This window comes from Tachyglossus aculeatus, chromosome Y4 (assembly GCF_015852505.1).
Source record: "Tachyglossus aculeatus isolate mTacAcu1 chromosome Y4, mTacAcu1.pri, whole genome shotgun sequence".
Classification (NCBI taxonomy): Eukaryota; Metazoa; Chordata; class Mammalia; order Monotremata; family Tachyglossidae; genus Tachyglossus; species Tachyglossus aculeatus.
In genome coordinates this window covers 1,257,436-1,326,704 of record NC_052096.1, presented here as the reverse complement: position 1 = coordinate 1,326,704, position 69,269 = coordinate 1,257,436, and the positions used below count along the sequence as shown (strand labels likewise).

General features: G+C 55.5%; 2 protein-coding genes across 4 annotated transcripts; both read right to left on the bottom strand.

Annotated features, from left to right (window-relative positions):
* Positions 1-38,730: 38,730 nt before the first annotated feature.
* Positions 38,731-57,100, bottom strand: VARS2 (valyl-tRNA synthetase 2, mitochondrial). Of its 3 annotated transcripts, none has more exons than XM_038768610.1 (30): positions 57,005-57,100; positions 55,372-55,617; positions 55,180-55,261; positions 54,922-55,022; positions 53,811-53,932; positions 53,356-53,422; positions 52,135-52,232; positions 51,362-51,443; positions 51,129-51,248; positions 50,920-51,031; positions 50,599-50,687; positions 50,394-50,484; positions 50,060-50,187; positions 49,636-49,739; positions 49,077-49,158; positions 48,660-48,736; positions 48,507-48,576; positions 47,220-47,325; positions 47,061-47,131; positions 46,834-46,959; positions 45,677-45,781; positions 45,516-45,584; positions 44,999-45,077; positions 44,774-44,901; positions 44,506-44,658; positions 40,958-41,152; positions 39,882-39,993; positions 39,360-39,535; positions 39,135-39,275; positions 38,731-38,920 (listed from the first exon to the last, which is right to left on the bottom strand). In XM_038768610.1, the coding sequence occupies exons 2-30, from the start codon at positions 55,564-55,566 to the stop codon at positions 38,813-38,815; spliced, it is 3,189 nt and encodes a 1,062-aa protein (XP_038624538.1). In that variant the 5' UTR covers positions 55,567-55,617; positions 57,005-57,100; the 3' UTR covers positions 38,731-38,812. The 3 variants fall into 3 exon arrangements, 2 of the variants coding, with proteins under 2 accessions (XP_038624538.1, XP_038624539.1); XM_038768611.1 differs by having other exon boundaries at positions 55,180-55,258; XR_005456471.1 differs by lacking the exons at positions 38,731-38,920; positions 39,135-39,275; positions 39,360-39,535; positions 39,882-39,993; positions 40,958-41,152 and adding exons at positions 43,197-43,300; positions 43,434-43,544.
* Positions 57,101-58,874: 1,774 nt separating this feature from the next.
* On the bottom strand, positions 58,875-67,727 carry GTF2H4 (general transcription factor IIH subunit 4). The gene is made up of 14 exons (XM_038768612.1): positions 67,637-67,727; positions 65,889-66,031; positions 65,651-65,755; positions 64,665-64,796; positions 64,015-64,111; positions 63,788-63,876; positions 63,592-63,703; positions 63,108-63,176; positions 62,927-63,010; positions 62,717-62,849; positions 62,479-62,609; positions 61,664-61,711; positions 61,444-61,522; positions 58,875-59,283 (listed from the first exon to the last, which is right to left on the bottom strand). The coding sequence occupies exons 1-14, from the start codon at positions 67,655-67,657 to the stop codon at positions 59,111-59,113; spliced, it is 1,416 nt and encodes a 471-aa protein (XP_038624540.1). The 5' UTR covers positions 67,658-67,727; the 3' UTR covers positions 58,875-59,110.
* Positions 67,728-69,269: the final 1,542 nt, after the last annotated feature.

Here is a 69,269-nt window from a genome sequence, read left to right as displayed (position 1 = left end):
AGAAGGCTGTCCCGGCTGCTGGGAATTGGGGGAGAGGGGAAGAGGCCCTCGGTTCTGGGGAGAAGGAGCTGCCGAGGAGAAGGCTGTCCCGGCTGCTGGGAAGCTGGGGAGAGGGGAAGAAGCTGTCGGTTCTGAGGAGAGGGAGCTGCTGAGGAGAAGGATCTCCCGGTTGCTGGGAAGCTGGGGAGAGGGAGCTGCTGAGGAGAAGGCTCTCCTAGCAGTTGGGAATAAGGGGAGAGGGGAATCAGGGGAGAGGGGAATCAGGGGAGAGGGGACGAGGCCCTGGGTTGTGCGGGGAGAGCGCTGCGGCGGAGGAGGCTCTCCGCTGGCGGGCCGGCGGGGGTTGTGGGTGCTGCCCCCTGGTGGCGTCCGGCCGCGCCCCCGGCCTGGGCAGCGGAGCGGCTGTCGAGGGAGGCCTCGATGCGCCTCGATGCCCCGATGCCCCGATGCCCCGATGCCCCGGGGCCCCGGGGACAAGGATTAGGCGCCCGGCCGGGAATTCGCCAGCCCCCAAACGACCCGCCCGTCCAGTTCGGTGCGCCCTCCCCTCCTCAGGAGAGGATAAAGGGCCCGGCCGGGCCGCGGGCCCCGGGGACACGGGCATGAGGGGCCCGAGCGGAAAGCCGGCGCCCGGGGCCGGGCCCTGGGCGCTCCTGGGCCTGCAGGTGGCTTTCCTGCTCCTCTCAGGTACGGCCGCCGCGGCGGGCACGGAGGGTGGGGGGGGCGCCGGGGCCGGGGCGGGGGGCAACCGCGGGCGAGGGGGCGACGCCTCGTGACCCCCCCCTCGGGTTCTAACGCCGCCTTGGCCCCCGTCCCGTCCCCCGCGGGGCCTCAGGGACCTGGTGTCGGAGCCTCCGGTGGCCCCCCGAGCCGCCCCCGTCCGGCCCGCCGCTACCCGGGCCCTCGGTGCCTCCGGTCCCGCCGCCCGCGGCCGCCCCGCCGGACTCCGGCTCCGGAGCCCTGGCCCCCGCGAGGACCCCCGGCCCTCCCTCCGCCCGTCCTCCGCCCGACGGTCCCGCGGCCGAGGGCCCCCGGCTCCCCGGGCCCCCGGCCCCCAGTCGCCCGGCCCTCGGCCCCCCATCAGTTCCCGGCCTCGGGCTTTCCAGCTCTTCGGAGGAAGCGGACGGGGCGACTCCCTCTGCGTCCCGCAGCCCGGACGAGCCCGAGGGGAGCGAGGGCCCCCCCCAGAGATGGCCCTCCTCCTCCCGCCGGGCCCCCCGACTCCTCCGGACGCCGGCCGGAGCCGTCCCCGTCGGCTCCGGGGTCCCCGCCCCAGCCCGCCCCGGCCGACGGGGCTCCCCCGAGGGGGACCCCCGGGACCCCCGAGCCTCCGGGGTCCCGGGCGGAGGAACCGCTCGCCATTCAGCAGGCCCCGTCCCGGGACCCGCCCTGGTCCCTCATCCACCGGCTGAGGAAGCTGCCGCTGCCGCCCCCGGGGACCTCCTGGGGGGGCGTCGACCCCAGGCCCGCCGGCTCCTGGGGGAGCCTGGGCTGGGGGGCGGGGCGGCCTCCCCTCCCCCTCCCCGCGGGACCCCACCTTGGGGGGGGCTGCCCCCCTCCGGGGCTGGGCTGGGGAGCCCCCCGCCCCCCACTGGGGCCCAGCTGGGGGGGGACACCCATTCCGGGGGGTTCCCCCTGGGTGGTGGGGGGCCGGCCCCCCGGGGTGGGCTGCGGGGTCCCTAGCCAGTACCCCGGGAACGCCTGGGGGGCCCAGAATCAGCTCCCGGGTGGCCAATTGGGGCTGGGCAGGCCAGGACCCCTCCGGCCCCCGCAGCCCGGAGCCCCCGGGGGCATCGGCTACCGCCCTCCCAGCCAGGCCTGGGGGCTTGGGCAACGCGAACCTGGGGTCCAGTGGGGCTAAGGAGACGCCACTCTGCCCACAGAGACGCGGACATAGAAAAGAGGTGGCAGAGACGGAGGCAGAAAGACACGGGACTGACAAGAAACCGAAAGACAGAGAGAAAAGGGACAGAGGCAGAAAGGCAGAAAAACAGTGGCAGAGACGGAGGCAGAAAGACAGAGGAGTGACAAGAAACCGAAAGACAGACAGAAAGGCAGGAAAAGCATGGCAGAGACGGAGGCAGGAAGACGGAGTGACAGAGACGGAAAGACAGAGAGAAAAGGGACAGAAAGACGGAGCGAAACAGAGGCAAAGACAGAAAAACAGAAGGGATAATGACAGAGACTGGTAGCAGCAGGGACAGAAAGACAGAAAAAGAATGTCAGCGACAGAAAGACAGAAGTGACGGCGACAGAAAGAAGTGACAGCGACAGAAAGAAAATGGCAGAGACGGAAAGACAAGAGAGTGACAGAGACAGACACGGATAGAGGCAGACAGCGAGGTTGGGAGGGGTGGGAGATCCCTCCTGGAGTCCCCTGTCCCCTCCCCCCGGCCCCCTGCCCCTCAGGGACACAGCTGCCGACCCCAGACCTCACCTCTCTCCGCCTCCCCAGCCCCACATCCTCTTCTCACACGTTGAAAATCTCAATAAAAGGTCTAAAAACAAGAAAAACTCAAACGGTGAGTTGTCCTAAATGCACGAGGGAAGCGGCCCCTCCCCGTTTCCCCCGGGGCTCGGGGTGTCACCCCGTCGCGCCGGGACGGGTTCGAGGATCGGCGCGGCGAGAGGGAAAAACCGGGATGAAAAAGGCTGAGCCGAGAGAAATTTCTTCTGCGGGTCCAATCGAACTTCCCTTTCGGGAGATACACACTTAACGCGTGGCGTAGCATCCAGCCCCCGCCAACGAACCCCTCCCACTCGGGTGGAATTCACTTATATACGTTAGTCGCCTTTGGCAAAGCATCTAGCTCCCACCCACGAACTCTTCCCACTCGGGAGGAATTCTGGAACCCACGAACGCTTCCCACTCGGGAGGAATCCACTTCCATGTTACACGCCCTTGGCAAAGCACCCTAGCTTCCAGCCCCACACGCGCCCCGTGGGACACGGACCTGTCCCACGGCTCCTCACTGGGTACAGACAGAGCGGGCATCCAATCCTTTGGGAAGGGGCCACCCACGACCGGCTTCTGAAAGTTTAGATCCACTTCCCAGAAGGTCGGAAGCAGCAGATATTGATCACCTGTCCATCCATCTGGGAAGATCGGGCTTCTGGTTTCTGCTCGCCCAATCTCCCCTCCCTTCACCCCTCCAAACCTGATTTGGTTGGCACCTGATTTTGTTCAAGGGGCGAGGGACATCTTTCTTCTGTATCCCCGGCCTGAGCTGTCTGTCTAGCGGTTTTGGTTGCCCGGGCGGTATTCCGCCCACTCTTCCGAGTTCCGCTTTGTTGGCTCAGGCAGTCACGAGATAATAATAATAACTCTGGTGTTCGTTAAGCGCTTACTATGTGCCAAGTACTGTTCAAAGCGCTGGGGTAGTTACAAGGTGATCAGGTTGTCCCACGTGGAGCTCACAGTCTCAATCCCCATTTTCCAGGTGAGGTAACTGAGACACAGAGAAGTTAAGAAACTTGCTCAAGGTCACACAGCAGACAAGTGGCGGAGCCAGAATTCGAACCCAAGACCTCTGACTCTCAAGCCTGTGCTCTCCACTGAGCCACGCTGCTTCTCTAGCGTTTGACTTTGAGATGGTGGGTGACCCGGTTCACCTTGGGACGGGGGGAGGTCTGTCCCCTCACTGCCCCCCACCTCCAGCCCAAGCCGAGACCCCGGGAGTGTGCCCCGGGTCCATCTGGGTGTGGCTCTGCCTACTCATGGAGCCTCCTGGGCCCCAGAACTGGACAGATGGTTCTGGGCTCACTCTCCTGGAGTTGGGAAAGAAGGGAGGGGAGGGGGAGAACGAAGTAGAGGAGAGAGGAAGGAAAAGGGGTAGGGGAGAAGGAAGGAGGAGGGAGGGAAGGAGAAGGAAGGGAAAGGGGGAAAAGAAGGAGGAGGGCAAGAAGAAAGGGAAGGGAAGAAAAGGAGGGGAGGAAGAGAAGGAAGGGGAAGAGAGGAAGGAATGGGGAGAGGGAAGTAGAGGAGGGAGGGAACGGAAAGGAAGGGGAAAGAGGAAGAAGGAGGGAAGGAAGGGAAAGGGAGGGAAAATGGAGGGAAGGAGGAGAAGGAAGGAGGAGGGGAGACGGAAGGAGAAGGGAGGGAAGGAAGGACACAGGAGAGAAAGAAGGAGGGAAGGAGGAGAGGAAATGGGGGAGAGAACATCAAAAGCACCCTGGCACTGGCAGCCTGCCTGAACTAAGCCTCACCCGCAGGCCACAGAATTTGGAAAGAGCATGGACTGGGAGTCCAGGGACCTGGGTTCTAATTCTGACTCTTTCACGCGTGCTTTGAGACCTGGGGCAAGTCACTTCTCTTCTCTGTGTTTGTGTCACACAGAGAAGGCCATATTAAGCTCTTCACAAATACAGTGATGATGATGATGGTGATTTCATCAATGTGGGGCTGACCATGAGGACGGGGTGAAATATCTGTTCCCCCTCCCCCTTAGACCATGAGGCCCATGTGGGACAAGGACTTTGTCCAACCTGATTGTTGTTGCATCTACCCCAGTGTTTGGTACAGTGCTTGGTACATAGTAAGTGCAAAACCAAATATCACAGTTCTTTTTTTTTATTCACTCAGGAAGGTTCTTTGAATTATTCATATAAAGCATTTAGTGGCAAGACCAGAATCTGATCATCTGGTTAGGGTAGGAGCAGGGAAGAGAGACTTCGAGAGAAGCAGCATGGCCTAGTGGAAAGAGCCAAGGGCTGGGAGTCAGGGGACCCGAGTTCTCACCCAGGCTTTGTCACTTGTCTGCCATGTGACCTTGGACAAATCATTTCAGTTCTCTGGACCCCAGTTCCCTCATCTGTAAAACAGGGATTCAATCCCTGTTCTTTCTCCTACTTAGACTGTGAGCCCCATGTGGGACAGGGACTGCAATCAACCTTATTGGGCCATATCTACTCCGGGACTTAGCACAGTGCTTGGTGCATAGAAAGTGCTTAACAGATAGCAATATTATCATTAGCATTAGAGGGACAGGAATCATCTTCATCTACGAAACCTGGTAGGGAGGTGGAGACAGAGAACAGCAGAGTTGGAGAGAGGCTCAGGGAGATCCAGAAAAACGAAGGCAGAGACCCTCACCCCAACGGAAAGGCAGTGCTCCTTGTAGTCTGGATCCAGTTCCAAACAGATTCTCTTTTTATTAGCTTGCAGGATCGATCATTCTGCCTCTGCCCCCAACTCCCTTCCCCTCTCCTGGGGGAGCCCCGTTGTCCTTTGGTCCCAGAAGAGGGGAGTGAGGAATGAGGCAGAGGTTGGGGAGAGCTGGGGCGGGCGGGGGGGGGGGCAGTTTGGTACCAGGAGGTGCTGGGGAGGAGGCGGAGGTGGGAGGGAGGGGGGCCTGGGGAGGAGGTAAAAGGTCCAGGGGAGGTCCTAGGCTTCCATCATCTCCATCCCAGTTTGCGGGGGTGCTCGTCTCCAGAACCACCTGGGCTCAGATGCATGTCTGCTTCCTTCTCCGGGTTTTGGCCAGTCACCATTTCTGGGTCCGGTTCCATGTCCTGTTCCGTGTCCCGCTCCGGGACCCATTCCATGTCCCATTCCAGGACCCATTCCATGCCCGACTCCGTGACCCACTCCGGGATCCATTCCGTGTCCCATTCCGGGACCCATTCCATGTCCCACTCCGTGTCCCAGTCCAGGACCCATTCCGGGTCTCAGGCCAGGCCCAGCTCCGTGGATCACCCCATGAGGGCGATACCACGAGACGTTGAAAGCGTTCCACAGGGGCCGGGGGCTGTTCATCTGCAAGGCAAGGAGGCAGGTTGGTGGACTCCATCACACTCCCATCTCCCACCTGGTCAAGCTCCATCACACTCCTGCCTCCCACTTGGTCAGGCTCCAGCATACTCCCACCTGGGCCTTCCTTTCTCCTCACTCACTCCTGCATGACTAATTGCCCACATTTACCACTCACCATTGTCCCTATTTCTGGGCAGCCACGTTATCCAACCATCCAATCACCTCCCTCTAGAATGGCAGCTTGTTGTGGGAAGGAAAACTGTCTCTCAACTCTGTCATATTGGGTTCTCCCAAGTGCTTAGTAGAGTGCTCTGAACACAGAAAGTGCTCAATAAATAATGATTGATTGATTGACTGATTGACCCTTATTCCTCTTTTCCCTTCCGCGTTCTCCTGGCCCTCTTGTTGGCCGATCTCTCTGTTCCAGCATGCACCCTCTATTTAAGTTTGCCTCTCCCAGACTCGAGCCTCTTCTGTTTCCTGACCTACCTGAGGATCCAGATCTCAGATCCTTTCACTTTCTCCCTCCCCTTGAAACATTCACCATCACTCCATTTCTTTAGGGAGTCAATCTTTCCACTGGACACTATTTTCCCAGGACTTGGCCTCCCCCTCCATGAACTGGCCTGATAGCTGAGCCGGCCCAAGTGTCCAGCCCACCTCCATCTTGACCCCTGCCATTGGTGAGGGCAGACCTGGGGGAGGCCGAGGGAGTGGGGGTGGGGAACACTCACCAGCCAGAAGCTGAGACCGATGCAGAGCCCAACAACGAGGACGGTGCAGGCCAGGGACACGAGGATGATAGCATAGGGCTGGAGGTATCCAACGGGTTTGAGCCACACAGTCGGAGACGTGGAAGTGCCGCCCGTAGTGGGGCTAGTGAGAGAGGTTGGAGCTGGGCTGGTGCGGGGGGTGCTGAAGGATAGGGTCTCAGGGGTAGACGAACCAGCGGGGGATGAACCTGCAGGGGATGAGCCTGTGGGGGGTGAACTGGAGGAGGGTGAGCTGCTGGGGAAGGAGCCGGTGGTAGTTGAACTGGTGGAGGGTGAACCAGTGGGGAATGAGCCAGTGGGGGATGAGTCTGTGGGGGATGATGAGACGATAGGGGATGAGACAGGGGCAGATGAACTAGGGGGGGATGAGCCTGCGGGGGATGATGAGACGATGGAGGATGAGGCAGTGGCAGGTGAGCTGGTGGGGGATGAGCCAGAGGAGGATGAACTGGTGATGGTTGTACCTGTGAGGAATGAACCAGTGGGGGATGAAGAGATGGGGGGGGTTGAACCTGTGGTGGATGAGACGGTGGGAGATGAGATGGTGGGGGGGTGTACCGGTGGCAGAAGAGACAGTGGGAGGTGAACCTGAGGGGGATGAACTCAGGGTGGATGAGACAATGGGGAATGAGCTGGTGGGGAATGAGTCGGTGGAGGGGCTAGAGCCAGTGAAGGATGAGACAGTGGGGAATGAGCCAGTGGGGGGTGAACCAGTGATGGTTGTACTACTGAGGGATGAAACAGTGAGGGATGAACTGGTGGGGGATGAACTAATAGGGAATGAGCCAGTGGGGGATGAGCCAGTGGTGGATGAGCCAGTGGGGGATGAACCAGGGGGGGATGAGCCAGTTGGGGATGAACCAATGGGGAATGAACTGGTGGGAGATGAACTGGTGGGGGATGAACCAGTGGTGGATGAATCAATGGAGGATGAACCAGTTGGGGTTGAACTGGTGAGGAATGAGCTGGTGAGAGATGGACCAGTGTGGGGTGAAACAGTGGGGGATGAGCCGGCGGTGGAAGAACTAGTGATGGATGAAAGAGTGGGAGATGAGCCAGTGGGGGATGAACCGGTGAAGGATGAGCCAGTGGGGGATGAGCCAGTGGGGGATGAACCAGTGGGAGATGAACCAGAGGCAGATGAGCCTGTGGGGAATGAGCTAGTGGGAGATGAACTGGTAGTGAATGAGCCAGTGGTAGATAAATCGGTAGTGGTTGTGCCACCTGGGGATGAACTGGTTGGGGATGTAATAGTAGTGGATGAGCTACTGGGGAATGACTCAGTGGGAGATGAACTGTTGGTGAATGAACCAGTGGTGGATGAACCAGTGGTGGTTGTACCCATGTGGGATGAACCGGTTGGGGACGAAGCAGTGGTGGGTGAACTGGTGAGAGATGAACTGGTGGGGGGTGAGCTAGTGGGGGATGAGCTGGTGGGGGATGAACTGGTAGGGGATGAGACAGCAGGGGATGAAACGGTGATGGATGATCCACTAGGGGATGAACTGGTGGGAGACAAACCAGTAGGGATAGATGACAGGGTAGTCCCAGGGGAGGTACTGGGTGCCTGGCTGGTGGTTGAAGTGGGGGCCGATGACAGGGTAGTACCAGGGGAGGTACTGGTTGCCTGGCTGGTGGTTGGGGTGGGGGCCGATGACAGGGTAGTACCAGGGGAGGTACTGGTTGCCTGGCTGGTGGTTGGGGTGGGGGCCGATGACAGGGTAGTACCAGGGGAGGTGCTGGTTGCCTGGCTGGTGGATGAAGTGGGGGTCGATGACAGGGTAGTACCAGGGGAGGTACTGGTTGCCTGGCTAGTGGTTGAAGTAGGGGTTAATGACTGGGTAGTCCCAGGGGAGGTACTGGTTGCCTGGCTAGTGGTTGAAGTGGGGGCCGATGACAGGGTAATCCCAGGGGAGGTACTGGATGCCTGGCTAGCGGTTGAAGTGGGGGTCGACGTTAGGGTAGTCCCAGGGGAGGTACTGGTTGCCTGGCTGGTGGTTTGGGTGGGGGCCGATGACAGGGTAGTACCAGGGGAGGTACTGGTCGCCTGGCTGGTGGTTGGGGTGGGGGCCGATGACAGGGTAGTATCAGGGGAGGTACTGGTTGCCTGGCTAGTGGTTGGGGTGGGGGCCGATGACAGGGTAGTACCAGGGGAGGTGCTGGTTGCCTGGCTGGTGGTTGAAGTGGGGGTCGATGACAGGACAGTACCAGGGGAGGTACTGGTTGCCTGGCTAGTGGTTGAAATAGGGGTCAATGACAGGGTAGTCCCAGGGCTGGTACTGGTTGCCTGGCTAGTGGTTGAAGTGGGGGCCGATGACAGGGTAGTCCCAGGGGAGGTACTGGTTGCCTGGCTGGTGGTTGAAGTGGGGGCCGATGAGAGGGTAGTATCCGGGGAGGTACTGGTTGCCTGGCTGGTGGTTGAAGTGGGGGCCAATGACAGGGTAGTCCCAGGGAAGGTGCTGGTTGCCTGGCTGGTGGTTGGGGTCGGGGCCGATGACAGGGTAGTACCAGGGGAGGTGCTGGTTGTCTGGCTGGTGGTTGGGGTGGGGGTCGATGACAGGGTAGTCCCAGGGGAGGTACTGGTTGCCTGGCTGGTGGTTGGGGTGGGGGTCGATGACAGGGTAGTCCCAGGGGAGGTACTGGTTGCCTGGCTGGTGGTTGAAATCGGGGTCAATGACAGGGTAGTACCAGGGGAGGTACTGGTTGCCTGGCTAGTGGTTGAAGTGGGGGTCGATGACAGGGTAGTCCCAGAGCTGGTACTGGTTGCCTGGCTAGTGGCTGAAGTGGGGGCCAATGACAGGGTTGTCCCAGGGCTGGTACTGGTTGCCTGGCTAGTGGTTGAAGTGGGGGTCGAAGTCAGGGTAGTCCCAGGGGAGGTACTGGTTGCCTGGCTGGTGGTTGAAGTGGGGGCCGATGACAGGGTAGTATCAGGGGATGTACTGGTTGCCTGGCTGGTGGTTGAAGTGGGGGCCGATGACAGGGTAGTCCCAGGGGAGGTACTGGTTGCCTGGCTGGTGGTTGAAGTGGGGGCCAATGACAGGGTAGTCCCAGGGGAGGTACTGGTTGTCTGGCTGGTGATTGGGGTCAGGGCCGATGACGGGGTAGTACCAGGGGAGGTGCTGGTTATCTGGCTGGTGGTTGGGGTGGGGGTCGATGACAGGGTAGTCCCAGGGGAGGTACTGGTTGCCTGGCTGGTGGATGAAGTGGGGGTCGATGACAGAGTAGTACCAGGGGAGGTACTGGTTGCCTGGCTGGTGGTTGGGGTGGGGGTCGATGACAGGGTAGTCCCAGGGGAGGTACTGGTTGCCTGGCTGATGGTTGAAATCGGGGTCGATGACAGAGTAGTACCAGGGGAGGTACTGGTTGCCTGGCTAGCAGTTGAAGTGGGGGCCGATGACAGGGTTGTCCCAGGGCTGGTACTGGTTGCCTGGCTAGTGGTTGAAGTGGGGGTCGATGACAGGGTAGTATCCGGGGAGGTGTTGGTTGACTGGGTGGTGCTTGAGATCCGAGCAGTGCTGGTTGCCTGGCTGGTGGTTGAGGCTGTGACCGATGATTGGCTGTTGACTGAAGTGGTGTAGAGTGACTGATTAGTAGCTGAAGTCATGCTAGGTGTCTGGCTGACAGTATCTGGGTACATACAAGATTATCAGATTGGTTGCAGTCCCTGTGCCATAAGGGGCTCACAACCTAAGGGGTAGGGAGAACAGGTATTGAGACCCCATTTTACAGACGAGGAAATGAAGGCACATAGAAGTCTCATGGCTTGCCTCAGATCACACAGCAGACAAGTGGCGGAGTTGGGATTAGAACCTGGGTTTCCCAGCTCAAAGTCCTGATCCAGGTGGAGGTCTGGGGAGTTGCAGCCCTTTGGGGTGGGAGAGGCCTGGGGCAAGGATATCCCAACAACGAGACTTCAGCCTGGAATACAGTCCATTTTAGAACACTGGCTCGAAACAGATTTTCCCAGGTCTCCGATATATCCTGTGTCTCTGAAAGCACCAGTGACAGGACACGGGGACACACACACACACACACACACACACACACACACACACACACACACACACACACACACACACACACACACACACACACACACACACACACACACACACACACACACACACACACACACACACACACACACACACACACACACACACACACACACCCCTCCCGTAGAATTGAGGAGGAGCATGGCCTAAAGGAAAGAGAGGACCTGAGTTCTAATTCCGGCTCCTCCACTTGTCTGCTGAGTGACCTTGGGCAAGTCACCTCACTTCTTAGTGATTCAGTGTCCACACCTGTAGAATGGGGATTGAACTCTACTCCCTCCTACTCAGTCTGTGAGGCCCATGTGGGAGAATTTAGGGTTAGAGTTTTTGGGGGCCATGGGGGTCAAGGAACAGCTTGGACAACCATAAACTTGCCAACCTCAACCTTTGGCCTGTCACGTTCCAGGCGGCCACCCACATTCTCGCCCAGGCTCTGCGGCCCATCATTCACATCTAGGCTAAGGAGAGGTTTAAATTCTAGGCTAAGGAGAGGTTTAAATTCAAAATTGCAGACGCTTCCCTCTACTCCCGGAGGTGAGACGTAGGTAGGAGTGATTCCAGGCCAGACATGAGTCCCGGGATCCCCTGCCTCCCTGCGGCCCCCAGTGCTCAGAGGAGCCGGGGAGAATGGAGGGGCTCCTGGGGCAGTTGGAGAAAGTGGGGTGGGTGTGGAGGGAAAGAGCCACCTGACTGAAACCATTCTTCAGCCTCCTCCTTCACCCCGGCCCCTCAGAAAAACTGGCCTCTTTTCTCCCCGTTGCCACTCCCTAATCCGCTGACCCTACCTACTCTTCCCACTTTAGGACCCCAGGCACCCCGTCCTTCAGACCCAGCCTGGGGTTGAAGGTGGGGGCTCAAGAACTTGTGGGCAATGGCCTGGTCCCTGGATTGGATATTTATTGAATGTCCTGTTAGTGAAGTCCACTGGTGGTGAAGAAGGAGCGTGGCTTAGTGGATAAAGCCCAGGCCCAGGAGTCAGAAGGACTTCAGTTTTAATCCCAGCTCCGCCACTTGTCTGCTGTTTGACCTTGATCAAGTCACTTCACTTCTGGGGCCTCAGTTGCCTCATCTGTGAAATTGGGATTAACACTGTGAGCCCTATGTGGGGCAGGGACTGTGTCCGACTCAATTACCTTGCATTCACCCCAACGCTAAGAACAGTGTCTGGCATATAGTAAGCATTTATCAAATAGCATTAAAAAAACAAAAAGTGTACTGGGCCGTTGGGAAGTAGAGAACAACTGAGTGATACATTCCCTGATCACAAAGAGCTTCCATTCTAATAGGGGACACTGACATAAAGCACTGTGAGCCCCATGTGGGAGAGGGACTGTGTCCCACCTGATTACCTTGTATCTACCCCAGTGCTTAGAACAGTGCCTGGCACATAGTAAGCGCTTAACAAATACCATAATAATAATAGTTATTATTATTCTCCCTGCCGCCACCTCTCCAGGGGTTCGGGGTAATATCTCCCGGCCCTTTCCAAGTTTCTAGATCCTCCCCCCAGCCACCCGGGATCCTGCTCCAGACCCCAAGTACTCACTTGATCCACTGAGCAGAAATCCCATCACCAGCCAGGGGACCACGAAAACTTTTGTCCTCTTCATTGGGAAATAATCCAGGGGAAGCCCCAAAACCTGGGGTCCGGGGCCAGAAAAGGCTGTGCCACAGTGGTGGAGGGCTTTGGGGGGCGTTAGGGGGAGTGGATCTTGGCGGAGAGCTGGGCGCTTGGGTTTTTGGGGTGGGGAGCGGTCGTGTCCGTGGAAGGGTGGGGGTCGGGATCCGGGCACCCCTGGGTGGCTTCTGTTCTTTATCCTCCTCTTCCTCCCTGGGGCCACAGGGGGATTTATAGCCGAGGTCCGGCTGGGAAGGCTGGGTCAGCCCTACCCCGGGGAGGGACAGAGCAGAGCCCCAGGTTAATCCAGGGCTGGGGAGGCCGGGCTGGGGGGTGTGGGGGGTGTGGGGCCCAAGAGTTTGGGGAAGGGAAGATGACAGATCTGGAGAGGGTGCTGAGGGGCGGCTGGGGAGGTGGGGTGGGTGAATGACCCAAAGGTGTGAAGCAGAACTCTGCCTCTGGGGAGGAGCAGGGAGGAGAACTGGAATGAGGGGATCAAACTTGTCAGGTGAATGGGGACCCACCCTGGAAGAACCAAAGCCTGAACAGAAACCAGTTTCCCTCTGAAGTGAAGTGGTATCATTTCCCAGGAGGCCCCGATGCTTGCTCTGGACAGCGAGGAGGGAGAAAGGAGGCCAGAGGTCTGGGGGCCAGGGTGCTTGGGCAGCCTGGGGCTGGGGATGCGGGGGGGCCCTGGGATGGAGGAGGGGCCTGCTGAGGAAGGTGGGGGGAAGACTGGGAGCCAGGATGCCTAGATGACAAACTCATCATTTGTGTTGTCCTCTGCCAGGTTCTCAATACAGTGCTCTGCACACAGTAAGTGCTCAATAAATACCATTGATTGAACGGTGGTCCTACCTACACCCCTCCCTAGGATCTTGTCCTGCGGGGAACCTCAGTTTACCTCCTCTTCAGGGTGATGGTGGGGGTACTCATCGACGTTTCATGCACACAGTAAGTGCTCAGTAAATACCGTCGATTGATTGATTGAAACCTGGGTCCTGGAGAGTGGGGAGGAGAGTAAGGGTGGAAGTGGGGGTCCTGAATTATATTCCCCCTCTATACTGAAAGTTTGTTGTGAGTCTGTCAAACTCAGTTGTAATGTCCCCTCCCAAGCGCTCAGTACAGTGTTCTGCACATAGTAAGGGCTCAATAAACACCCTTGATTGACGATGGTTCCGAACGGAACCAGGACAGCTCCAGCGGCGCATTCTCATTCATTCAGTCGGTCAGTCAGTCGTATTTATTGAGCGCTTACTGTGTGCAGAGCACTGTACTGAGCGCTTGGGAAGTACAATTCAGCAATAGAGACAATCCCTGCGCACACCGGGCTGGACTTGGCCCCCGTTCCCGCATCCGGACGGGGCCGGGCCCATCCGGGGAGAGGAGGGTCCGGGGGTCGCGGTGTCCGCTCCGGCCACTGCAGAATCAACGCCTCGGGCCTGGCCGCGGTTTAACGAGGGACCGTGAGGCCGCCTCCAGTGAGCTGGCCCGAAGGCCGGGCCATTAGTTAATTAATGATCTAATGGATTATCCGATGAAAGTAATAGCCCTCGAGGGGACGCGTGAAACAACGGCGAGTTCCCACCGCCCTGGGGAGCGGGTAAATTGAGGCACCCGGTAAACCGAGGCACGCAGTCTGTCGGCTGCTAATTAGCGGTCTGGGCTGGTCGGGCCGCCCCTCCTCCGGTCCCACCGGCCCCGCCGGCCCTCGCCCTCGGTAGGAACGTGTCTTTTCCCCGATTTGGGTCAAGCTGCCGTCCCGCCTATGGGCCCTCCGGCCTGCAGCCCCCTCCCCAGCCCCGGGGAGTCGGGGGGGTCGCCGTCCTTTCCCGGCCCGGCCCCCGGGGTGACTCAGCGGGGTCGCGGAGAGAGGCCCGCTTCGCCGTTTCACCTCCCATGCAGACAGACACCCCCTGGACCCCAAGTCCCACCTCAGAGAATGCAGATTCATTCATTCCATCGTACTTATCGAGCGCTTACTGTGTGCAGAGCACTGTACTAAGCGCTTGGGAAGTACAAGTTGGCAACATATAGAGGACGGTCCCTCCCCAAAAGCGGACTCACGGTCTAGAAGACAGTGAAGACTTGTAGATCAATCAATCATCAATCAATCAATCGTATTTATTGAGCGCTTACTGTGTGCAGAGCACTGTACTAAGCGCTTGGGAAGTACAAGTTGGCAACGTATAGAGACGGTCCCTCCCCAAAAGCGGACTCACAGTCTAGAAGACTTGCAGATCAATCAATCAATCAATCGTATTTATTGAGTGCTCACTGTGTGCAGAGCACTGTACTAAGCGCTCGGGAAGTACAAGTTGGCAACATATAGAGACAGTCCCTACCCAACAGTGGGCTCACAGTCTAGAAGATCAATCGTATTTATTGAGCACTTACTGTGTGCGGAGCACTCTACTAAGCGCTTGGGAAGTACAAGCTGGCAACATATAGAGACAGTCCTTACCCAACAGTGGGCTCACAGTCTACAAGGGGGAGACAGAGAACAAAACCAAACATACTAACAAAATAAAATAAATAGAATAGATAGGTACAAGTAAAATAAAAAAAATAGAGTAATAAATCTGTACAAACATATATACATATATACAGGTGCTGTGGGGAAGGGAAGGAGGTAAGATGCAGGGGATGGAGAGGGGGACGAGGGGGAGAGGAAGGAAGGGGCTCAGTCTGGGAAGGCCTCCTGGAGGAGATGAGCTAGAAGATGCACGTGAGACAAGCCTCAGACATCCCCTCACCACCTAGATCATTATCCAGCTGCCTCGTATCCTCCTTCCCACCCCCGAGAGAGACCCTCTTACTCCTATTTCATGATTGAATGCTTGGCTCCATCAGCGGTGTTTATTGAGTGCTCGCAGTGGGCAGAGCACCGGACTAAGCACTTGGGAAAGGATGATACCATTCATTCATTCATTCATTCATTCAATCGTATGTATTGAGCGCTTACTGTGTGCAGAGCACTGTACTAAGCGCTTGGGAAGTACAAGTTGGCAACATATAGAGGTGGTCCCTACCCAACAACGGGCTCACAGTCTAGAAGGGGGAGACAGAGAACAAAACAAAACATATTAACAAAATAAAATAAGGAGAATAAATATGTACAAGTAAAATAAATAAATAAATAGGGTAATAAATACGTACAAACATATATACATATATGCAGGTGCTGTGGGGAGGGGAAGGAGGTTAGGCGGGGTGGAGGGATGGAGAGGGGGAGGAGGGGGAAATCTTTCCTCCCCATCCATACTGCTACCCTGTTAATCCAGGCACTTAATCTATCCTGCCTTGATTACTGTATCCACCTCCCTGCTGATCTCCTTACTTCCTGTCTCTTCTCCACTCCAGTCCATACTTCACTCCACTGCCTGGATCATTTTCCTACAAAAATGCACAGTCCATGTTTACCCGCTCCTCAAGAACCTCCAGTGGTTCTCTTCTGCCACCCCCTTCTGCGTGGCCCGGATTTGCTCCCTTTATTCACCCCACCTTCAACCCCACTGTACTTATGTACATATCTGCAATTTATTTATATTAATATCTGTCTCCCCCTTTAAACTCAAGCTTTTTGTGGGTAGGGAATACTACAGAGTTGGCAGTCACATTCCCCCTCACAACGAGCTTACAGTCTTGACTGTTTTATTTTACAAAATCAAATGGAAAAGAAAGCAGTGTGGTCTAGTGGATAGTGACCGGGCCTAGGGTTCAGGGTTCTAGCCCCAGCTCCGCCACGTGTCTGGGCAAGTCACGTCATTTCTTTGTCCTCAGTTAATTCGTCTGTCCAATGGGGATTAAGACTGTGAGCCCCATGAGGAGCATGGCCTGTGTCCCATCCAACTAGCTTCTGTCCACCCACCCCTGCATTTGGTGCAGTGCCTGGCACATAGCAAGAGCTGAACCGGTATCATCAAAAAGAAAGCCATCCATCTCTCATGACACCCACCCTACCCACACCCCTCTCCCAACCATCTGGTGTGAGCCCACTGTTAGGTAGGGACTGTCTCTATATGTTGCCAACTTGTACTTCCCAAGTGCTTAGTCCAGTGCTCTGCACACAGTAAGTGCTCAATAAATACGATTGAATGAATGAATGAATCTGGTGCCCAGCTCGCACCCTCCACTCCTCTGCCTCTAACCTCCTCATTGTGCTTCATTCTCACCTGTCCCGCCATCGACCCCCGGCCCATGTCCTTCCCCTGCCCTGGAATGCCCTCCCTCCACACATTCGCCAAGCTAGCTCTCGTCCTCCCTTCAAAGCCCTACTGAGAGCTCGCCTCCTCCAGGAGGCCTTCCCAGACTGAGCCCCCTTTTTCCTCTCCCCCTCCTCATCCCCCCCGCCCTACCTCCTTCCCCTCCCCACAGCATCTGTATATATGTTTGTACAGATTTATTACTGTATTTATTTTACTTGTACATATATACTTTTCTATTTGTTTTAATGATGTGCATCTAGTTTTACTTCTATTTATTCTGATGACTTGACACCTGTCCACATGTTTTGTTTTGTTGTCTGTCTCCCCCTTCTAGACTGTGAGCCCGTTGTTGGGTAGGGACCATCTCTATATGTTGCCAACTTGTACTCCCAAGTGCTTAGTGCAGTGCTCTGCACACAGTAAGCACTCAATAAATATGATTGAATGAATGAATGAATCTGGATGGGTGAGATTTGGGGAAAGAGGGAAAGACCTGAGAAGGGGGGACCCCCAAATCCTTGCCTCATCCCAAGCCCTCAGGATGATGATGCCCAGTCATACCCAGACCCACCTGGTGCTGCAAAGGGGGATGGGAATGGGGCACAGAGGGAGGGGTGTCCTGTGAGGGGCATGAGAAGAGGAGAATAAAAGAGAAATGATGAAACAGGAAAGCTCCTGGAAAAAGACCAGTGATCTGATACTCACTTCCCCTCTTCTCAACTCCCTAGGCCTCTACAGAGACACTGAGTCTTGTTGGAAGATCTGAACACCAACTCTTGATCGTCTATAACTCTCTTGTTCTCTCCCAACTGGACTGGACTGGACAGGAGTGGGGAGAGACAGGAGGCAGAGACGTCAGTGAGGAGGCCGATGCAGTCATCAAGGCAGGATAGATTTAACGCTTGAATCAGCAGGGCAGTAGTTTGGATGGATAGGAAAGGGTGGATTTTAGCAATGGTTCTGAAGATTGAGCCAAAAGGATTTGGTGACAGATTGAATGTGTAGGTTGAATGAGAAAGATGAGTTGAGGATCACACCGAGGTTATGGGCTCATGAGACGGAAGATAGTGGTGCTTTCTACTGTAATAGTAAAGACGGGGAGGATAGGGTTTGGGTGGGAAGATGTGGAGTTCTGTTTTAGACATGTGGAGTTCTGTTTTGGATATGGCAAGTTTGAGGTGTCGGAGGGACATTCAAGTAGAGATGCACTGAAGGCATAAATTCTGCAGAGAAGGAGAGTGAAAGGGGCTGGAGATGTAGATTTGGGAATCATCCAAATAGAGGTGGTAATTGAAGCCATGGGAGTGAATGAGTTCTTCAAGGGAGTTGGTGTAGATGGAGAATAGAGGGGGACCCAGAACTGAGCCTTGAGGGACTCCCACAGTTAGAGGGAGGAAGACAGAGAAGGAGCCTGCAAAAAAGACTGAGAAGGAGTGGTCAAAGGGATAGGAGGAGAACCAGGAGAGAATAGGGTTTCCCCCTCCTTCCTCTCCCCTTCCTCCCCCTCCCCATCACCCCCGCCTTACCTTCTTTCCCTCCCCACAGCACCTATATATATGTATATATGTTTGTACATATTTATTACTCTATTTTACTTGTACATATTTATTCTATTTAATATGTTTTGTTTTGTTGTCTGTCTCCCCCTTCTAGACTGTGAGCCCGCTGTTTGTTAGGGACCGTCTCTATATGTTGCCAGCTTGTACTTCCCAAGCGCTTAGTACAGTGCTCTGCACACAGTAAGCACTCAATAAATACGATCGAATGAATAAATGAATGGAGTTGGTGAAACTGCGGTTGGTTAAGGTTTCCATGAGAAGGGGGTGGTCAACAGTATTGAAGGCAGCTGAGAGGTCGAGGAGGATTAGGATGGAGTAAGGGCCAATGGATTTGGCAAGAAGGAGATCACTGATGACCTGCAAGAGGGCAGTTTCCAAGGATTGAAGGGGACAGAATCCAGATTGAAGGGGATCGAGGAGGGAATTGGAGGAGAGGAAATGGAGGTAGCCAATGCAGGCAACTCGCTTGTGGAGTTTGAAGATGAATGGAAGGAGGAAAATGGGATCATAACTGGAGGGAGCAATGAGCCAAAAGGAGGATTTTTTCAGATAGGGGAGACATGAGCATTTTTTTAAATGGTATTTGTTAAGCGCTTACTATTTTCCGGGCACTGTACTAAGAGCTAGGATAGATGTCTCACATGGGGTTCACAGTCTTAATCCCCATTTTACAGCTGAGGTAACTGAGTCACAGAGAAATGAAGTGATGTGCCCAAGGACACCCAGCAGACAAGTGCTGGGATCAGAGCCGGGAGCCGGGATCAGACCCCCAGGCCCAAGCTCTATCCACTAGGCTATGCTGTTTTTCTTTATTCTGTAGTTCTTCAGCGCCTAGTGCAGTGCTCAGTGGGTGCTCTAGTGGGTGCTCAGTAAATATGACCACTGTGGCCCCAGGGAGTGCTCAATAAAAACTACTGATTGATTGATTGATTGATTGGGGCTGGATGGGCTGACTGAGCCAGCCGTGTTAATTGTTCCAAAAGATTCTTCGGGGGTGGAAGGGGGCCCCCTTCTCCCCCTCCCCATCCCCTTGCTTTACCTCCTTCCCTTCCCCACAGCACCTGTATATATGTATATATGTTTGTACGTATTTATTACTTTATTTTATTTGTACATATTTATTCTATTTATTTTATTTTGTTAATATGTTTTGTTTTGTTGTCTGTCTCCCCTTCTAGACTGTGAGCCCGCTGTTGGGTAGGGACCATCTCTATATGTTGCCAACTTGTACGTCCCAAGTGCTTAGTACAGTGCTCTGCACACAGTAAGCGCTCAATAAATACGATTGAATGAATTCAGAGCAGGAAAGGTGACCAGGAGGGAGAGCAGGGCTTGGGAGGTCAGGGATCCCAGTGGATGGTGGAAAAGAAGTGGCTAGGCCAGGGCTAGGAGAAGGATGCCTAGGTCTAGGAGGGGTTTGGCCCGTGGTTAAGGATAGGGAGGGTGGCTTGGGGGTGGGGAGGGGAGAAAGGGAAACACCATGAGCACAGTAGGTGGGGACAGGGTCAGATACCCAACTTAATCTAGAAAGTGAATGCAGGGTGAGAGCGGTGAGATCAGAGAGAGAGACCTCTCTGCCCTCTGTGGGAGAGATAGCCAAGGGGCCGGCTGAGATAAGTCGGGCTTCAAGAGCCTGTTGGTACAAGGCAACTGCGACTGGGATCTGGGGCTCTCTCCAAGACTGGGAAAAACAAACACAGATTCTGTGTGGGGCTGGGGGGCCCCAGGTTAGGGGAGAGGAAGTAAGGTGGGGGTGAAGGGACTCCTGCCTCCCCCTGGGAAGAGGGAGAGCCTAGAGGGAGTAGGGGAAGCCACCGAGAGTTTGAAGGGAGTGGGGGGGATCAGGAATGGAGAGATATTATGTTGGGGCTGGGGGCCTGGGGCCTGGGGCCTGGAAGGAAGAGGGGACCACTGGGTGTGAGGAAAAGGGGAAGGCACCAGAAGGGAGAGCCAGCTCAATGCAAAGACAGCATGTCCCGCTGTGTGACCTTGAGCAAGTCACTTAGCCTCTCAGGGCCTCAGTGTCTTCATCCGTATAATGGGGAGAAGCTAACGCCTCTCCCTCCCTCTTAGACAATGAGCCTAGCTAGTTATTAAACTAAATAAGTTATTAAATAAGACCCAAGCCTTATTAAAATCTCATCTCCTCCAAGAGGCCTTCCCCGTCTATGCTCTCATCTCCCCTCCTCCCTCTTCCTTTGAGTCACCCTTACATTTGAATATGCACCCTTTACTCACCCCTCCCTCAGCCCCACAGCACTTAATGTCCATATCTGTCATGTATTTTAATGTCTGTCTCCCCCTCTACAATCTAAGTTCATTGTGGGCAGGGAACATATCTACCAACTTGGTTGTAAAGAATGTGTCCTCCAACTTTGTTGTATTGGACTCTCCCCAGCATTTAGTCTAGTGCTCTGCATACAGTTAGGGCTCAATAAATAACGCTGATTGATTGAGTTCTTCAGGAAAGAGAGGGGGTAGAATCTCACCATCTTCAGTCTTATCCCAGAATTTGCCTCTCAGTAATGCTTAATAATTGGGGTGATTATTATCATTGACTGTAATGTTGAAATACTCCCTTCTTGGGCAGATAAAATCTAACACGCAGGATTAGCGGAAATTAGGCAAAGCCAAGCACCGTTGGTAATCGGCCTCCAGGACAGCTGTCAGAGCCTGGCTGTCCACAATAAAGCAGCGTGGCCTAATGGAAAGAACCTGGACCTGGGGTAAATACAAGTGAATTAGGTGAACAGCGCTTAACCAGTAGCACTGAAAAAAAAAGAAAGAGAAGGCTGAGGGGGTGACAGAGACACAGCACATCCGCACAGCACTTCCATCCATATCTGTAATTTTATCTATTTCTATTCATGTCTGTTTCCCCCTCTAGTCTGTAAGCTCGTCGTGGGCAGGAAAAGGTTCTGTTGACTATTATATTATCCTCTCCCAAGTGCTAAGTACAGTGCCCTGCACACGGTAAGTGTTTAGTAAATATGACCGATCGACACAGATTTGAGTCCTTTGAAGGGCCCTGCCCATGGGGAAGAGACTCCCTGTGTCTCCCCACTCTAGGGGGACAGGCAGGAGGTTGGGGTGGGGACCTGGGTGAAACGGCAGCAGCAGGGCTTAGCTTAGACGCCGGGAGGGAGACTGTGACTGCCAGACTGGAGCAGACCAGGCCTGGGACTGGGGCCATGGCAGGCAGTGGAGCACGGTGCTGTTTCCCAGAATGATGATGATGATGATGATAATGGCATTTATTAAGCACTTACGATGCGCAAAGCACTGTTCTAAGCGCTGGGGAGTTTACAAGGTAATCAGGTTGTCCCACTGGGGGCTCACAGTCTTAATCCCCATTTTACAGATGAGGGAACTGAGGCTTAGAGAAGTTAAGTGACTTGCCCAAAGTCGCAGAGCTGACAGTTGGCGGAGCTGGGATTTGAACCCATGATCTCTGACTCCAAAGCCCGGGCTCTTTCCACTGAGCCACGCTGACTTGCTGAGCCTCCAGTCTGGGGTTGACCCATTCTTCCCCAAATTTGCCTCCCTTCCCTCCAACCCCCGACCCGAGGAGGGTCCAGCCCTGCCTGCTAAGGGATAAAAGAAGCCGTCTCTGCAGCCGACTAAAACCCCACCCTCTCCAGGAAGCTGTCCCTGAATAATCCACAGGTTCCTAATGCTGTCAATCCAACAGATTTAAGTGTTTCATTCAGTCCTTAGGCACGTGAAAATATTTCACTCTATATTTAATTATGGCTCACCCATCATTCTTGACAGAAAGCCCCATCCTGTGCAGTTGTTTATTCAGGCATTTTGTCCTGTCATAATTGCTCACCACTTCCTGCTGGATTCTTGTTTCTGATTCCTGTTGGCGACATAAATAATTTCTATCAGCCTACTCCATTAGGTTGTAAGTTCCCGCTTCAATCTATCAATTGTACTTATTGAGTGCTTACTGTGTGAAGAGTACTGTACTAAGCGCTTGGATGAGTATGATACAACAGAGTTGGTAGACACATTCCCTGCCCACAGTTAGCTGACAGATCAAGTGGGGGAGACAGGTGTTATGCATTATGGATATAGACATAAGTGCTGTGGGGCTGGGGATTGGGGGTGAATAAAGGGAGAAAATCAGGATGATGAAGAAGGGAGTGGGAAATGAGAGCTTAGTCAAGCCCTCTTAATGGAGATGTGTTCTCAATAAGGCTCTAAAAGAGGGGACAGTAACTGTCTGTTGGATTTGAGGAGGGAGGACGTTCCAGGACAAAGGCAGGAAGTGGACGAGGGGTCGGCAGAAAGATTGATGAGATGGAGGTACGGTGAGTAGGTTGGCATTAGAGGTTGTAGTGGGAGAGCAGCGAGGGGCTTTTTTTGTACTTTCCCAAGTACTTAATACAGAAGCAGTGTAGTTTAATGGAAAGAGCCCAGGCCTTGGAGTCAAAGGACCTGGGTTCTCATCCCAGCTCTGATGCTTGTTTGCTGTGTGACCTTGGGCAAGTTACTTCACATCTCTGGACTTCAGTTCACTCGTCTGTAAAATGGGGATTACGCCTGGGTGTGCCATGTGGGACATGGATTGTGTCCAACCCGATTAGCTTGTATCTACCCCAGGGTTTAGTACAGTGCCTGGAACATACTAAGTGCTGAACAAATGCCACAAAAAAAGAAAGAGGGGAAGATAATAGAGAATGCGGGAAAGAGGGAGAAGGGGAAAAAAGAGAGAGAGAAAGAGAGGTGGAGTGATGGGAGAGGGCAAGAATGAAGGGGAGAGAGTTGGAGAGGAAGGAGAGAAAGAAGGGGAAGAGAGAAAAAGAGTGGGGAAGAGAAGGCGAGAATGTGGGAGAGAATGGGGAAGAAATGGGGGGAGAGGAAGCCGAGGACGGGGGGGAAAGGGAGAGCAACAGCTACTCCCAGCCACTTGCTCTTATATTGTTTTTGTTTTAATGGTATGTGTTAAGTGCTTACTGTGAACCAGGCACTCTACTAAGCAGTGCGGTAGATACAAGATAACCAGGTATAACTAGGCCATGCTGCTTCTTTTTCCCCTTCCCTTTCCCTTGCTCCTCCTCTTCCCTCCCCACTTCTTTCCCTCTTTCTCCCTAACTGTTCCTGTCTTTCTCCCTCTCCTTCTTCCCCGGGCAGGTAACAGATGGCTGTTGCCGATTCCTCGGAATTCTGACCTCTTCCTTCCCACTTCAGGCATTCCAGTAGAGTCTGAGTCATTAACAAACTCCTCAGCTTATTAATATAGTAGGAATTACTCATTTCAGAAGCCTTTGATTTGAGGTTTCTCCCTCTGTGTCTCTGCCACCCATTCTTGATTTATCTGTCCTTCTGTCTCTGCAGCAGTAGTAGTAGTAGTAGTTGTTTTTGTTGTTATAGTAAGTGGAATTAGCATTTCCTATGAGCAAAGCACTCTTCTAAGCCCTGGAAAGTCATGCACTGGTGAGAATTAAATACAGTTCCCCACCCGCGAGGGATTCACAATCTGAGAACACCAGAGCAACCTAGGACACCTGTCTATTCTCTGCCTCTCTGAGATGCAGTCTCACCCTCTCTCCTCTCTCATCTCTGTCACCCCTTTTCTCCTTCTCTCTTCTCTCCCCCTTCCTCTCTCTCCTCTCCTTCTACTTCTCTCTCCGCCCTTTTCTCCTTCTCCTCTCTCCTTGAAGTCAGTCCTTTTCCCCTCCTTCTATCTCCTCTCTTGTTTTTGCTCTCCCACCCTCCTTCTCTCTTTCCTTATCTCCTCCTCTCTCCATGTCCTCCTCTCTCTCCACTCTCTCCTTCTCTCTTCTCCTCTCTCTGGGTCTCTGTCTCTGTCTCTCTCTCTCTCCCCCTTTCCCCTTCCCCTGCCCACACCATTGGATAGAAGGAAGGACTGAAAGCAATAAAACAGAGGTTGCAGTGGGAGGGAAGGAGATTAGACTCCAGGATGAATATCCAGGTGATGGAGGGGAACTTCCTGCTTCCTTGCCTCTCCTGCTCTCCCCCCACAACAGCCCACCTTCCGCTCCCATTACCCCCCAGCCTTGTTCTCTAAGTCACCTTGTCCAGGGGCAAAGCTCTGTCCTCGGGGTAGTCACAGAGCCTCAAGTCCCCGAAGGGGCCTGGGAGTAGCCACATCCTCAGTCCCCAAAGAGGACTGAGCTGGAAGGGATTGGTGTGGGGTAGGGAAGTTGGGGGAGAAAAACGCAGAGACAGGGATCCAGAGTGGAATGAAGAGGTAGAAATGTGGAGGAAAAAATATACAAACAGAGAGACACAGAGGTGGAGTCGCAACCTTGGAGAGACCCAGGAGCAAGAAGGCTGAGACAGAGATGTAAAGAAAGCCCCAGGTGTGCAGTGACATCCAGAAGTGGAGACAGAGAGACTGAAAGAAGGGTGAAGGAATGGATGTAGAGACATGGACATCAATATGGAAACCAATCCAGAGATGTACAGAGAGGGACAGAGACGAGATTCTTGAAAAGATAAAGAGACACGGGCAGAAACTTGCCCAAAGAAAGGCATCAGAGGGTCAAAAAGGCTCAGAGAGTCACTCCCAGGCATGGGCCCAGGAGTCAGATCTGGGTTCTAATCCCAGCTCCGTCACTTGACTGCTGTGTGACCTTAGGCAAGTCACTGAGCCCCCTCCTCCCAGACTGAGCCCCCGCCTCCCAGACTGAGCCCCCTCCCCCCAGACTGAGCCCCCTCCTTCCTCTCCCCCTCCTCCCCCTCCCCATCCCCCCACCTTACCTCCCTCCCCTCCCCACAGCACCTGTATATATGTATATATGTTTGGACATATTTATTACTCTATTTTACTTGTACATATTTATTCTATTTATTTTATTTTGTTAATACATTTTGTTTTGTTGTCTGCCTCCCCCCTCTGGACTGTGAGCCCGCTGTTGGGTAGGGACTGTCTCTATATGTTGCCAACTTGTACTTCCCAAGTGCTTAGTACAGTGCTCTGCACACAGTAAGCTCTCAATAAATACAACTGAATGAATGAATGAATGAATGAATAATTTCTCCGTGACTCAGTTTCCTCATCTGTAAAAAGGGGATTAAGACTGTGAGCCCCATGTGTGACAAAGACTGCATCCAACCTGATAATCTTGTGTCTACCCTAGCGCTTAGTAGAGTGCTTGGCACAGAGTAAGCACTTAACAAATACCATAAAAAAGCAGGATGCTTAGTGGGTGAAGCTAGCTAGCTCTCTTCCTCCCTTCAAAGCCTTACTGGAAGCCCACCTCCTCCAGGAGGCCTCTCCAGACTGAGCCCCCTTTTTCCTCTCCTCCTCTCCATCCCCCCCGCCCTGCCTCCTTCCCCTCCCCACAGCTCCCGTATATATGTTTGTACAGATTTATTGCTGTATTTATTTTACTTGTGCATATTTACTCTTCTATTTTGTTAATGATGTGCATTTAGCTTTAATTCTATTTGTTCTGACGACTTGACACATGTTTTGTTTTGTTGTCTGTCTCCCCCTTCTAGACTGTGAGCCCGTTGTTGGGCAGGGACTGTCTCTATGTATTGCCGGCTTGTACTTCCTAAGCGCTTAGTACAGTGTTCTGCACACAGTAAGCGCTCAATAAATACGGTTGAATAAATGAATGAATCATTTTGTCACATGGTGGGAGCCCACCTGGGCTCTCCCTTCGTGCCATGTGCCACCCTGAAGCCAACCTTCTTGTCCCTCCCTCCTTCCCTCCCAGTTTCTAGCACTGAACCCCTGGGGTTGTTCCGGGAGCTGGACTCTACCACTGTTTCCTGTTAGGGTGAGGTGCCTAGGGGCAGGGGGCAGAGTGCCAAGGGGCTGGAGGAGAGCCAGTGGCTGGGGACAGGGTGCCTGAATCACGTCCTATTGTTTTGCGTGACCTACTGGGGAGCCCTGGGCAGGGCAGGGCAGGGCAGGGCAGGGAGAGGGTGAGGATGCTACTGGCTTATTAGCGTGATGAGCGGGAGATTAATCGGGCTCCACAGACACTCTAAGGTCGCATGCTCCAGGGCCCAGTCACTCCGCCAGGAGGGAAAAGTGGAGCACCGACAGCTGTGACTCACTGCTTTTCACCTCTTCAACCTTGGCCCTTCACACTGCTCCCCTCAGTCCCTGCACCCCTCCCTCCTTGTTCCCCCCCCCCAGTCCCTGTCCTCTCTTCCCCATCCTTGTCCCCTACCACTTCCAGACCCTGATCCCCCACCCCCCAGTTTCTGATCCCCTCGCCCCCAGTCTCTGATCCCCCCACCTCCAGCCCCTGCACTCTGCCCTCCAGTCTCTGTCCCCCCCAGCTCCCAGTCTCTGATCCTCTCCCCCCTGCCCCTCAGCCCCTACCCTCCAGTTTCTGCCCCCCACTCACTCCCCAGTCTTTGACTCCCCCCACCCTCAATCTTTGATCCCCGCACCCCCAGCCCCTCCAGCCCTCCACTCTCTGCCCCCCGCTCCCCAGTTCCTGATCCCCTCTCCTCCCCAGCCCCTTCCCCTAAGTCCTGTCCGCCCCCCAATCCATGTCCCATCGCTCCCCCAGCCCCACTCCCATCCCAGGAATCCACATCCCACCCCCATCCCAGGTCCCTGCCTCCCAAAATCTCTTCCCTTCCCAGGACCCAAATCTTGTCCCCCCTCAACCTGCGTTCCACCCCCACTCCTCCTCCACCTCACCTCACAGGACCCACACATCCTCTGCCCCCCTAATCCCTGTTCCCCCTCCTGCCCCCTCTTCTTGCCCCAGTCCTTCCCAGGACCCAGAGGTCCTACTTCCCAGCCCCCGGGGTCCCAGGAGCTGGAGGGTCAGGGTGCTGGGGGCGGGGGATGGAGGGACGGGAAGGGGGTGTCCCAAGCGCTTAGTATGTTGCCAACTTGTACTTCCCAAACGCTTAGTACAGTGCTCTGCACACAGTAAGCGCTCAATAAATACGATTGATTGATTGAAGGGGGCAGAGACGAGGAAGAAACCACAGTGAGGGCGATGGTCCAGTTGGTGCTTTATTGCTCTAACGAAGGAGATGGTCCAGGGACCGCGAGGTGGGCGGAGCAGTGGGGAAGAGCCAAAATCCCGAATCCAGAGCCCAGAATCCTGAGAATCCAGAATCCGGCCCTATCCGGCAGGATCCTCTCGGCTCCCCGCCTGTCCCGGTCTGACTCGTCCCCTCCAGGAGAAATGCAGTCATCTGCCTCGAGGCAGGGAGAGATCAGGGAGGGAGACAGAGGGTTCAAACCAGGAGTCCCTAATTGCTGAGTGATTGATAGCAGAGGAAAGGCCAGGGCGGCTCTTCCCTGAAGGATGGCCACTGCCCCGGAGACAGCCGCTCTGGCCCCAGGTCGGTGAGACAAACCAACCAACCAATCAATGGGATTTATTGAGCACTTACTGTGTGCAGAGAACTGAACTGAGCGCTTCGGAGAGGACGATGCAACAGAGTTGGTGGACACGTTACCTGCCCACAAAACCAATCGGAAGGGGCTCGAGGCTGGGGTTGGGGTGTCGATCTTCAAACATATGGGGGTCTCTCGGCCTACGAGAATGCCCTGAGGAGGGAAGGGGCTGCGGCAACTTCGGGAGTCCCGGGGATGGAGAGGTTGGGCTGAGGGGGCCACGGGGGAAGGGAGGCAGGGTCCCCGCCCGTCTGTTTGACTTAGGGGATGTAGCTGTGGGCAGTCTAAACCTTGCAACAGCAGGGACAACACTTAGTCAGCAAGCCCATGCTCTGGTTCCCTCCATGCATCTTGCGGCATACCTGTGTGACAGTCAACCATCAATCAATCAGTGCGATTTACTGAGTGCTTATTGTGGAATGTGTCTGTTCTATTGTGCTCTCCCAAGCGCTTAGTCCAGTGCTCTGCACACAGTAAATGCTCAGTCAATACGACTGACTGACTGAGAGCACTGGACTAAACGCGGTTGGGGGAGCCCAATATAACAGGGTCGGTAGACACGTTCCCCGCCCACGAGTTTAGGGGGTAGAAAGGGTTAATGGGAGGAAGGAAGAGGTCTCTCCGCCCCCACCCCTTGTGCTGAGATAATCCCCCCCCTCCCACCCATTGTCTGGGGGGACTCGGGGTTCACCCTCTGACCCCAAATCCAAACCCTGGATCCACCTAGGCTGAAAGAACTGGAAATTAGGGTCAGGGTTTCGGTTGGGGTTACCCTAGCCCCAATCTCCCCTCTTCTGCCAGGTGTCACATTTCCTCATCCAGGGGCTGCCTCGACTCCTCTCACCCTCCCTGGGGGAATCTTGGACCCCTGGGTTAGTAATTGCAACTCAGAGGGTCCTACCCTCAGCCACCACCCCTGGCCCCTAACCAGCTCAAGGCTGTGCCCAGGAGAACCCACCTCGCCCACATAGAGGGCTAAGAAGGCTCAGTAGAGGCAAGGATAAGGTGGAAGGGATGTGCAGGATTGAGGGGCAGAGTTGGACCTGCCTTTCCCTGGGGCTGGAGAGCCGCCCCAACCCCCAAGTCTCCAGCTAAGACCCCCAGATCTCCCCTCCCCACTCCATTCCTGAAACCAAGAACATTGAGATCCGGAGAGGAAATTGTTATCAAATTTTCTCCGGCCCCATCCCTGTTGCTTACCCTGACCCTGGCCCCAGCCCCACCCCTGTCCTGTCCCTGCCCCTTATGCTGACCTTGGCCCTAGCCTCACCCTGTCTTCACCCTGTCCGTAAACCTAACTCTAACCCTAAAACTTACCCTAACCCTAGACTCAGCCCCGTCCCTGTCCTGACTCTGACCCTAATCCCAACCCTGCCCCTACCCCCAAACTCTGCCCTTGAGCCATCCACCACCCCACCCCTGACCTCTGACCCCGCACCCAGACTCAATCCAGTCAGGCCAGGACCTTGGCCTCCCTCCCTCACAGCCCCGGCTCCTGAGCCCACTCTGGCTCAGCCAGCCCTCGAGGGATGATGTGGGCCCACCGTTCCCCTACCCGGGGCCACCTCTCTTCCCCACTCCTCCGCCTCCACATCCCCAGGCTCCCCAGCTCTGAGACCCAGGAGTCCCAGGATCCTCACCTTGCAGCAGATGAACAAAAGGAGTGCAACGACGAGCAAAACAGCCAGTGAGATCAGCACGATGGCCCAGTCAGACAACTTTCGGTGGTGGGAATTGATGCCACCCGGCAGTTTGGCTGGGTGGGGGGTGAGGGGAGCAGAGGGAGAGGTGGCTCAGTCCTGGGGGAGGCAGCCCCCACCCCATCTCACTCCCTCACTCTTTCTGTCTCACTTTAGCTGTCTTTTTCTGTCTGTCTCTCGCCATCTCTCTGTCTCCATCTCTGTCTCATCTCTGCTTGTCTCTCTCCTTTGTTAACTTTGTATGTCTCTTTCTCAGTCTTGTTCTTTATCTCTCTGTTGGTCTCTCTGTGTCTCTGTCCCCATCTCTGTCTCCCTCTTGCTACGTTTGTTTCTCTCTCACTCCAGCTCTCTTTCTCTGTCTCTCTCCATCTCTGTGTCTCCATTTATCTCATCCCTGCCTTTCTCTGTATGTCTCTGTCTCACTCTGATCTCTATCTCTTTGCCTGTCTCTCTTTTGTTCTGTCTCTGTCTACATCTCTAGCTCCCTCTTGCTATCTTTGTTTCTTTCTCTGTCTCTATCTCCTCTATACCTCCATCTCTGTATCATCTTTACCTCCCTCTCTCCCCCTTTCTATCTCTGCATGACACCCACTGTTGCTTTCCATCTCTCTGCCTATCTCTATGTCTCTCCGTGTCTCTGCATCCCTCTCTACCTACCTTTTGCTACCTTTGTTTCTTTCTCTGACTCACTTTCTCTCTGCCTGTCCCTTTGTCTCTCTGTCCATTGATCCATCAGTCATACTCACTAAGCCCTTACCACCTGTAGAGCTTTGTAGTAAGCTCTAGGGAGAGCCCAATACAATAGAGTTGATAAGACATATTCCCTGCCCATAAGGAGTTTACGGATTTACAATTTTTCTCGGCTCTCTCTCTCTGTCTCCGCTTTTCTCTCTTCTCTATATCACTGTCTGTCTCACTCTTGCTCTCTCTGCCTGTCTCTATAGTATATCCTCCATCTCTCTCTTTTGCTCTCTCTTTCTCACATGCATGCTCTCCTCTTTCCTTCTCATGCCATCTATCTCCTCATTCCAAGCCCTATCTACATCCACCCTTTGGGGCTGCAAGAGAGAAGACTCCCCCCACCCCCCTACGGTGGGGCTCCAGAGATGCCCCCTCCCCTCCCTTCCACCCTCATACCTGCCTGGGAGACAGTGATTTGGAACAGAGCTAAGAGTTGGGATGGAGGGGCTGGGAGCTGACCGAGGGAGGTAAAGAATGTTTTGCTCAGGGAGGGGGTGAAAGGGAGAATAGTGAGAGGGGACAGTAGGCCCAATTTTGGCAAGAGAAGAGCAGGGATGATTCGAGCCCCACCCTCTCCCATTCCACACCAGAACAAGTGTCAGACATCTGGGGGTGGCGTGGGGTAGGAGAGAGGTGGTGATGGCCCCCACTGACCACCCGTTCCTGCCCCCCGCCCTAGGAGGAGGCCGAGAGGGACTCACTTGTCCGGGTGGTTGCAGTGGTCATTGCAGAAGAAGTGATGCTGGAAGAAGTTGAAGGAATTCCGGAGCTGGAGGCCCCGGGCAGGTTTGAACTGGCCCCAGTGGGCAATGTGGAGGTGGTCACTCCGGGTGCAGTCGAGCTGGCTCCGGGAGCCAGAGTGGAAGCTCCAGGGATGGGGGGAGTGACTGTCGGCAGCAAGCCGGTAGGGATGGTGGGCAGGGATATGGAAGGAACTGGAGGGAGAGGGGGACAAGAGATGGAGAGGCTCTGGATCGAACAGAATTACAGACAGAGAGAACCCCCCAGCCAGGATTGGGCCTGGGCTCCAGAGAGATCCCCAGCGGTCGGTGGGGGTCCCCAGAGAGAGTCAAGGAAGCAGAAAGGTCACCTGAGATGGTAGGGAAGGAGGAAGGGATGGTCGGGATGGAGACCTGACCTCGAGCTGTGGGAGAGACATAAAGAGTTAGCAGGGGTCTGCATCGTGGGAGCCACCGGGGACCGCCGCTCCCCCGGCCCCAAGCCATCCCCAGGATCCTGGTGTCCTGCCCTCCCTCCCTCCCCGGCCTCCAACAGGACTCACAGACATCGGGTAGGACCAGGGCAGCCAGCAGGCCGCAGAGCAGAGTGACGTCCAGGCTCATGGCTCTGGGTTGGGACTCTCAGCTCAACACTAGCGCCTTGGGCCCTGGCTGGCACTTTATAATACCCTCCCGCCCCGGTTCAGCCCCAAATTAACGACTCAGAACCAATCCAGGAGCAAGGGGCATCTGTCAACACCATCCTCCCCATGGCGGGGCTGTGTTGCCAGCCTATTCTGGAAGGATTAGGTTCCTGGTTATCCCTGGAACCCTGGGGCGGGAAGCAGGGAGCGGGAAGGTGACTCACAGGTCTGGAGACTCCTCAGGGCCACCCCTCACCCCCACCTCACCCTTCCACACCCCCTCCGGCTCCTCCTGGGACCCACTGACTGGGGCCCCACCCTCCCCACCAAACCGGGGACCCTCCATGCCCACCCCAGATTCCAGGATCCCAAGAGCAGAAGGATGGAGAGGGGGCAGGAGGCCTGCTTCTCCGGGAGAGAGAGGAGTCAGTCAGTTAGTCAATGAGATTTATTGAGTGCTTACCGTGTTCAGAGCACTGTACTAAGCACTTAGAAGAGTATGATAGAACAACATAACAGACACATTCCCTTCCCACCACCAGTTTACAGTCTCAAGGGGGAGACTAACATTAATATAAATAAATAAATTACAGGTATGGACATAAGCGCTGTGGGCTTTGGAGAGGGCAATTCATTCAATCGTATTCATTGAGTGCTTATAGTGTGCACAGCACTATACTAAACACTTGGAAGAGTACAACAATAAACAGACAAATTGCCCACAGCAAGCTTACAGTCTAGAGGCAGGGAGACACATTAATATAAATAAATAAATTATAGATGTGGACATAAGTGCTGTGGAGCTGGGAAGGGGGAATGAATAAAAGGAGAAAGTCAGGGCGATGCAGGAGGGAGCTGAAGAAAAGGAAAAGAGGGCTTAGTCAAGGAATGTCTCCTGGATGAGGGTGCGCCTTCAGTATGGCTTTGAAGAGGGGGAGATTCATTGTCTGTCAGATATCAGGAGGAAGGGCATTCCAGGCCAGAGGCAGCACATGGTCAAAGGCGAGATGGACAAGACTGAGATGCGGTGAGAAGGTTAGCATTACGTGTGCGGGCTGGGTTGTAGCAGGAGAGCAGCGAGGTGAGGAGGGAGGGGCCAAGGGGATTGACTGAGGGCTTTAAAGCCGATGGTGAGGAGTTTCTTTTTGATGCTGAGGTGGATGAGGAGGGATGGGGAGGGTCTGGAGTTGGGGATTGAATGTGGTTTTGGGGAAGAGAAGTTAAGAGGGCTGGAGGGTCGCGAAGACCTAGCAGAAACTGGGGGATCCATCGTTTGGGTCCCGAGAATCAGACGCAGCAACCTCGGAAGGTCCAGCTCAGACTCCTCAAAAGACCAAAGAGAAAGAAACAGTTAGGTGGGAGCTCTTCAGGATGTGTGTTAGGGGCACAGATAAAGTGACCATTGGCTGCAGTAACATACTGACCCAGGTCCCAGGGTCCCGGAACTGGCTCTGGGAGGGAGTCCGCTAAATAATACCTCCTCACTTTTGGCTTCAAGGCTCTCCATCACCTCACCTACCTTCTCTTCTTCTACAGCCCACACCCTCCGCTCCTCTGCCAGTAACCTCCTCACTGTACCTCGTTCTTGCCGGTCCCGTCGTCGACCCCCGGCCCACGTCCTTCCTCTGGCCTGGAATGCCCTCCCTCCACACATCAGCCAAGCTAGCTCTCTTCCTCCCTTCAAAGCCCTATTGAGAGCTCATCTCCTACAGGAGGCCTTCCCAGACTGAGCCTCCTTTTTCCTCTCCTCCTCCCCATTCCCCCTGCCCTATCTCCTGCCCCTCCCCAGAGCACCTGTATATATATTTGTACAGATTTATTACTCTATTTTACTTGTACATATTTACTATTTATTTTGTTAATGATGTGCATATAGCTTTAATTCTATTTGTTCTATTTTGACACCTGTCTACATGTTTTGTTTTGTTGTCTGTCTCCCCCTTCTAGACTGTGAGCCCGTTGTTGGGTAGGGACCGACTCTATAGGTTGCCAATTTGTACTTTCCAAGTCCAGTGCTCTGCACACAGTAAGCACTCAATAAATACGATTGAATGAATGTTTATTATTCTATTTTATTTGTACATATTTATAATCTATTTTTATTAATGATGTACATATAGCTTTACTTCTATTTGTTCTGACTATTTTGACACCTGTCTACATGTTTTGTTTTGTTTTGTTGTCTGTGTCCCCCTTCTAGACTGTGAGCCCGTTGTTGGGCAGGGACCGTCTCTATATGTTGCCAATTTGTACTTCCCAAGCGCTTAGTCCAGTGCTCTGCACACAGTATGCGCTCAATAAATATGATTGAATGAATGAAGTGACTTGCCCAAAGAAATACAGCAGGCAAGTCATGGAGGTGGGATTAGAACCCAGGTCCTCTGACTCTTAGGCCCGTGTTGTATCCACTAAGGAGTGCTACTTCTACTCTTCTCCTGCTTGTGCAGTTTTTCCTGGAAGTCTCCTCTTCCCAGCTCTTTGCTCTCTGAGCGCCTGAGTGCCTCCTCCCATTGAACAGACTGTACTGTCCCTTGCAGGGAGAGAGCTAATCAATCAATCAATCAATCGTATTTATTGAGTGCTTACAGTGTGCAGAGCACTGGACTAAGCGCTTGGGAGAGTACAATATAATAGAGTTGGTAGACACGTTCCCTTCCCATAAGGATCTCCCCCTCTAGGGTGTAAGCTCCTCTTGGGCAGGGAATGTGTCTATTTATTGTTCTTGTGTCCTCTCCCAAGGGCTTAGTACAGTGCTCAGTACACAATAAGTACTCAATAAATACAATTCAGCGAATGAATGAAAAGGAGCTTACAGTCTAGAGAGGGAAACAGACATTAATATAAATCAATTATAGATATGGACATAAGTACAGAGATGCAAGAGAAGTAGCCTGGCTCAGTGGAAAAGAGGATGGGCTTTGGAGTCAGAGGTCATGGGTTCAAATCCCAGCTCCACCAACTGTCAGCTGTATGACTTTGGGCGAATCACTTCACTTCTCCGTACCCTCATCTGTAAAGTGGGGATTCAGACTGTGAGCCTGCCATGGGACAACCTGATCACCTTGTAACCTCCCCAGCGCTTAGAACAGTGCTTTGCACATAGTAAGCACTTAATAAAATGCCATTATTGTGAGGCTGAGGGTGGGGTGAATAAAGGGGGCAAATCCAAGCGCAAGGACGACGTAGAAGGGAGAGGGAGTAGAGGAAATGAAGGCTTAGTCGGGGAAGGCCTCTTGGAGAAGATGGGATTTTGATAAGGCCTCGAAGGTGGGGAGTGCGGTGGTCTGTCGGATATGGAGAGGGAGGGCGTTCCAGGCCAGAGGCTGAACATGGGTGAGGGGTTGGTGGTGAGATAGGTGAGATGGAGGTACAGTGAGTAGGTTGACATTAAAAGAGCTTAGTGTAGTAAGTCAGGGAGGTGAGGTAGGAGGGGGAGAACTGACGGGCGCTTTTAAAGCTGATGGTGAGGAGTTTCTGTTTGATGTAGAGGTGGATGGGCAACCACTGGAGTGTTTTGAGCAGTAGGTAGAGTTGGACTGAATGCTTTCTTAGAAAAATGACCCAGGTAGCCGAGTGGGGTATGGACTGGAGAGGGGAGAAGAGGAGGCAGGGAGATCAACAAGGAGAAGACTGATGTGGTAATCAAGATGGGTTAGGATGAGTACTTGGATCAGCAATCGAAGCTGTTTTGATAAAGAGGAAAGGGCAGATTTTAGCGATGTTGTGACACGTGGTTTTGTGGCAGACAGGGTTGAACATTTCTAACAATAATAATGATGATGGTATTTGTTAAGCGCTTACTATGTGCCAAGCACTGTTCTAAGCGTTGGGGGAGATACAAGGTAATCAGGTTGCCCCACATGGGGCTCACAGTCTTCATCCCCATTTTACAGATGAGGGAACTGAGGCACAGAGAAGTTAAGTGACTTGTCCAAAGTCACACAGCTGACAAGTAGCAGAGCCAGGATAGAACCCATGAACTCTGGCTCCCAAGCCTGTGCTCCTTCCCGTTGAGCCAAGCTGCTTCTCTATGTAAACTCCTTATGGGCAGGGAATGTTTCTACCAACTCTGTTATATCGTACTCTCCCAAGAGTTTAGTACAATGCTCTGCACACCGTAAGTGTTCAATACATATGGTTGATTGCGAGAAGAATCCTGGTGGGGGACAGGATGAGGGGAGGGGGAAAGAGCTGAGCTGCTCCTGGCTTTGGGATGACCTCGGGTCCCTAGATCCCATCCTCCTCACATGTTAGTGGTCAGAAGATGTGGGAGGAGACCTTGCAAACCTCCACTCCCATGCCCAGCTCCTTTCCTGGGCCCCAGGACCCTGGTCTGTAGCCCACGAGACCCAACATGGCCATCTTCCCATTCTGCCCCAACCCCCGTCCCAGGGCCTAGATTTCCTGCCCAAGCCCCTTAGCCTCCCTGGGAAAACTGGAAATTCCAGTTGTCCAGTCAGGAATCCCCAGCCCCACCCTTCTCCCCTCTTATCTGACCCTCTTCTCTGCTCCTCCTCCCTCTCCACCCTGACTCCAGAAGAAGTGGAGGCCAGGATCAGCGCTGGGTAGGTGCCCCAGGGGCAGGGGAGATGGGCTGGGTGCCGGGGTTGTCATTAGGATCCCCTCACCTCTCCCTCCTCATCTCCAGTCTACCCAGAATGGTGTCCTCTGGGCTCTGGCGGATCCTCCTCTTCCTCCTCCTCCTCATTGAGCCCAGGCAGTCCCATGGGGCAGGTGAGAGCCGGGGCTGGGACTCCTGGATCCCTGGGAAGGAGTTGGGGTGGTGGGGAAGGGGCTGAGATCTTCTGAGGGGTGGCGTCAGGACACCCGGGACCCAGGGATGGGGTGGGGGGCGGCAGGGGAGGGGCCTGCCTCCCCTTTTTCCCCCAGAGAAAAAGTGGGAGCTGGGGACGCCTAGGTCCTACGGGGTCTGCCGGGAAGCCTCGGGGCTTGCAGGGGTCTGGGTTCCTCCAGGCCTGCTGGGAGAACCGGGTTTCGGGGCCGGTGGGAGGCCCTGGCAGGATCTAGATCCTCTAGGGCCTGTGGGAGTCTTGGGGCCTGCTGTGAGCCAGGCCTCGGGATCGAGGGTGGGGGCTGGCGGGGGCTGGGTCCCTCAGGGCCTGCCGAGAGCCTTGGGGCCAGCTGAGGGCCAGGTCTCCGAGGGTCTTCTGGGTGTCAAGGGGCAGCACACTAGCACACTGAGAGTGGTTCTTCCCCAGCCCCCAGAGCCACCCTGAATCTGAGTGTCAAGGCCTCCAGGGCTTCCCCCGGGAACTTCTCCCACCTTGAGAACCAGGAGCTGCTGGAGCAGGTAGGGATGGAGAGGGGGCAGGGGGGTCCTGGGCACCATGCCCAGGGTGATCTGCTCTGCAGGGGCAGGGGTTGTGGGAATCATGGCGAGGGTGATCTATCTGCTGTCTGGGGGCTCCCTTACACCTATATTTTTGTCACGGCCCTCAGAATCCTACTGCCCAGAGGGCCACACCGGTGGAGAGATGGGAGTACACAGGGCACCACATGGAAGCGGGGGCTTCCGGCTCAGAGGTCCCCCACACCCGCACGCGAGATTGGAGGGTACTACCCTCCGGGCATTGGGTTCCTGTGGTCTGTGGGCACCCTGGGGTGGAAGGGCTGGAAAGTGGGGAAGGTCTCAAAAACCTCAGAGAGGCTCATTCAAATTTGGCTGTGTGTGTTGGGGGGAGGGGAAGGAAGGGAGGCAGGGTCACCTGGCCTACCCCCACCCTCCCCTCCCCTCTCCCCAGCTCTGCCAACTCCTGAAGTCGCCCCTGGCCACCAACTTCACTCTGCGCATAGCCCAGTCTTCCCACCAGGTCACCTGCCGGGGCTGATGATGGGGAGGGGCCCCACCACCCTCCAACACCTCCCTGGACCCAGGCATCCCAGCCCCCAGCTCCCTTCCCCTGCTCAGAGGAAGCCCTTTGGATTGGGCTGGACCTCACCCCCACCCCTCTGACTCCAGGCCACAGGGTGAGAAATAAAGCCGCCCAGGCTTTCAAGTTGTCTATCCGTCAGCACATCTGTCTGCCCAAGGATGGGGAGTGAGGGGTACGGAGAGGGGTTGTGAGAACGGGACTGGAGGCCGGGGGCTGGTTAGATGGCAGAAAGAAAAAGCAGTGTGGCCTAGTGGAAAGAGCCCCAGCCTGGGAGGCAGGGGACCCAGACTGTCAGCTCATTGTGGGCAGGGAACGTGTCTGCTATCTCTGTTGTACTGTCCTCTCCCAGGCACTCTGCTCACAATAAGCACTCATTTTATACCATTTTTAGACTGACCCGGGTTCTAATCCCCGCTCCGGCACTTGTCTGGTCTGTGACCTTGGGCAAATCACTTCACTTCTCTAGGCCTTATTCCTTCATCCGCAAAATAGAGCTTTGATCCGTTCTCCCTCCTTCTTAGACTGTGAGCCCCATTTGGGATTGATTATCTAGTATCTACCTCAAGGCTTAGCGCATAGTAAGTGTTTAACAAATAACACAACTATCACCATCACCATCATGATGATTATTAATAATAATGTCGACTAATTATAATTAATACTCATCATAGCATGATAACTGATAATAATGACGATGATGATAATCATAATAAAAAGAGGACAGACCACACCTCAGGTTGGCGGGGGGGCGGCTTTGAAGGTCAAAGGGGAGAGGTTCTAGGCCAACCTTTTTTCCCCTGAACATCCAAATCCATGGGTGCAGGAAGGTGTGATAATAATAATAATGATGGCATTTATTAAGTGCTTACTATGTGCAAAGCACTGTTCTAAGCGCTGGGGAGGTTACAAGGTGATCAGGTTGTCCCACAGGGGGGCTTGCAATTTTCATCCTCATTTTACAGATGAGGTAACAAGCACAGAGAAGTGAAGTGACTTTTCCAAAGTCACACAGCTGACAATTGGCAGGGCCGGGATTTGAACTCATGACCTCTGACTCCAAAGCCCGTGCTCTTTCCACTGAGCCACGCTGCTTCTCTAAGCATGTGCTTCTCTAAGCATGCTTCTCTGAGAGTGTGATCCATTCCGGTCCAAAGCAGACAAGGGCAGAGCTAGGATTAATACCCGAGTCCTCTGACTTACAGGCTCCTTCCATTAATTAATATCAATTACTAGCATTTACTATGTGCTAAGCACTCTGCTAAGCATGGGGTTGATTTGAGATCATCAGCTCAGACCCAATCTCTGCCCCACAGAGGGCTCACAGTGCAAATGGGAGAGAATCCCCCTTTTGCAGATGAGGAGACTGAGTCCCAGAGAAGGAAAGCGGCCTGGGTTAGTGAGCGGTGACCGGTTGGAAGCCGGAATCAGGGTGACCACTGCCCCACCCTGTCCGACTTCCTGCTTGGTTCCCTGTGCCACTTCTGGCTCCCCCCCGGCCCTTCTCACCCCTGCCACGCCCTTCCCTTCCCTCCCTAACCTCCGCCTCCCATTCCAAAATCCAGGATGTATCCTCAGGAGGGCCCGGGAGGACCTGAGGAGAAACCAGGACCCCTGAAAAATAGGGTCAGGGAGGGGCAGTAAAGGCCCAGAGAGGAGCATGGCAGGGAGAGGGGCAAAACGATAGTGGGGAGAGGAAAGGCGGGAGGCTGATGTGGTGAAGATATTTTATTACCCCCAGAGGGGCGTGGAGGGGCTGTGACAGTGGGGAAGAGGCAGGGAGGAGGGTTGGGGAGCTCAGGTCTCGAAGCGCGGCAGGGAAGGGCCGGGGGAACCGTCTGCCAGCTGCCGGAGGTGAGAAGCCGCCTGGTCCAGTCGGAAGAGCTCCGTGCGGAGAGAGGACACCTGGGCGGGGGTGGGATGCTGTTCGGGGGCCCTGCCCTTCTTCCTCTGGGAGTACCGCTCCCCAGCTGCCACCCCCGGGCTTTGCCCTCTGTTGCCTGTGAGTCTCCCCATCCCCGGGGGTGGCCCCCAGAGCCAAGGTCCGGGCCAGGAGAGGGTGGAGTGATAGTTGGGGGTCCTGGCCCCTACCCCCCAGAGCGCCACCCTCCAGCCTCACCCTCTGCTGCTTCTGAGTCTCCCCGTCCCTCAGGGTGGCCCTCGGAGCCGGGGTCTGGGCCGGGAGGGCGTCCAGTTGCCGCTGAAGTTTCTGGCGGCGGGCGGCCAGGCGCTGGAGCAGGCTGTGGGGGTCCACCAGGCCCTGTGGGGAGGGGGGATTCTGATCCTCTCCCATGCCCCCCAGCCCCCTCCCAGCACCCCCGACCCTGGCTCCGGCCACCCTCACCTGCAGTTCCACGAAGGCGGAGGAGCGGCAGCCGAGCGGGGCCTGGGCCCAGCCCGGGGGGGCCATGGCTTCGGGGGGCAGCAGCCGCACAGGGCCACACTGTGCCAGCGTGGCCAGCGGCTCCAGGAAGCCCTCCAGGACCACACGCTCCCCAGGCTCCAAGCATCGCAGCAGCACTGCAGGGCAAGAGAGGGCAAGGGGGACAAAGGGGACAAGGAGGAGGGAGAATGAAGACCCTAGCTTCCTGCTCCCGACCTCTGAGCAATCGACCCTCCCTGCCCACCCGACTCCACTCAGTGCCTCCAGTCTGCAGCCACCCAGACTCCACCGACCCCAGCCCCAACATGCCTGACCTTGGGGCCGGGCCTTTCCCACCTGGTAGGTGGTCCACAGCCTCTCTGCCCTTGCCCGCCCCCGGATGCCCCTGCCTGACCTGGCGGCCGGGCCTTTCCAAGCTGGTAGGTGGTCCGCAGTGCTCCAGCCCCCCACCCGTCCCTGGCTCCCGGCTGCCCCCCGCCTGACCTTGGGGCCGGGCTTTCCCGAGCTGGTAGGTGGCCCGTAGCGCCCTGAGCGCCTGTACGACCTCCTGGACACGGGAGAAGTTCTGCTCCAGCTGCGGCTGGCGCCAGTGCTCCTGCCGGAAACCACGAGGCAACGGGGAGGACGTTGGCCCAGCGGGGATGGACACTGCACTGCAGCCCCACCCCCAGAAGCTCCAGGAGACCCTACGGTAACTGAGGGAGACCCCCAGAAACCCCAGGAGACCCTATAGTAACCGAGGGAGACCCCACAGAAACCTCAGGACACCCTCCAATAACAACCTTAAAGAATCCACAGAATAATTAACTGAGTGATGGTATTTATGGAGTGCCTACTGAATGCTAAGCACTGTCCTAAAGACTTTGGAAAGCACAGTAGAAGCAAGATCTATGAACTGTGATGTCTAGGAGCTTACAATCAAATCGGGGAGACTGACCGCACGTATTTATATATTTGGGGGCATCCCCAAGAAACCACGGGAGACCCTGCAGCAATAAAAATGATGATTTTCAAGCGCTTACTATGTGCCAAGCACTGTCCTGAGCACTGGGGCAGATAGAAAATAATCAGGCTGGACACCCTCCTGGTCCCAGATGAGGCTCACGGTCTACCGGGGAGGAAGAATGGGTAGTGAATCCCCATTTGACAAGTGAGGAAACTGAGGCACTGCAAAGTGAAGTGACTTGCCCAAGGTCACCCAGCAGACGAGTAATGGACGCAGAACAAGAACCCAGGTCCCTTGCCTCCCAGCCCGGGGCTCTTTCCTCTAGGTAGCTCTGTTTCTCAAAAACCACGGGAGGGGAGGGAGACCAGGTCAGACACACTCTTCACGCTGACACTATCACAACGCCCCAGGATATACTACAGGAAGCAAGTGGGGGGTCAGTGAGCCTGGGGTCCCCTCCCTATCTGACCGGTGATTTCAAAGCTCCCCAGGGTGATGCTCCGTAGGAGGGAGACCCCACTGCACTCGAACGCTCCCCTCCCCACACCAACCCTTCGCCACCCGTGCTCGCCCCGGGCCACGGCCCTCCCTCAGGGAGGCTGCGGGGACTCACCAGGCTGCGGGCGCTGGGGTAGGGGGCCACGGTGACGCTGGGGGCGGCCCGCCCGGGCAACCGCTGCCACAGCTCCTCGGCCAGAAAGGGCATGAGTGGAGCCAGGAGCCGCAGGCCGACGTCCGCGCAGGAGAACAGAGTCTGGGGCGGGCCGGGGGCGTGGGGCGAGCGCAGCAGTTCCGGCTTCACTGACTCCTGCAGAGGGGGACCGAAGGGTCGGGGCATGGCTCGCGGTGGGCAGGAATCACCCCAAACCGCCACCCCCGGGTGGCCCCCAGCCTTGTGGCCTGGACTTGGAAGCCCTGACGTCTGCCATCATTCCATTAATCAAAGGTATTTATTGAGTGTTTAGTATGGGCTGAGCACTGTGACAATAATCATAACTGTGATATTTGCTAAGCACCAACTGTGTGCCAATCACTATACGAGGCGCTGGGGTAGATTTAGGTTAATCAGGTCGGACACAGTCCCGGTCCCACATGGGGGTCCCGGTCTAAGTAGGAGAGAGAACAGGTATTAATAATGGCATTTATTAAGCACTTACTATGTGCAAAGCACTGTTCTAAGTGCTGGGGAGGTTACAAGGTGATCAGGTTGTCCCCTGGGGGCTCACAGTCTTCATCCCCATTTTACAGATGAGGTAACTGCGGTACAGAGAAGTGAAGTGACTTGCCCAAAGTCACACAGCTAATTGGCGGAGCTGGGATATGAACCCATGACCTCTGACTCCCAAGCCCGTGCTCTTTCCACTGAGCCACACTGCTTAAATCCCCATTTTACAGTTGAAGAAACTGAGGCACAGGGAAGTGAGGTGACTTGCCCAAGGTCACCAGCAGGAAAGTGGTGGAGCCAGGATTAGAACCCAGATCCTCTAATTCCCAGGTCCAAGCTCTTTCCACTAGGCCATGCTACTTACTAAGCACTTGGGAAAGAACAATACAACAGGGTGAGCAATTGTAATTGCTTATTGTTTGCCCAGCTCTGTACTGAGTGTTGGAGTAAATACAAGGACCATCAGGTCCCGCATGGGGCTCACAGTCTAAGTAGGGGGTAGTAGAACAAGTATCGAATTCCCATTTTGCACATGAGGGAAGTGACTTGCTCAAGGTCACACAGCACACAAGTGGTGGGGCCAGGATGAGAACCCAGGTCCTCAGACTCCAGGCCCAGGCTCTTTCTACTAGGCCACGCTGCTTCCCTCATAGACATCCCCACGTGGTTCCATGGCTCCTTTGTGGGGGTTTGTAGCTAGGATATGTTACCCCATACCCCCGTCTCCCCTCTTAGACTGCAAGCTTGGGTGGGCAAGGAATGTGTCTACCGATTCTGTTGAACTGTGCTCTCTCGAGCATTTAGTACACTGCTCTGTATATAGCAAGCGCTCAATAAATACCACCGATTGACTGGCCCCAGGAGGAGTCTGGGAACTCTCCCCTCCCCAGGACTTCAATAATAATAATAATAATAATAATGGCTTACTACGTGCAAAGCACTGTTCTAAGCGCAGGGGCGGTTACAAGGTGATCATGTTGTCCCACAGGGAGCTCACAGTCTTCATCCCCATTTTACAGATGAGGGAACTGAGGCCCAGAGAAGTTAAGTGACTTGCCCAAAGTCACACAGCTGACAAGTGGCTGAGCCAGGATTTGAACCCATGACCTCTAACTCCAAAGCCCATTCTCTTTCCACTAAGCCACCGTTACTTGGCGAGTTGCTCTTCATTGCTTTGGTTTCGGACAGTTCAGGGTGATGTCCCCGGGTCTGTCCATGCCTGAGACCACGGTGTCCGATCTGATTATCCTATCCTTCTCCCAGAGCTTCAGCCAGTGCTCAGCATGGAGTAAGGAGCCCCACTGGCCCTTCAATCAATCAATCGTATTTATTGAGCACTTACTGTGTGCACAACACTAAGCGCTTGGGAAGTACAAGTTGGCAACATATAGAGACGGTCCCTACCCAACAGTGGGCTCACAGTCTAGAAGATAGAGTAATAAATCCGTACAAACATATATACATATATACAGGTGCTGTGGGGAGGGGAAGGAGGTAAGGCGGGGGAGAGAGGAAGGAGGGGGCTCAGTCTGGGAAGGCCTCCTTCCTTGAGGTAACTGAGGCCCAGAGACTTGCCCAAAGTCACACAGCAGACAAGTGGCGGAGCCGGGATTTGAACCGATGACCTCAGACTCCAAAGCCTGCGCTCTTTCCACTGAGCCACATTACTAACGTGACCTTCATGCCCAGGGAAAGCCAGCTCCAAGTGGGTGCGGTCCACGGTGGAATCCGGGTCCCCGGACCGGTAGTCGGAAGCGGAGGCCGCAGAGCTGGGGGATGCCCCCAACACACCTTGAGAGAGGAGGGGGTCAGGAAGCGGATGAGGGCAGAGAGGAGGAGCTCAGCCGCTGCCACCCACCCGCTCCCGGCCTCTGCCCTGACTCTTCCCAACTCCAACCCCTCTGCCCCGTTCCAACTGTGTTACCCGCTGTCCGGCCAATGGAGGTGTGTGCCAGACTCCCGAGCAGGAGGAGGCAGGTCACCGCGAGTTCCTTAGGAGGGCTCTCAGACCACTGGGAACGTGGAGTCTACACTCCTGAGAGGGAGGGAGATGTTAAGATGTGCCGCCTTGGAAGGTTAGGGTTCAGCTTCTGGGTTCAGCTAAGCAGTGGGCCAGTGGATCAGACAATTTGGCCCCTCTAGTAACATGAGAGGCAGCGTGGCTTAATGGAAAGAGCACAGGCTTGGGAGTCAGGGGTCGTGGGTTCTAATCCCGGCTCCACCATGTGTCAGCGGTGTGATCTTGGGCAAGCCACTTCATTTCTCTGTGCCTCAGTTACCTCATCTGTAAAATGGGGATTAAGACTGTGAGCCCCGCGTGGGACAACCTGATAACCTTCGGTCTCCCCCAGTGATTAGAACAGGGCTTGGCACATAGCAGCACTTAGCAAATACCATTATTATTAAATACCATTATCATTGTTATTATTGTGACGACTGATTTTCAAGCACTGTTGTAGCCCTGGGGTACAAAATGGGGATTAAAAGTATGAGCCCCACGTGGGACAATCTGATTACCCCGCATCTAATCCATCGCTTAGAACAGTGCTTAGCACTTAGCGATAATTATTATTACCCGCTGTTGGGTAGGGACTGTTTCTATATATTGCCAACTTGTACTTCCCAAGCGCTTAGTACAGTGGACTGCACACAGTAAGCGCTCAATCAATATGACTGAATGAATGAATGAATGAGGACCATTCCCTGAGGAGGGAGGTGGGAAATGAGAAATGGTGTGGGGCTGGGCCCTCTTCCAGCCAGGCCCAGCTCCGCCACATGTCTGCTGTGTGACTTTGGGCAAGTCACTTAACTTCTCTGAGCCTCAGTTGCCTCATCTGTAAAATGGTGATTAAGACTGTGAGCCCCACGTGGGCAACTTGATCCCATTGTATCCCCCCAGCACTTAGAACAGTGCTTTGCACATAGTAAGTGCTTAACAAATGCCATTATTATTATTATTATTATTATTATTACTCCCTCGCGGCCCCGCCGCCTACCAGGTAAACGTCGCAGAAGCTGTGCAGCCAGAAGTCGTGCAGGGAGCGGGTGACAGACGGGAGGTCGCGGGCTAGGAAGCCCCACTGGCAGTCAGCTGCAGTGAGCGCCAGACGGCTCAGGACCCAGGCGTCCATGGGGGACGAAGGCAGCACCTGGGGGTGGCCGGGGTCAAGGAAGGCGGAGGTGGCTCCAGCCAGGCGTCCCACCCCGCCATCCCTGCCTCCTCTCCCATCCTGGAGGCCGCCCCGCTCTCCCATCAGCACTCACCTCCTCAGCAGGCAAGGGGCAGAAGTCATCCCGCAGGGCCCTGAGCACGAAGCGGACAGCGTTCCAGATCTTGTTGCAGAAATGCCGGCAGCTCAGCACCTCGCTGACGGCCAGGTTCACATCGTCACCTGTGGGGAGCGGCATAAGGGAGGGGGTAACGGGGTCAGCATAGGGTCCGCCCAGGCCCCCCCCACCCTCCTACCCCAGCCCCGGCCCCCCCCTCACCCTGGGCTCCATGGGAGCAGAGCGTGAACCGGAGGGCGTCCGTCCCACACTCGGGGATTCCCTGGGGGAAATCTTTTTTCTGGAAATAATAATAATGACGACAATAACTAGTATCTGTTAACGCTTACTATGCGCCAAATCTGTTCTAAGCATCAGCGTGGACACAAGTTAATCAGGTTGGACACAGTCCCTGTCCCACATGGGGCTCACAGTCTAAGTAGGAGGGAATATAATTAACCCCCATTTTACACTGAGGAAAAGGAGGCATAGAGAAGTGAAGTGACTTGCCTAAGGTTAGTGGCCGAGTTGGAATTAGATCCCAATTCCAGGAATTAGGTCCTCTGGCTCCCAGGCCAGTAGTCTTGACTCTAGGTCAACAGTGGTGACGGTGGGGCTGGGAGCAGACGGACCAGCCGAGGGCCCCGGGGGGACGGAAGGGGTGACAGTTTAGAGTGGGGGAGATGGGCTGAGGGGTGGTGGGGGGCCTGGGGAGTCAACGGGGGCTGAGGGTCCCCACCAGGCCGGTGGCTGCGATGTCCAGCTCCTTGGGATCCAGGTTTCCGTCTCTCAGCTTGTCCTGCAGCACCTGGGGGTGGGGGCAGGGTCAGGAGGCTCCGCAGCCTCTCCCTGCTCTGGGCCCCCTCCCCTGCTCCCCCAGCACCCCCCGACCCCCGCCACCTTCAGCTCCGCGCCCTGGATCACGTCCCTGGGGTCCAGCACGTTGCCCAGAGATTTGCTCATCTTCCTGCCCTGCCCGTCCCGGACCATCGAGTGCAGGAGGACCTAGGGGAAGCAGGGAGGGATGTGGGATGTAGGGGCTGGGCTTGAGTCCAAGACCCCCTCCTTCCCCCCGACAATCACTGCCTCTCAGGCAGCCCCTCCTGGGGCAGCAAAAGAGGACTCTGGAAGGGAGGGAGAGAAGGAGGAGAAGGAGGAGGAGGAGGAGGAATATTTACTATTTAGATGTGCATATAGCTTTAATTCTTATTTGCTCTGATGACTTTGACACCTGTCTCCATGTTTTGTTTTGTCACCTGTCCCCCCCTTCTAGACTGTGAGACCGTTGTTGGTTAGGGACCGTCTCTAGAAGTTGCCAACTTGTACTTCCCAAGCGCTTAGTCCAGTGCTCTGCACCCAGTAAGCGCTCAATTCATTTATTCATTCATTCAATCATATTTATTGAGTGCTTACTGTGTGCAGAGCACTGGACTAAGCACTTGGGAAGTCCAAGTTGACAACATCTAGAGACGATCCCTACCCAACAGCGGGCTCACAGTCTAGAAGGGGGAGACAGACGACAAAACAAAACATATTAACAAAATAAAATAAATAGAATAAATATGTACAAGTAAAATAAATAAATAGCGTAATAAATATGTAATCAATCAATCAGTCGTATTTATTAAGCACTTACTGGGTGCAGAGCACTGCACTAAGCGCTTGGGAAGTACAATCAATCAATCAATCGTATTTATTGAGCACTTACTGTGTGCAGAGCACTATACTAAGCGCTTGGGAAGTACAAGTTGGCAACAACGTACAAACATATATACATATATACAGGTGCTGTGGGGAGGGGAAGGAGGTATGAATGAATGACTGAAAAGGAAGGAGGCAAAGGGCCCCAAGATGGGACACAGAAGGACTGCAAGATGTCACACTTTGTTCTGGGGGAGCCTATTAGACCGGGGAAGGGAGTCCAGAAAGGAGCAGAGGAGGGAGTCCGGGGTGGGGGGGTATGCAGGGGAGTCTGGCAGAGAGAGTCCAGAGGGGAGTCTAGTGGGAAGCAGAGAAGGGAGGCCAGAGGTGAAAGCGGAGGGGAGAGGGGAGCTTACCTCGGTGAAGGGCAGCTGTCCGGTCAGCTGGGTCCCTAGCATGACCATTCGGGCCACCCAGAAGAGAAGAAGATCACTGCCTGTCTCCATGAGGGACAGCGGGTAGAAGCGGGCCAGGTCGAGGGTCTGCAAGGGACCGGTTTGGGTGGGGAGAGGGCTCTCAGAGGGGCCTTCCCTTTCCGGGATCGGCCCCCTCCCACCCCCGCCGCTCCTCCCCTCCGGCTCACCTGCCGGGGCCAGCCCAGCGCGGCGAAGGGGAAGAGAGCCGAGGAGAACCAAGTGTCCAGGACGTCGGGGTCTGTGGGGAAGGAAGTGGGGGGTGAGGGAGGTATCAGAACCAGGCCCCCTCCACCCCCTGCCCCTGCTGACCCGCTCCCCGGACTTGCCCCTCTCCAGCGTCAGCTCCCGGGCCGGGCTCCCGGTCAGCCTGGCCGCCGCGTCTCTGGCTTCGGCTTCCGAGCGGCCGACGACCCAGCATTCTTCACTGCCTCCCTACGGCGCGGCAGGGGAGGGGGGTCAGCAGCAGGTGTGGGGACCCTAGTTCTTATTTTTGCCTAATGATGTCTATTAAACGCCGACTAGATGTCAGGTACTGTTCTAAGCGCTGAGGGAGATACAAGGTAATCAGGTTGGATGTACGTGGTCCCTGTCCCACATGGGGCTAAATTAGAGGGAGGAGGATTTAATCCCCATTTTGCAGATGAGGTAACTGAGACCCTGAGAAGTGAAATGACTTGCCCAAGGCCACACAGCAGACAAGTCTTAGACTGTAAGCTCACTGTGGATGGCGAACACGGCTACCAACTCTGTTGTACTGGACTCTCCCAAGCGCTTAGTGCAGTGCTCTGTGCATAGAAAGAGCTCAAATACACGTGGCTCAGTGGAAAGAGCACGGGCTTTGGAGTCAGAAGTCATGGGTTCGAATCCTGGCTCCTCCACAAGTCTGCTGTGTGACCTTGGGCAAGTCACTTAACTTCTCTGAGCCTCAGTTACCTCATCTGTAAAATGGCGATTAAGACTGTGAGCCCCACATGGGACAACCTCATCACCTTGTATCCCCCCCAGCATTTAGAACAGTGCTTTGTACATAGTAAATGCTTAACAAATGCCATCATTATTATCATTATTATTATTATTAAGTAGATACTGATGATGAAGTGCTGGAGTCAGGATTAGAATTTAGGTCCTTTGGCTTCCAGGCCTGGGCTTTTCCCACCAGACCACACTCTGTGCCCGCCCCCCCGCCTCCCAACGCCTGCTCTTTTTTTTTTAAAAAAAGGTATTTGTTATGCACCTAATAATAATGATGGCATTTGTTAAGCTCTTACTATGTGCAAAGCACTGTTCTAGGCGCTGGGAAGGATACAAGGCGATCAGATTGTCCCCAGGGGGGCTCACGGTCTTCATCCCCATTTTACAGATGAGGGAACTGAGGCACAGAGAAGTGACTTGCCCAAAGTCACACGGCTGACAGCTGGCGGAGCCGGGATTTGAACCCATGACCTCTGGCTCCCAAGCCCGGGCTCTTTCCATTGAGCCACACGCCTGACACTGTTCTAAGCACTGGAGTAGATACAAGGTGATCAGGTTGGACACAGTCCCTGCCCCACATGAACCCCGCTCCCCTCTGCGATCCAGGCGTTGTGGCGTCCAGTCCCCCAAGCCCCCCTCACCTGCTCGCGGACCACCCGATAGGCCGGGATCTGGTGACCCCACCACAGCTGCCGGGAGATGCACCAATCGCTGAGGATGGAAATTGTTGGGTGGTCCCGGCCTGCCCCGCCCCATCTGCCGCCTTGCCTCCCCTGCCCAGTGCTCCCAGTTACCTTCTGTGGGCAAACCACTGGTGCCACTTCTTTTGGTGGAAGTTGGGGGTGAGGCGGAGAGACCCGGAGGCCACAGCCTGGGGAGCAACGGGGGCAGAGGGAGTTCAGAGCCGGCCGCCCCCGGCCCGCGCTCCCAGCCGCCCCGACCCCTCGGGGGTCACCGGTACTCCAGGAAACAGTGTCTGTGGTGGTCAAGCACTTACTATGTGCCAAGCATTGTATTAAGCGCTGGGGTACATACAAGATCATCAGGTCGGTCACAGTCCCTTTCCCACTTGGGGCTCACGGTCTAAGGAGGCTGGGGAACACGACAGATCACTAGAGCAGGAGACCCTCGGGCTCCCTCTGCTTCCTACCCTCCTCACACCAAAGATCCGTCAGGAAGTCTAACCTTCTTCCCTCCCGCTGCAGACCCACCTGCGCCGCCCGTTCTCCCATCTCCTGGCAGCGGACAAACCACTGGCTCTTGAGCAGATATTCCACCACGTCTCCGGACCGGCTGCAGGGGAGGGGAAGTCCAGTCCTCGCCTCCCTCCCGGTGCCCCCTTGACCTTCCGGGACCCGGGGGTCCCGCTCCCAGCCTCCACCCTCGCCAATCAGTCTTCTTGGTGAGAAGGTCCTATCCTCCCCATCACCCCCTTGATGGGTGGTTCAGCCTTTCTCAGCATCCCTATACAACTCCTCAGCACTGATCCCTTAGGGTGGGAGATCCCACCACCATTTCCCCTCCCAGTCCATCATGGGTTTACCCGGGTGGGACAATCTGCCACCCCCCCCGACCAGTCTGTCCCGGTCTGACCCAGAGGGACGATTCACCACCCCTCAATGACCCATTACGGTCTGACCCAAGAGGGCAACCTGCTGCTTCTCCACACATCAGTCCATTATGGACTGTCCTGGGGGGGGTGGGCTGTACAGGAAGTCGGAGAGAAGGGGCTGCTCTCCTGGGGGTGAGGGTCCGGACGGAGGGGGTCACCTGCAGAGAGGAAGCACCATGGGGTGGTCCCGAACCCCCCGGAACAGGCCCCGCTCTTTCAGCGCTGAAACAATCTTCTCCCGGGCTTCAAAGCGATGGAGACCCTGGGTTGGAGAGGAGGTGGAGCGGATGGAGCTGCTGGCCCCACCCTCTGGGGGAGGGTAGGGGGGCTACCCAGGGCCAGGGAAGGGGGAGTAGAAAGGGCTGTCTCAGGGGGGCGGAGGGGACCAAGCAATTAGTCCAGTGCTCTGCATACAGAAAGCGCTCAATAAATACCATCAATTGATTGTTTGATGTTCTAGGGAAAGGGAAGGGGCTGTCTCAGGGTTAGGGAAGGGGCTGACTAGGGGTTTGGAGGGGAGGAGGGGACCGTTGCGGGCTGGGGGACTCTCCTGCGGCAGGTGTCCAGGGTCCCAGCCGCTACCTGCAGCCAGTCTCCGCTCTGGGGGCTCATGGTCCCATCCTCCTCGATGACCGGCAGCGGGGTCAGCCCATGTCGGGCTCCCATCTCCTCATCGGCGTAGCTGTGGGCTGGAGTCACCTTTACCGCCCCTGGGGGAGGCAGCAGATGGGGGCAACGGGGGCATGGGCGCTCAGATCCCCTGGGCCTGGCATCTCCCCGCTGGTCCCTGCCCACCCCCTAGCTCTCTCCTCTCCCTGGGGCCAACCAGATCCCGCCTTCAGCCCCAGCCAACCCCTGCTGCCTTTCCATCTTAGCTGCCTCTCGACCCTCTGGTCCTAATCCCCAGCCCACTCACCGGTGCCCACCTGGGGCTGGACACTGGAGTCGGTGATGAGCGGAAGGGTCTGCCCGGTCAGCGGGTGGAGGAGATGGTGGCCGTGGAGAGCCTGAGGTTGGGAGAGAAGGGAGCGGGAAAAGGGGGAGTCAGAAGGGGAAGGGGCACGGGGGGTGGCCAGAAGGATAGGGGAGAAGGGGACGACCTGAGGGGAAGGGCTGGTTACCGCATAGCGAGCGTCATCAGGGTGGACGGCGACGGCCACGTCTCCGGGCAGGGTCTCTGGCCGAGTGGTCCCCACGATGACCTCTGTGCCTGGGGGACCCTCACGGGGTTGGATGTGCCCGGTCACCCCCCTCCCCTGCGCCGGGCCCTTGAGGGGTGTGGTCAGAGGGGGCCCGTGGGCAGACTGGAGTGAGAGTGGGGTCCCACTGGGAGACCCTGGGAAAGGGAAGACCACCCAGGTGGCACAGTGGGAAGGGCCTGGGACAGTAGGTGGGGGTCCCCACCCCAGAGCGGGGATAGCCGGTACGGTCCGGGGGCTCACCTGGGTCCCCATCCACAGGGAAGGCGACGGAGACGAGGAGGCCGAAGGGGACAGGGTGGGGGCAGCCGGGGGGACGGAGTACGGTACGGCCAGTCAGGGGGCGGCTCTCCACCTGCGGCAGGGGACACGTGACCGGGACCCCTCCGGGAGGCCGCCCCACCCACCTCCCCCTTCCACGTCCTCCGCCGCCCCCCGCCGCGGCCCGGCACCTCGATGTCGGAGATGGCCGATCGCAGCGCACATGACCAGCTGACCAGCCGCCGCCGCCGGTACAGGAGCCCGGACCGGTGCAGATGGACGAAGGCTTCGGTGACTGCTGCCGAGGAACCCTGAAGGGGGAACGGCGAGGGGTGGGGGCGTCTTGTCTCCAGCCCCTCCCCTCGGCCTCTTGGGGACCAGCCCTGCCCCCCAGGACCCCTGAGGGTTTCAGGCCGAGACTCACGGGGTCCATGGTGAAGCATTCTCGATCCCAGTCCAGGGAGGCCCCCAGCGCCCGGAGCTGGTCACAGATCTCTCCCCCTTTCCTGCCGGGGTGAACACGGCGGGCCGGTGGCAACCCCCATCCATCCCCACGCCTCCCCTCCCACGCTGTGGCCATGTGCCCCACCACCCCGGACAACAATGGTATGGCCTAACCCACCCAACAACCCCCTCCAGGGCCAGGTGCAACATCCACTACCCGCTTCTCCCCCCGCCCCTGCCCTTGGCACCGGTGGTCTGGTCCAGTCAGGTTCAGAGTCGAGTGCCCACTTCTCCCCCCAAATGCCCTTCACAATGCACTGTTGGGTAGGAACTGTCTCTATATGTTGCCAATTTGTACTTCCCAAGTGCTTAGTACAGTGCTCTGCACACAGTAAGCGCTCAATAAATTCGACTGATGAAGGTCCGGTCCAGCCAGGCTCAGGTGCACCATCCAGTACCCACTTCTTCCCGCCGCTGCCCCGACACCACTGGTCTAGTCAAGTGTCTACCAGCTCGGTTATACTGTACTCTCTCCCAAGTGCTAGTACAGCACTTAATAATCAATAGATACCACTGATTAATTGATTAGGGGTGGCATTCAACACCCCCACCCCCCGACCGCCCCCAGACACCGATGGTCCGTCCTGCCCCTCGGCTTTGCTGGGGGTTCCTGGGGTGGTGGGGGATGACCGAGCTAGATGCAGGGTAGCAGCTTTTCTCCTCGACCCTCTCCCCATCACAGACTCTACTCACTCCTCCTTCCACCTCCACACCTCCCTCAGGAAGTCCTCCCGGCTCAGCTCGTGTCGCCGGACGCCCCGTTCCTTCCACAGCTGTTTCTCCACCACGGCCTGCAAGGGACGGCAGGCAACGGTAGCCACTGAGTGCCCTGCGGTGGGGGCAGCGTGCCAAAACGGCCGCTGGGGAAACTACAGTGGAGTGGGAGGGCCGGGGTCTATTGCCTGGCCACAAGCTGACACTCCACACACCAGTGACAGAGGCAGGTCAATACCACTGATGGATTGACGGGAATTCACGGGAGGGTGGGGATGCTACACGGGAGAAGACTCCCAGCATCTTCTAGGAACCGAGCAGGCAAGAGGAGCGGGAGGATGGGAAAGAGGAAGGACACGGGTAGCGGGGAGCACTGTAGTCTAGTGGAAAGAGCCTGAGAATCAGAAGACCTGGGTTCTTACCTGTTGTGGGACTTCACTTCTCTCTGGCTCAGTTTCCTCAACTGTAAAATGGGGATTCAATCCCCGTTCCCCCTCCTATTTACAGGGTGAGCCCCACATGGGACAGGGACCGTATCCGACCCGACCTTAACTTGTACCTACCCCAGCGTTTAGAACACAACATGACACACAGTAAGTGCTTAAGAAATACCATTAAGGAGGAGGGGTGGTAGTAATAGTAGTTTCTGTGCACCCCCTTTACAATACTATTACTAAAAATAACATTAAGAAAAGTAGTTGCAGCATTTTTAAGGACTATGTACCATGCACTCTACTAAACGCTGTGGCAGATACAACATGATCAGGCAGTCAACTGTACTTACTGAGAGCTTACTGTGTGCAGAGAACTGTACTAACTGCTTGGAAGAGCACAATATAACAATATAACAGAAGCATTCTCTGCCCACAATGAGCTCACACTCTAGAGGCGGTGACAGGGCTTAATATAAATAATATTAGTATAGGCTACACTACTTCTCATCTGAAGAGATGGTGCACTGTACTAAGCACTTGAAAGTTCAGAAAAACCAAGCAATCTGTTCCATGCCCACTAGGAGCTTCCACTCTAATGTAGGAGACCAGCATAAACATATTTACAGCAAACATTTGAGTTGTAAAATATTTCAAAGAGAGGGGAGAGGAAGGAAGGAGAGGAGGGGGTGAAGGGAGAGGAGGAGGAGGAAGAAGAGGAGGGGATGGAGGGAGGAGATGATAATGAGAAGGGTCAGTAGAGGCTCACCTGAGTGGCGATCCCGGCGTGATCCGAACCTGGGATCCAGAGCACCCGGTCCCCCCGCATCCTGTGCCTGAGACAGGGGGCACAGACCCTCTGAGCCAGCCCAGACCCCCTTCTTGCTTGCGCCCGCAATCAGAACCCAGGTGGCCCAGACCTCCCCCTGCCAGCCCCGGCAGCCCCTCACCGGTGCACGATGGCGTCCTGGATGGACACGATGAGTGTGTGGCTGAGGTTGGGGAGAGCCGTTCCAGCCCACCCCCTCCAACTGCCCCCAGCCCCTCGGCAGCTCCCTTGAACCCCGGTGGCCCCTGCGCCCTGCCCCCAGCCACTGAGGCCCCTGCAGCCCCTCACCAGCTCATGATGGCAACCTGGACGGCCACGGTGAGCAGATGGCCGAGGAGCAGGGAGCCATCCCCCACCCTCCCTGGCTCCCCCCAGCCCCCCCAGCGGCCCCTCACCAGCGCACGATGGCGTCCTGGATGGCCACCGTGAGCGCGTGGCCGAGGTGCAGGGAGCCGGTGACGTTGGGTGGTGGGATGCACATGGAGAAGGTGGCGCCTGAAGCCTGAGGCAGCTGGGTCTGAGGCAGAGGCACAGCTGCTGCGGACGCCGGCCTGGGGGGTAGCGCCCCTTACTGCCGCTTCAGAGCGGGGTGGAGGAAGAGCCCGGGCCACTTAGGGCCCTAGGCAGACGAGGGGGCCGGGGCTGGGCACCTCTGCCCCAGGCCAAAACCAACCCTCTCCGGCACCCACCTGCTCCTGCCTTCCCTGTGTGATTGGCTGCATCGTCCCCTGACCCCCACCCCACCGCTGGCCCTGTGGTCCAGGGGTCCCCTCGAGTCTGGGGGTGATGGACCTGGTCACACTGACTGCTCCTGGGGGTGACAAACAGTGAGTGAGAGAGACAGAGAGAGAGAGGTCTTGCTTCAGAGAGATAGGTGGGGGCAGGAGAGTTGGGGACAGTCAGAAGGGGCAGAGTGAGTGTGTGTGTGTGTGTGTGTGTGTGTGTGTGTGTGTATTCTTGTGTCAAAGAGAGAAAGGTGGAGGACTAGAGAGCTGAAGGGGGGACTGGGGAACAGTCTCATATTCCAGAGAGAAGGGGGGCATTGTGTGTGTGTATGTGCGTGTTTTCTTGTATCAAAGAGGAAAAGGCAGGGGATGGGGAAAGCTGGGAAGGATGGATGCTCTCATGTCCCAGAGAGAAGGGGGGAGTGGAGGGAGGGAGGAAGGGAGAGAGTGAGTGTGTGTGCGTGCACACATGTGTGCTCTTGTGTCAACAGGAGAAAGGTGGGGAAAGGTGGGGAATGGTGGAAAATGCTCTCAAGTCTCAGAGAGAAGAGTATGTGTGCCTGGGGACAGGGAGAGGACCTCTCATGCCCAGAAAGAAAGCGGAGGGGGACAGTGGAGGAAGGTGTCATGACCCAGAGAGGACGCTGGGAAGGTCCCAGGGCCTGGGGACAGGGGGAAGCCCCCTCCCACCCCGGAGGATGGGGCTCTGAAGGGCAGCTGGCTTCAGTGGGGGCAGGGCGGGGCCGGACGCTCTGTCCCGGCAGAAGGCAACGAGCCGTACCTGGTATTCTGGTTTGAAGAAGCCCTCGCCGACCCACCACGGGTACCAGGCCGCCTCGACGTAACGGGGGCTGTAGGCCGGGGGCAGCGGGACTTGGACATCTGGTGGAACGGAGAAGGGACTGAGCCCCTCGTCCCTGAGGAGGACACGGGAAGGACGAAAGCCCTGGGGGGCGAAGGCTCTCAGAAAGGAAGCCCTGATGTGGGTCAGGCAGGGGGAGAGGGGCCCTGAGCCATCCCATCCCAGGGCCCCACTCACCCTTCTTCTGCCCCGGCTCTGTAGGGACTTCGTACAAGACGATCTCCTTGGGGGTCCAGGCCTTACCTGGCCCTGAAGGCTGCTGGGAAATGAATCGCAGAGGATGCTGGGAGACTAGGCCCCAAACTGGACCTGAGCTCCAACCTGGGAGCCCCCGACAGTCTGTCACCCCCCAGCCCCTCCCCACCTTACCTTGTTCTTGGTCAGCACCGCAGCCTCCAGGACCGCCTGCCTCTCCCGGAGCCGTTTCTGCTTCTCCTCCCGGTTGCGCCGGAGGGCGGGGGCCCCGTGGGGATCCGGTTGAGAGGAGAGGGGGTGGGTGCCCCCCCGGGGAGGCCGCAGTCCCCTCAACGGGGGCCGTAGGGGGCCCAGGGGCAGGGGCGGCATGGGGAAAAAGGAGGGTGAGACTGGGGGGTTTCTGGAGCCCGGGATCCGCACCTGGAAGGGGGGAGGTGGGAGTCACAGGAGGATGAGGGGCAGGACCCCCACGCCCACTACTATCTGTTTACTTCTCCACAATGGCCCCAAATCTCCCTCCCGTCCCACCCTTATATAAATATCTGTCTCCCCTGCTAGACTGTAAGCCTGCTGTGGGCAGGGAACATGTCTACCAACTCTGTCATAGCGTCCTCTCCCAAGCGCCTAGTACAGTGCTCTGCAGCACTCAATAAATACCATTGATTGATTGATCCATTCTCCGTCCAGCTCCGCCAGCAGCCTGCTCTGTGACCATGAGCAAGGCATGGGCAACCCCTCCGGGCCTCAATTAATCAATGGTATTTATTGAGTGTTTACTGTGTACAGAACACTGTACTAAGTGCTTCAGAGAGGACGACACACGAGTGTCATTCATTCATTCATTCAATCGTATTTATTGAGCGCTTATTGTGTGCAGAGCACTGGACTAAGCGCTTGGGAAGTCCAAGTTGGCAACATATACAGTCCCTACCCAACAGCGGGCTCACAGTCTAGAAGGGGGAGACAGAGAACAAAACTAAACATATTAACAAATTAACAAAATAAAATAAATAGAATAAATACGTACAGACACATCCCTGCTCACAAGGAACTTACAGTCTCAGCTTCTGAATAATGGGGATTCAAAACCTGTTCTGTCTACCCCTTAATAATAATAGTAATTGTTATGGTATTTGTTAAGTGCTTATTATCTGCCAGGCACTGTACTAAGAGAAGCAGCGTGGCTCAGTGGAACGAGCCCGGGCTTTGGAGTCAGAGGTCATGGGTTCGAATCCCAGCTCTGCCAAATTGTCAGCTGGGTGACCCTGGGCCAGTCACTTAACTTATCTGGGACTCAGTTACCTCATCTGTAAAATGGGGATGAAGACTGTGAGCCCCCCGTGGGACAACCTGATCACTTTGTAACCTCCCCAGCGCTTAGAACAGTGCTTTGCACATAGTAAGCGCTTAATAAATGCCATTATTATTATTATACAGGTGCTGTGGGGAGGGGAAGGAGGTAAGGCGGGGCGCTTAACAGGTAAGAAGCAGCGTGGCTCGGTGGAAAGAGCCCGGGCTTTGGAGTCCGAGGTCATGGGTTCAAATCCCGGCTCCGCCAACTGACAGCTGTGTTTTAGGCAAGTCACTTCACTTCTCTGTGCCTCAGTTCCCTCAGCTGTAAAATGGGGATTAAGACTGTGAGCCCCCCGTGGGACAAAACTGATCACCTTGTAACCTCCCCAGCGCTTAGAACAGTGCTTTGCACATAGTAAGCGCTTAACAAATACCGTCATCATTATTATTATTATTATTACCACAGCTGTTATTAACACCACGTCTATCATCTCACACACAGACACACACTCACCCCTACATCTTCAGCGCAGCCCTGTCCTCCGCCCTCGTGCAGTCCTCCGACGGGGTCCTCCGCTATCCCAGGGGGCCCCGCGGCGCCCGACCCCTGGAACTCTATGCGCCAATGGCGGCCGCCGAGGGCCGGCGAGATCGACGCGCGCATGCGCCTAACGCCCCACCGCCCGGGGGCCCCGCCCTCCTCGGCGGTGACGTCACGGTGGGAGCGGCGGCCACGCCCACTCCGCCTCACGGGACGCTGCCCCTCAATCAATCTATCAATCGTATTTATTGAGCGCTTACTGAGTGCAGAGCACTGTACTAAACGCTTGGGAAGGAAAAGGGCGAGAGACAGAGGAAATAAGTTAGAGAGGCAGAAGAGGAGGGAGACAGAGAACCGGAGGGGGACAAAGATCCCAGCCCTGCTGCCTGTCAGCTGTGTGACTTTGGGCAAGTCCTTTAACTTCTCTGGGCCTCAGTTACCTCATCTGTAAAATGGGGATGAAGATTGTGAACCCCACATGGGACCTGATCACTTTGTATCCTCCCCAGCGCTTAGAACAGTGTTTCTCTATTTATTATTACTCTATTTATTATTACTCTATTTCTCTATTTTTTATTTATTTTACTTGTACATATCTATTCTATTTATTTTATTTTGTTAGTATGTTTGGTTTTGTTCTCTGTCTCCCCCTTTTAGACTGTGAGCCCACTGTTGGGTAGGGACTGTCTCTATATGTTGCCAACTTGCACTTCCCAAGCGCTTAGTACAGTGCTCTGCACACAGTAAGCGCTCAATAAATACGATTGATTGATTTGCACATAGTAAGCACTTAACAAATACCAAAATTATTATTATTAGAGGAAGAAGGGAGACTGAGGAGAGAATAGGAGGGAGGGGGAGATTGAGGGAGAGATGGTGGAAGGAGAAAGACGGACAATGGTGAAAGAGGCAGAGAATAGATGGGATGGGGAGATAGAGAGACAGAGGAAGAAGGAAGACAGGAGAGGGGGAGAGTGGAAGAGATAAAGGAAGGAGACAGAGAAGAGGGAGAAAGGCAGGGACAGGAGATAGAGGAAGAGATAAAGAAGAGAGAAGGGGAGATAGAAAGGGAAAGATAAAGGAGAGAGGAGACAGAATTGGAGAGATGGAGGAAGAGATACAGTAAAGAAGGGAGACAGAATAGGAGGGGCAGAGCTAGAAGAGCAGCATGGCCTAGTGGAAGGAGCCCACACCTGGGTTCTAATCCTACCTCGGACACTTGTCTGCTACGTGACCTGGGGCAAATCACTTACCTTCTCTGTGCCTCAATTTTTGCATGTAAGTGGGGTATGCAAGGTCTGCTCTCCCTCCTTAGCCTATGAGCCCCATGTGGGACAGGGACTGTCTGATCTGATTAATTTGTATCACTCCAGTTCTTGGAACAATGCTTGACATGTAGTGTTTTATATAATAATCATAATAGGGAGAGGAGAGGAGGTAGACAGAATAAGAGCGGTGAAAAGATAGAGGGAGAAAGACCGAGAGCAGAAGGGAGAGTGGGAGAGACTGAAGAGGGAAGACAAAAGAGACAGACAGAAAAGGGAGAGACAGAGGGAAAAACTGAAGAGGGAGGTACAGAATAGGAAGAGCCAGAGAAGGGACTGAGAGACTGAGGAGGCAGACAGAAGAGACAGACTGGAGGGAGACTGAGGAGGGAGGGAGACAGAGGAGGGACAGAGAAGGAAGAAACAGAGGAGAAAAAGACTGAGGGGGGAGGAAGGAAGGCACAGAGACAGAAGAAAGAGACTCAGGAGAAGGACATAGTGGGACACAGACCAGAGATTTGGAGGCAATGAGCGATCTCCTCTAATGGCCCGATTGATACCCAACCGCATTGATTCTCACAACTTTATTGAAGATTTAAAAAAAAAACCTGAAAAAATTTCCAGAGTCCTGAGGGAAGAGCGCCAACCAGCGTCTGCCGGGGAGGTGAGGAGGGGACGGCCGTCCGCCCGAGTTGGTGTATCCCAACTCCAATCGCTCCCAGCTCCCGCCCCTCGGCGCCGTGGCCCCCCTGATGTCCGTTCCTGAGGCCTAGGGAAGATCGAGCCTCGGTCCCCGCCGCATCTCCCAGCCCCCTCAGGAGCTGTTCTTCTGCCGCTTCCAGAAGCGCTTGACGTCGCCGTGGCCGGCCGGGGTGACCACGATAAGCCGCTTGGCAGGGTTTTCGAAGACCAGGACGCCCAGCTCCCGGGCGTGGGACAGCAGCAGCTCAAAGTCCACCTGGCTCAGGAACTGGTTGTACAGGACTCCTGGGTCCCCCAGAACCGTGGTGGAGGGGAGGACAGAACAGGACACACACATTGGCAAGCGGTAACACCCCAGCACTATCCCTCCCACTACCCCCAAAGAGGACCCCAGGGGTCGAGTCGCCCTTCCCCGATGCCCGGATGCAGACCAAACTGCAGTTTGTAATACTTCCCAAGCGCTTAGTACAATGTTGTGCACACAGTAAGCACTCAATAAGTATTACTGAATTAATGAATGAATCAATCAGTGGTACTTATTGAGTGCTACCTGGGGGCAGAACACTGTACCACGTGCTCAGGAGAGTCTAATTCAATGGAGTTGGCAGTTTCTCTCCTCCTCTCCATCCCCCTGGCCTTACCTCCTTCCCCTCCCCACAGCACCTGTATATATGTTTGTACGTATTTATTACTCTATTTTACTTATACATATTTACTATTCTGTTTACTTTGTTCATATGTTTTGCTGTCTGTCTCCCCCTTCTAGACTGTGAGCCCGCTGTGGGGTAGGGACCGTCTCTAGATGTTGCCAACTTGTACTTCCCAAGCGCTTAGTACAGTGCGCTGCACACAGTAAGCGCTCAATAAATACGATTGAATGAATGAATGAATGAATGCGTTCCCTGCGCACAGTGAGCTTACAGTCTGGGATGGCGAGCATGGGGAGAGAGACATTACTACAAATGACTTATATAATTTTAAAATATGTAAATAATTTAAAGACTAGCATGTTGCAGGGAATTCTGGGTACTTAGGTACAGAACTTTATACTCTTCCCACCTGCAATTTTAGTGCCTGCTTCCCCAGATGAGGTAACTGAGGCACAGAGAAGTTAAGGGACTTGCCCAAAGTCACACAATGTAAGCTCCTTGTGGGGAGGGAGCATGTTCATTCAATCATTCCATCGTATCTACGGAACGCTTAATGTGTGCAGAGCACTATACTAAGTGCTTGGGAGAGTTCAATACAACAATAAACAGACCCATTTCCTGCCCACACTCCACTGTGCTCTTCCAAGTGCAGTGCTCTGCACCCAGCCGGCCCTAAATCAATACCACTGAGGGAGAAGCAGCATGGCCTAGTTGAAAGAGCCCGGGCCTGGGTGTCAGAGGACCTGGGTTCTAATCCCAGCTCTGCCACTTGGCTGCTGTGTGACCACGGATACGTCACTTCCCTTCTCGGGCCTCAGTTTCCTCGCCTGTAAAACGGGGATTAAATTCTACTCCGTGAGCCCCATGAGGGTCAGAGACTACTGTGTCCAAACTGATAACCTTCTATCTAACGCAGCACTTAAAACGGGGCTTGGCACATAGTAAGCCCCTAACAATACCATAGCTATTATTAATTACTCTTTCCCAAGCGCTCAGCACACTGCTGGGCACACAACAGGTGGTCATTCATTCATTCATTCAATCGTATTTATTGAGTGTTTACTGTGTGCAGAGCACTGTACTAAGCGCTTGGGAAGTACAAGTTGGCAACATATACAGACGGTTCCTACCCAACAGTGGGCTCACAGTCTAGAAGGGGGAGACAGACAACAAAACAAAACATATTAACAAAATAAAATAAATAGAATATATACAAATAAAATAGAGTAATAAATATGTACAAACTTATATGCATATGTACAGGTGCTGTGGGGAGGGGAAGGAGGTAAGGCAGAGGGGATGGGGAGGGGGAGGAGGGGGAAAGGAAGGAGGAGGCTCAGTCTGGGAAGATCGAACCTCGGTCCCCGCCGCATCTCCCACCCCCATCAGGAGCTGGTCGATAAATGTTATGGATTGATCTGGTTGACTAGTTATCATCATCAATCGTATTTATTGAGCGCTTACTGTGTGCAGAGCACTGTACTAAGTGCTTGGAAAGTACAAGTTGGCAACATATAGAGACAGTCCCTACCCAATAGTGGGCTCACAGTCTAAAAGGGGGAGACAGAGAACAAAACCAAACATACTAACAAAATAAATAGAATAGATATGTACAAGTAAAATAAATAAATAAATAGAGTAATAAATATGTACAAACATATATACATATATACAGGACTAGTTCTTCCTGCCTTGGGGAGCAAGTGCCCCCACTGTAATTTATTTACATGAAAATGTCTGTCTCCCCTTCTAGACTGTAAGCTCGTTGTGGGCAGGGATGTGGCGTGACACTCACCCTCTGAGAACCGCAGGCGGTCCCTCTCCAGCTCCCACAGCCGGATCTGGTCGGTGATGGTGGGGGGCAGCACGGGGTTCTTGTGGGGGGTGGGGGGGGAGAAGATTGGGTGAGGAGAACGTGAGACCTCAGACCCCTTGACACCGCCCCCCGCCAACTCTCACCTCCACCCACCCCTAAACCCTTCGCCCCCGACTCTCCCAACCCCCAGCCCCCAGACCTGTTTCAGCATCACTGGATGGGCCCGCGTCCTCAGGAAGTGTATGATCTTGGGGGAGACAGAATGACATCAAGGTTGGGGGGATCTTAGGGAGCCTGCCTCCGCAGCCAAGCAGCGTGGCTCAATGGAAAGAGCCCGGGCTTGGGAGTCAGAGGTCATGGGTTCAAATCCCAGCTCTGCCAATTGTCAGCTGTGTGACCTTGGGCCAGTCACTTCACTTCTCTGGGCCTCAGTTCCCTCATCTGTAAAATGGGGATTAAGACTGTGAGTCCCAGGTGGGACAATCTGATCACCTTGTAACCTCTCCAGCGCTTAGAACAGTGCTTTGCACAAAGTAAGCGCTTAACAAATGCCATCATTATTATTATTACTATTATTATCATAAGCCCCCCAAAGGGCAGGTGGACCCTAGCTTTTGCTTCTGTGCTCAACTCATGGGAGGACCTTAATAAATTTGAGAAGCAGCATGGCTTAATGGAAAGAACACGGGCTTGGGAGTCAGAGGTCATGGGTTCTAATCCCATGACCTCTAATCCAAGTGACTTGCCCAAAGTCACACAGCTGACAAGTGGCGGAGCCGGGATTTGAACCCACGACTCTGACTCCAAAGCCCGGGCTCCTTTCACCGAGCCACGCTGCTTCCCTGATCCCACTGCCCCAGCACCCCCGTCTCACCACCCCCAACATCCCCAGTCCCACCAATCCCATTCGTCAGTCTCCACCACCCACTCCGTAGTCCTGGCCCCCAGCCCCGGTTCCGCCTCCCCCTGGAGTCAGACTGCCACCCCCACCCTGGCCTGCCGCCCCCCGGGCACCTGCTGGGCGGTGATGCCGCTGGCGATGGCCTGCTGCACGCTCTCCCGGGTCACCTGGGCCACCACCATGTTGGGGAAGCGGTACAGCATCTCCGAGAACAGGGCGATCAGGGCGATCTGCAGCTCTGACTCTGCCCGGGGCACACGGGCCCCGTCAGCCTAGTCCCTCCCTGCACCCCCAGGGCTCCCCCACACCTCCTTCCCTCCCCGGGGCCCACCAGGCTGCCCCCAGCCTCACCGGTGTAGGCATACAGTCGGTAGTTGGTCTCCACGACAATAAAGCCAGGCTGGTGGGCAGTGCCCGTTGCCCCGGACACACCCGACGACAGGTTGATGGCCAGACGGGTCGGGTAGTACCGGCGGGACTTCCTCTGGGGGGGAGACGGGGACAGGGTCAGAGGACCCCGGCTCCCGCAGAGACCACCCCCACCGCCCGCCCCCGGCCTACCTTCCTCTGGAAGACCAGGCCAAACTCCCGCAGATGCTGGAGGAAGCTGAGCAGGGAGTCACTCATCCCCTCCACCGAGTAGTCCTGGCGGGGGGTGGCACCGGTCAGGTCCGGCGGCCGCGGCTCAGCCCACCCCTCTCGGCCGGCCCCCGGCCTCCCGCCACCCCCAGCCCGTGCAAACCTTGCCCAGGGTGGAGAAGCTGAGCTGGAAGAGGAAGGACAGAATCTCGACCAGGTCCATGCCACGGGTCTGTGGGGAGAAAGCCCAGGCCGGCCGGTGGGAGACTCCCTCAGCCACTCCGCTCCACCCACCGCGGGCAGCCACAGGGAAACAGGGAGACAGAGACAGACAGAGAGAGGCCAAGGAGGATCACGAGAGGAAAAGGAAAGGGGAGAGGCACAGGGTGGTCAGCAATCAGCAGAGGGAGAGAGGCCCTGGGGGGAGTGCTGGCGGTTGGAGGAAGGGGGCAAGTTGGTGGTCAGAGGGAGAGAGCCGTGCTAGGGTGGGGCTGGGTGGGATGCCCCTGAGGAGGCAGGTCCTGCAGCATGAAGTACCAGAGCAGAGCCGGGGTTGCGGGCCGGGGATGGGGGGCCTGAGGCGGGGGTGCCCAGCACTTAGAACAGTGCTTTGCACATAGTAAGCACTTAACAAATACTATCATTACCTGGGCGGTCTGCAGGTACTGCAGCATGAAGTACCAGAGCTGGGCAGGGGTGTCCAGCAGCAGGAACTGGAAGCCAGCGGAGGTGATGCATGGGGGGTCCCCGGGCTCTGAGCTGGGGACACGGGGAGGGTGCGGTCACCACACGCCTCCGGGCCCCCGCCCCCATGCCCGCCCTCCCTCCGGCTGCCCGACTGACCTCTTCATGAGCCCGGCCTGGCTGAGGAGCTGGGCCAGGTCTTGGCTGACGGCGGCACTGGGGGATCCGACCATGAAGTGCAGGATGACCTGCGAGGCGGACGGGGATGCCTGGGTCCAGTCCCGGGGATGGGAGCCCCGCGTTCTGTGGGAGGTGGGGGGAGCGCAGGCCGACCTTTGACACTAGGGCCCGGTGTGGGAGCGGGGAGAGCGGGAGCCGGATCTCACCTCCCACCGCTCCTCGGCGTACTTGTCCAGCGACGGGACGTCCCTGGCGTGTTTGTCTGGGCCCAGCTGGCTTGTGTCGTCTGACCAAGCTTGGCCCCTGCGGGGGTCACGGGGTCCGGCTCAGAGAGTGACGGGGCCCAGTTCGGGGGGTCGCGGGGCCCGCCTCGGGGGTCGCAGAACTGGGCTGGTAGGGTTCACAGGCCTGACAGGACAAGGCCTGAGGACTCCCCCCGCCCTCATCCTCTCTCCCCACCCAATCCTCCGCCAGCAGCGCCTTACCACGGATCCCTCCCCTTTCCCAATCCTCCAGGTTCCTCCCCTCTGTCCAATCCCCGCTGGCCCCCTCCCCGTCCTTGCCCTGCCCCTGCCCAACTGGTGGAGCGGCCAACCCAAAGGCCCTCCCAGGGTTCCCTACTGTCCAGACCCCTCGACTCTGCCACTTCCCCCGGCTGTCACTTCATCTCCCCCTCTAGACCGTAAACTCCTGGCGGGCAGGGATCGCGTCTACTCTCCCACGCCCTTCCCAGGCCAGTGCTCTGTGCACGGCGTGCTAAACCCGACCTATCGAAGTGTGGATTAGAGGGTCGTCCTGGGGTATGGAGGTCGGGAGGCGGGGAGGAGGCTGGCTCGGGGGGCGAGGGGTCACATACCCACCCAGGAGGGCGACGCGCAGGTTCTGGCGGAAGATGGGGTTCAGGATGAAGCCCTGGAGGCCGCCGGGGAGCTGCTGCGTGTGCCAGAGGCGGAGGCGGCTCAGCAGGCCCGTGCTCTCCTCCTGAGCTCTGAAATTCATTCAACCATTCATTCGATTGCATTTATTGAGCACTCACTGTGGACAGAGCACTGTACTAAGCTCTTGGGAGAGGACAATGTAAAAATAAACGGACATAGTCCCTGCCCACAAGGAGCTTAGGATCTACTGATGAGCTTACAGTCTAGAGACCAACCTGGGCAGCAGCACGGTGATCCTGGGGGCTGGACCTGGGCACCCAGGGGTCAGGAGGGCCCACGGTCTCAGAGCCAGGAGGTCCGGTTTTAGTCCCGGCCTTCCCCCTGAGTGACCTTGGCCAAGCCACTTCCCCTCTCTGGGCCCGTTTCCTCGGCTGGAGACTTGGGAGAAGGTGCCTCTCCCTCCCTCTTAGACCCCCAGCCCCGTGGCCGGGGCTGTGTCTTCTGCTGAAGGTAAGCTCATTGTGAGCAGGGAGCGTTTCTACCACCTACATTGTCTCGTTCGCTCCCAGGCACGTAGTACAGTGTCCGGCATGCAGTAAAGTGGTCAATCAGTGGCTGGCTGATTGACTGGAGGGAGGCAGGGGAGCGGCTCAGAAAGAACGCAGGCCCGCCCCAAGAACACAAATAGAGGCACAACACCAGCCCGGACTCATCCCCTCCCGAGAACCCCCCCAGATCTGATCCTGGGAACCCCTTGTGGGTCACGGGCTACGTGATGAGTTTGTATCTACCCCAGCGCTCAGTACAGTGTCTGATATATAGTAAATGCCGCATCACTACCCTCATCACCACTTGGTATGCAGAAGGCTGGGTTGCAGTGGGCTTTGGAAGTCTGGGATGCTGATGGAGGGAGACTTTGGGGGTGGGGGAGGGCCAGGGGCAGACTGGGGGTGGGGAGACTCACTTGCTGAACTCCTTCTTCACCCACAGAGCCACGGCGGCCTGGGGCAGCGGCTGCTCCAGGAATAACATTCGCATGACCCAGTTTTTGGCCAGGGACGGGAGCTCCCTGCGGGGGAGTGGGGTCAGTAGTGCTGCCGCCCGTCCCCCCCACCTCCGCCGCACCTGCCCCTGCTGGGGGAGGGCCGGGTCTCCCCGACTCCCGCCCCCCAGCAACCGGCGCCGTGTGGGACGGGGCTCACCGGAAGACGGCGAGGCAGGTGGCGGGGTGTCCGTAGAGCCGGTCCAGGATCCCGGGGCTCAGGCCCCCCAGGAACTCCTGCAGGTTGCGGCACTGCAGCTTCCCCCGGTGCAGCCCCGTCTGCAGGGGGCCGCTCTCCATCGCCTGTGGAGGGGCACGGATGGATGCAGGGGCTTACAAGGATGGTATCTGTTAAGCGCTTACTATGTGCAAAGCACTATTCTAAGCACTGGGGGGGTTCAAGGTGATCAGGTTGTCCCACATGGGGCTCACATCTCAATCCCTATTTTACAGGTGAGAGAACTGAGGCACAGGGATGTGAAGGGACTTGCCCAAAGTCACCCAGCTGACAAGCGGCGGAACCGGGATTAGAACCCATAACCTCTGACTTCCGAGCCCGGGCTCTTTCCACTGAGCCATGCTGCTTCTCGGCTTCAGGGGAGTGGGCTGCAGAGATGCCCCCGCACCTCACCACCTCCTTCCCCTAATCTATTTTCATGTCAGTCTCCCCCTGTTATTATTAACAACGGGCTCACAGTCTAGAAGGGAGAGAACGGAGTGAATGTAATCAATCGTTGCTATTTATTGAGCTCTTACTGGGTACAGAGCTGTATTAAACGCTTGGGAGGGTCCAATACAACCGACTTGGTAGACACGTTCCTTGCCCCCAACGAGTTTACTGTCCACTCAGTAATAATAATAATAATAACAATGGCATTTATTAAGCTCTTACTATGTGCAAAGCTCTGTTCTAAGCACTGGGGAGGTTACAAGGCAATCAGGTTGTCCCACGGGGGGCTCACAGTCTTCATCCCCATTTTCCAGATGAGGGAACTGAGGCCCAGAGAAGTTACGAGACTTGCCCAAAGCCACCCAGCTGACAATTGGCAGAGCCGGGATTTGAACCCATGACCTCTGACTCCCAAGCCCGTGCTCTTTTCCACTGAGCCCTGCTGCTTCTCATTGAGCAGGAGGCGCTCAATAAACAGCCCTGACTGACACCGCCTTGCCTGCTGTGAAGCCTTTGGCAAGTCACTTCCTTGCGCCTCAATTTCCTCACCTGCAAAGTAGGGGTAAAATTCCGGTTCTCCCTCCCCTAAGGCCATGAGCCCCTTGCGGGGCAATCAATCAATCAATCGTATTTACTGAGCGCTTACTGTGTGCAGAGCACTGCACTAAGCGCTTGGGAAGTCCAAGTTGGCAACACATAGAGGCAGTGCCTACCCAACAGTGGGCTCACAGTCTAGAAGGGGGAGACAGACAACAAAACTAAACATAATAACAAAATAAAATAAATGGAATAAATATGTACATATAAAATAGAGTAATAAATACATACCAACATATATACATATATACAGGTGCTGTGGGGAAGGGAAGGAGGTAAGGCGGGGGGCTCAATCTGGGAAGGCCTCCTAAGATCAGGGATTGGGTCCGATCCGGCTGCACGGGGGGCCCCCCGTCCCCCTTCCCCAGCGTTTAGCACAGTGCTTGGGGCGTATTTATCTTACTTGTACCTATCTGTTCTATTTATTTTATTTTGTTGGTATGTTTGGTTTTGTTGTCTGTCTCCCCCTTCTAGACCGTGAGCCCGCTGTTGGGTAGGGACCGACTCTAGATGTGGCCAACTTGGACTTCCCCAGCGCTTAGTCCAGTGCTCTGCACCCAGTAGGCGCTCAATAAATACGACTGAACCCGAGTGGAAGTGTGATGATTATTCTTTCCCAGTGGCCTCCTGCGGTCGCTCACCCCCGGGTCCCGCGCCGCCATCGCCGGGGCCCCCGAAGACGCCCGGATCCGGGGGACAACAACGACAACGCGGAGCCACCAGAAGCCCGGCGCCCAGGGCGCGAGGGGAAGGAAATGGGCGGCGCACCGCCCCGCCGCAAGGCACCCCGGGAAACGGAGTCCGCCCGCCGCGGCGCCCCTTTCGCGCCTGGACTACAACTCCCAGAAGGCACCGCGGCGGGCGGGGCGCGGGCGCGCCGGCACATACGGGTCGGGTGGAAACGTGTGGACGGGAACATCGGTCCCTAGACGCTTTCTTTTGGCCTACACTTCATTCATTCATTCATTCAATCGTATTTATTGAGCGCTTACTGTGTGCAGAGCGCTGGACTAAGCGCTTGGGAAGTCCAAGTTGGCAACATAGAGAGACGGTCCCTACCCAACAACGGGCTCACAGTCCTGGAGGTACAGTGAGAAGGGTGGCAAGTAGAGCCGCGAAGTGTGTAGGCTGGGTCATGGTAATTGTCAGTTGTCAGCTGTGTGACTTTGGACAAGTCACTTAACTTCTCTGTGCCTCAGTTACCTAATCCGTAAAATGGGGATTAAGACTGTGAGCCCCCCGTGGGACAGCCTGATCACCTTGTAAACCCCCCCCCCAGCGCTTAGAACAGTGCTTTGCACATAGTAAGCGCTTAATAAATGCCATTATTATTATTATTATTATAGAAGGGGGAGACAGACCATTCATTCATTTATTCATTCATTCAATCGTATTTATTGAGCGCTTACTGTGTGCAGAGCACTGGACTAAGCGCTTTGGAAGTACAAGTCGGCAGCATATAGAGACGGTCACTACCCAACAACGGGCTCACAGTCTAGAAGGGGGAGACATTCATTCATTCATTCGTATTTATTGAGCGCTTACTGCATTCATTCATTCATTCAATCGTATTTATTGAGCGTTTACTGTGTGCAGAGCACTGTACTAAGCGTTTTGGAAGTGCAAGTCGGCAACATATAGAGACGGCCACTACCCAACAACGGGCTCAAAGTCTAGAAGGGGGAGACAGACCATTCATTCATTCATTCATTCAATCAATCGTATTTATTGAGCGCTTACTGTGTGCAGAGCACTGTACGAAGCGTTTTGGAAATACAAGTCGGCAACATACAGAGACAGTCCCTACCCAACAACGGGCTCAGTCTTGAAGAGGGAGAAAAGTCTTCCTCTTTTTATTTCAATGGTATTTGTTAAGAGCTTACTGTGTGCCGGGCACTGCACTAAACCCTGAGGTAGATACCAGAGAATCAGATTGGACACAGTCCCTGATAATAATAATAATAATAATAATAATGGCATTTGTTAAGCGCTTACTATGTGCAAAGCACTGTTCTAAGCGCTGAGGGGGATACAAGGTGATCAGGTTGTCCCACGGGGGGGCTCACAATCTTAATCCCCGTTTTACAGATGAGGGAACTGAGGCTCCGAGAAGTTAAGTGACTTGCCCAAGGTCACACAACAGACATGGGGCAGAGCCTGGATTCGAACCCATGACCTCTGACTCCCAAGCCCGGGCTCTTTCCACTGAGCCACGCTGCTTCTTATGTGGGACTCACTACCGTAATCCCCATTTTACAGATGAGGTAACTGAAG

Excerpts from the sequence above, each read along its gene's own strand:
- GTF2H4 (XM_038768612.1), bottom strand. The coding sequence starts at position 67,657 with ATGGCGGCGCGGGACCCGGGG. Across the intron at positions 62,850-62,926 it reads GCCTGGTCTTCCAGAGGAAG|AGGAAGTCCCGCCGGTACTA; the intron begins GTAGGCCGGGGG and ends TCTCCCCCCCAG. Across the intron at positions 59,284-61,443 it reads CCGCCTGCGGTTCTCAGAGG|GAGTCCTGTACAACCAGTTC; the intron begins GTGAGTGTCACG and ends TGGGGGACCCAG.
- VARS2 (XM_038768610.1), bottom strand. The coding sequence starts at position 55,566 with ATGCCGCCCCTGCCCCTGGGCCCCCTACGGCCCCCGTTGAGGGGACTG. Across the intron at positions 45,585-45,676 it reads TCCAGGGCGCGGAGCTGAAG|GTGCTGCAGGACAAGCTGAG; the intron begins GTGGCGGGGGTC and ends CCCCACCCCCAG. Across the intron at positions 39,994-40,957 it reads ACCCCAGCGCCCGCAGCCTG|GAGCACTGGCGCCAGCCGCA; the intron begins GTGAGTCCCCGC and ends GGTTTCCGGCAG.